Source organism: Leptidea sinapis, chromosome 43, assembly GCF_905404315.1.
Source record: "Leptidea sinapis chromosome 43, ilLepSina1.1, whole genome shotgun sequence".
NCBI lineage: Eukaryota > Metazoa > Arthropoda > Insecta > Lepidoptera > Pieridae > Leptidea > Leptidea sinapis.
This window is the reverse complement of record NC_066307.1, coordinates 2,930,407-3,002,495: the sequence shown is the minus strand read 5'-3', so window position 1 is coordinate 3,002,495 and position 72,089 is coordinate 2,930,407. Positions and strand designations below refer to the sequence as shown.

General features: G+C 37.4%; 2 protein-coding genes across 2 annotated transcripts; one reads left to right on the top strand and one right to left on the bottom strand.

Moving 5' to 3' along the window:
- The first annotated feature begins 28,548 nt into the window (after positions 1–28,548).
- LOC126977098 (small ubiquitin-related modifier 3-like) lies at positions 28,549–29,025 on the top strand. Its single transcript, XM_050825794.1, has one exon. It carries the CDS (start codon positions 28,585–28,587, stop codon positions 28,855–28,857), a length of 273 nt encoding a protein of 90 aa, XP_050681751.1. The 5' UTR covers positions 28,549–28,584; the 3' UTR covers positions 28,858–29,025.
- A 37,378-nt stretch (positions 29,026–66,403) lies between these two features.
- LOC126977139 (uncharacterized) lies at positions 66,404–70,104 on the bottom strand. Its single transcript, XM_050825841.1, has 3 exons — positions 69,980–70,104; positions 68,214–69,315; positions 66,404–66,431 (listed from the first exon to the last, which is right to left on the bottom strand). Exons 2-3 carry the CDS (start codon positions 69,281–69,283, stop codon positions 66,404–66,406), a joined length of 1,098 nt encoding a protein of 365 aa, XP_050681798.1. The 5' UTR covers positions 69,284–69,315; positions 69,980–70,104.
- Between the last annotated feature and the right edge of the window lie 1,985 nt (positions 70,105–72,089).

Here is a 72,089-nt window from a genome sequence, read left to right as displayed (position 1 = left end):
TTTGAAAATGGGTCAGAGATGAGACAATAGCTTAAGTAATAATTGTCCAGTGGGGTTTCTTATTTCGGTTTGTGAATTGAGTGAAGTGATTGGTTTTGGGTCTGTTGATTATAGACCATAAAAAAATCAAATAATGGAATGGAATAATCATGATGCTAGCATTTTTTTTAAATTACCTATGTTAAGCTGGCTGGCGTTCAGAATGTCATTGCATTTTTTTTTTAATAAGTTAAATGAATTTGTTTGTTATTTTCATGTTTGATGTCGGTCAAAATGTCGGTCGATGCGTCGCTTGGACGGTTGGCTCAGATTGGTGGCGGCTCGGGCGGGGCCTGAGAGGCGCGAGTTTGAGTCCCGCACTGTCCATGAATTTTGGTAAAGAATTTGTAAAGTTTGGTAAAGTGAAAAAAATTGTAGGTTAAAATAGTCTGCCTATATTGTGCAGGCGCATCTGCCTGTTGTTTTGAGTATTGGTCTTATTAAAGATTTGTTATTTCAATCTCAAAGATACACAAAATAATCATTTATTTTAAAAGGGCCATTGAATTTAATCCTCGTTCCACACGATTAGCGGATAGACTGGTTTATGGCAACTGTCCCAGAACAACATTATACTTAAATAGTAGCAACACAATGTGTATAAAATTATTCAATCGTCTGCCTCTAGAAATATAAAACTTACCACAGAAACGATTTACTGGATTCCTGTTTAAACGGTTAATCATTAATTAATTAATTACTACGTATAAGAATATATAAACTAAATATTAAGAAAGCTTTAGGATATCATCCCCACCATCTGGATGTGTAGCGGTCCTCCACAGTGCGATTTTCAAGGAGCTTTCTTCCTCGTACTACAAAGCTGTGGAATGAGGCTTGTGCGGTGTTTCCGGGACGAAAAAAGCGCATACACCTTCCTTAAAGGCCGGCAACGCTCTTGTGATTCCTCTGGTGTTGCAAGAGAATGTGGGCGGCGGTGATCACTTAACACCAGGTGACCCGTACGCTCGTTTGTCCTCCTATTCCATAAAAAAGCCTTGATAAGAGCGGTCCACCCAAGCCAAAGGAAAAATGTTTTGCCACCAGCAATTTATGATTGACTTTGTCAAATGCCTCCGAGAAGTGTCTGCAAATTGCATCCACCTGTCTACAGGCTTCCACCAAGGCCATGAAATTCGAAAAATTCGTTATTTTACATAGAACACCTACGAAACCATGTTGAGCTTCTGAGTTTTCCCCAAGGATCAATTGATTCAATAGATTATTGGAATCAATAGATTATTGATAAAACTCAACGAATTCTTAATCTTATTTATTTCCTTAAACATTTCTTTTTTTTTGGTATGTAATATTTTGGCCAAGTTGTGTTTCATTTTAGCCAAACGAATGTTCATTTCGTCCTTCATGAGCTGTTTAACATCCTCGAGGGTGAGAGAATCCAGGGCCTGCAATTGGTTAATAGGTTGTGTACTTCTAAGTGTGATATTTGACGACACACTAAGATCGGTGCTAGAAGAGCCACACACTGTTGTTTTGAACGTTGGGCTGCTTCGAACGGCAAGAAGGACACGACCACTTGGCTACGTAATCCGCGGTCAGTACCTTAAATTTTTTCCTGGTGTTGTACATTCGAAGTGATGTCTTAAGTTGCATGTAGCGCATTTAAGTTGTTTGGTCGTCATAATATCGTTGAAACATGCTGCGCTTTTTTACTTTAAGCATTTTTAAGTCTATACGTACTGCTGTGATTATGTGAGCAAAGAAGTTGCTTTGCGTTATTGCCTTCAAGTTTTTGGAGGCGCTTCGGCAATGCACAAATAGTAAGTGAGAGTATTTGAAAAATAATTATATTATGAACTAGATCAAACAAGATATTGGTTATACGTAAACGACCGGAAGACAATATTGCGGCTCGACGATCATGTTATCCGCAATTGGTCCGGATTCTCTGGTGTTGCGTAAAAATGTGGATTCTCTGTCTACTGCTCTGTCGTATTTATCACGGGGAGAGGAGTTGTTCGGGCTCATACCAGCAGGTGACTTTCACCAACGGACATAACGTCATGTTGACGTCTGGCACTCTACAAACGCCCGTATAGCAAGAAATCAAGCAATGGCGACGACGTATCTCTTGAGGCATGGTATTGTGGATTTCCATAGGTGGTTGCCTCCCAACTTCCCATCACATGAGTCTTGCACCTTCTTATATAAAAAAATAGAAAATATTTGAGGGAGTGGCAATGTGTTTCTTGCCACTTATGCTCATTAAGGCAAAATTTTCCGAAGTGGTAATTTTTGCCCTAAATAAATGGCATTTGAAGTCTGACCACTACTCATATTATGACCGTGCTATTATTGTATCAGCCAAAAAAACTCCGACCACTGCCGTCACGTTCCATGGACGGATCGTTGACAATTGTCAACAAGAATATTTTTAGAAACGGTAAGAGTAAGGGTTATAAATAAAAAAAAAACGTTTATTTTCGAACAATTTTGATTCATTGATAGTAAACTTATAATCTAATTGCGTTAGTAATTATATCTACGAAGAAACATATTTATTTTTATTAAGCGACCAACATACGGACAGTCTCCATTGTCGGCTATCACCCTTACATCACTTTTACTGCTGCCTCGTATTCGGCTTATTAGAGAATCCACTTTTTACGTAGAACGGCGCTAAAGGCATCAACCTCTGCGTGTGCAAACATAGCTGAAGTGCTACAAAAACGTGGCTGCTCCAACAGTGCTCTGAAGACGTTCTTATACAGGACTTCCAGGGCACTGTACGATTTATTAGTGAAGCATGCCAACAGGCTACTCGAGCACGATTTAGAAAGAGTTATGACGATGTTAATGACGCATGAGTTACCAACGTGAGAATTGATTTGCATGCTGCTGAGCTCCTCGATTAGTTCATTCATGTACAGGCTGAAGAGATTACGTGAGTCAGTCCCCCTCAGTCTTACTTCACACTCTATTCTGTAAAGTTCAGAAAACTCATCTAGATTTGTTGGCAAACTAGGTCTTTGGTGATCACGTATTATGAACTTTCAGAGACTTATATAGAAGCAAAAAAAAAATTTTTTTTGTACGTACATACAGGATACAAATTTTTTCGTTTGCTCCTCCTGATGCGTCAAGTGAAAACAGGTGAACTACGACAATTGAGAGAACGGGATCCTCGGCTGACGGCTGACTGATAATGAAGGTCGTGGTGGGCCATCTCCTGTAATTCAACTGCTAAATACAGACATTGCCTTTACACCACCAATCCAAGTGGTTCCCAAGGATATTTCTTCCGTATTCAACCAAATTGTAATAAATGGTGTGTATGACAATATACCATACGAAGTGCGTATATCCACAACTAAATCGGATGAGAAATGTTTCAGGCCTAAGAGGAACAGGGTTAGGACACAATTTAGGGGAAAGTCATTGCAGAGAAGCGTGTCGCGATGAACGGCTGGGAGTTGGAGAACGACTCCAAATCCAGGGACTGTGCTGCGGAGATTAATGATTGAGGCTAATCAATATTGCCTTGGTAAGTGTGTGGTGCGTGACCCACTAGCAAAATGGAAATTGAAGTATACTAAAACCTCGAATTCAGAATAGAGTGAATCAGTGCGAGCAGGTCGTTCATGCCCCATTATATTATTAATTATTTAATAATATATAAGCCACAACAATACACTGCAAGTCTATAATACGCTTCTATCTCCTCGTCTCGCCGGTCGTCGGTCGCCTGTGATTCGCTCGCCGTCGCAGCACCAGACATAAACAATTTTATAGTCAATAACACTGAGAGCAGCTGTCCTTCGCCGTATATTGAGTGCTCTGAACATCCAAAGTATATTATATTAAGTTGAATAACATCATGTAATATAAATATCTCCAATCCTAATAGACCTTAATTGATGTGATGGTTCGGCATTGCTATAGCGAAACTGGATGTCGTCACGTCATATGGATGGATCTCTAGTTTATAGATATAGAAATGGTACCAAAAAGAGAATAATGAAACAATAAGACATTAAATATAAATTATGGGGATATTAATGATTGTGTATTGATTTACAAATATATTATATAATTTTATTTAAATGGGTTATTTCGATATACGCCATCTCGAAGTTTTCTTTTCAAACAAATATTCCTTTAAATAAGTATTAACATCAACTTGGAACACTCCTTATGTGCTCGATGTTTAATATAAATGATAAACAAACAAATATAGGGACATACATAGCACTATAGTATATAAACGACAATATAAATATTGTCAGTGTGGCCTGACTTATCCTCACCCCTTTTCCTATAATAGAATCGAGTAATTAAACTAGAGAAGAGAGAAATCTAATAATAGAGCCAAAGTTAGCGCCTAACAGAGTCTATTTTGAAAAACTCCTTACAATAATATCCAACTCAATATATTATGTATAACTTAAGGCGATTTACGCCTACTGGACTATAACAATCATGTTAACTTCCTACTTAAGTAGTTCTGGATATTTTATACCTTCATCACTACATATTATAAAGCTAAAACCCCCGCCACGTCTGTCTGTCTGTTCGCGATAAACTCAAACACTACTGCACCGATTTTCATGCTGTTTTAACCATTGGATAGCGTGATTCTGGAGGAAGGTTTTGGTATGTAATTTGTACAGTTATTGTATACATTAACGATATTGTTGGAGGTGTCGGAAAAACATTAGCTGTATGGGACATTAGCTTTCAACGGACACGCTGTCTAAGCCGTTTGAGATACAATATAATAATGTATTATGGAATTGTGTAAGATACACACATATAGTTCTACAGAACATCCGCGATGTCATATGTCTATCTCTTAAGAATAATAAGATATCAATTATAAATATATGTAAAAGCTGTTTACACAAATACGATATTAATTCTTATCATTTTATTACTCATTCATTTAAATTATAAAATCATTCAGAGATACTTACGTTTTTGTTTCAGTTTTAACTCATTAAGTCCATACATTTTCAATAGCTTTATACTACATTATTCTCGAATACTTACATATTTTTTTTTCTATTGACAGAGCTCTCCAGAAGCTATTCAATTCCGTCATCCTCGAGAGCAAAACGCTTTAAGCATGGAACAGAAGTATAGTGGTGCTGTTCTTCAAAAAGGGAGATAAAATGTTTTTTTATGCCCTTTTTGAATAATCCCGAACAAGCCGGATTGGGGAAGACTTTAGCACCATAGACCACACACATACGCTGCAGCAGGTTATGCAGAAGACGGAGGAGTATAACCAGCCACTATACTTTGTGTTCGTGGACTATGAGAAATATTATTGATTGATTGATATTGATTACGATCGAGACCTGGGCGGTGCTTCAGTTTTTCTAACGGTGACATTGATTATCGATATATCAATATTTGTATGGAAACGCCATCATGTCAGTCCGTCTCCAGGATAAGTTTTCGAAGCCAGCGGCGAGTCACACAAGGCGATGTTATATCGCCGAAGCTGTTCATCGCTGCATTGCAAAATGTCTTTAAGCTTCTGGACTGGAACGGACTGGGCATCAATATCAACGGCGAATACATCACTCACATTAGATTTTCAGACGATATCGTAATCATGGCAGAGACCATAGAAGACTTAAGCCATATGCTCGATGGCCTTAATACAGCTTCCCAAGGAGTAGGTCTCAAAATGAACATGGACAAGACAACGATCATGTCTAATGCCCATATCACACCTACTCCCGCAAAAGATGGGAACTGTACTCTCGAAGTTTTGAGTTGACGAATCCGTCTACCTTGGACAAATAATCCAGTTGGGCAGGTCCAATTACGAGAAAGAGGTCACTCGGCGAATCTAACTCGGATGGGCAGCGTTCGGGGAGCTCCGTAAAATCTTCTCGTTCCAAATACCACAGTGTCTGAAGACGAAGGTTTTCAATCAGCGTGTGTTACCAGTGATGACTTTCGGTACGCAAACGTGGTCGCTAACTATGGGCCTGATGAGAAACCTTGTGGTCACTCAGAGGGCAATGAAGAGGGTTATGCTAAGTTTCCCAACGAGGTCAAGTCAGAAATGAGGAAGGAGGAGGAGAACCAAAGTCACCGACATAGCCTAAATGATTGGGAAACTGAAATGGCCGTGGGCAGGGCACATAGTTCGATAGACACATGGCCGTTCAGGCATAAAAGTCCTCGAATGGCGACCACGAAGACGCAGTATTGGTAGGCCCCCCACAGGATGGACAGACGATCTAGACAAGATCGCTGGAATATGTTGGATGATGGCAGCTCAGGAGCGATCGTCGTGGAGATCTTTTGGGGAGGCCTTTGTCCAGCAGTGGACGTCATCCGGCGGATGATGAAATTTAAAATTCATATCTTTACATTTTTGTTTGCACTGTTTGAACAGTGTACGGTTATTTTTGGTATATGTTCATTAATGTGAATTTTGGTATTATCTAAGGTACTAACCTTGTCAGGTATTCCAACATCAGACGGTATAATATTCCGGGATTATTATTATTTATACTGGATATTATTTTACGGGATGCTGCTATAATCGGATCCTTAGTACAACGATGATGGAAACGAGCAATGATAGTGCGCCCCTTTTCGGCACTACTTGTTCGACGAGCCAGGACTTGGTGCGCAAATTCCACATCACCAATCTGAATGCTAATATACATATCTAATATCTTCTCAGGCAGTTTCAGCACTATGTCAGTAGTATATTAATCTTTCGATGCTGGTACATCCACCACCACATTCATAAGTGGCCGAGCCAGAATGTTTGGGTGTCTTTCAATGCCCTCTTTGTAGGCTGAGGTATGGCATACAATTTCCTGTTTAACAGTTGGCAGGCGTAGATCGTGGTGTAATAATCGTTGGGTACGAAACAGGGGGCATTGGTTATCATGCGGAGTGCTTTATTTTGAAACCTTTGTATGATTTCCATGTTTGAATGGAACGCAGTACCCCACAGTTGGATTCCGTACGTCCAGACGGGCTTCAGTATTGCCTTGTACAGAAGTATTTTGTTTTGGAGAAACAGTTGAAACTTTCGTCCAATGAGCCAGTAAACTTTTCGCGTTTGAGACCAGTATGCTGCCCTGCGGAACTCCTGCTTTTATAGGGCAGAGATCAGACAGTGCTTCTCCTTGTTATTAATCCTCTTAATATTCCGTAATGGTAATCTGGTAGCGCATTTTTCAATTTCAATAACAATCCATCATACCACACTCGGTCAAACCCTTGAGATATGTCCAGGAAAGCACTGGCACAGTAAGATTTACCTTCCAGTGCTTCAATGATATGTTTTGTTAGTCTGTGCACTTGGTCGATAGTAGCATGCTTGCTGCGAAATCCAACCTGGTGATCAGGAATGAGCTACTTCTCTTTGAGTATAGGCAAGATTCGTTGTAGCAGTAGAGATATGTATACCTACTCTTGCAATAAATAATGAAACAAAGAAAAAAAAATCTATTGCAAATAATATTTCTTACTTTTACAGTGTGTTAGTTGAATACATAAATATAAAACAATTTATAATATAAAATCTTATTCGAAGTGGTCTCCATTGGCTGCATTACAGTGCCTTATATGTTGAGGCCACTTAACAATGGAGCACGCACTATTTCCATCGGAAAATTCTTCACTGCCAATTGTACAGATTGTTTTAGGGACTCCAAATTATCATGGTGTTTAGAGCAATCCGGGCTCTCTAAAACTGACCATAATTCATAATCCAGCGGATTAAGATCAGTACTAACGACGGCCAGTTTTCAGCTCTGATGAAATCCGAAACTTTCGTTTCCAACCAAGACTGCGTAGACAGAGCTCTATGACCCGGCGCCGCTTCTTACTTGAAGGACGATTGTTGGTTATTCAACATGTTCTTGTTAAGGGACTTCAGTACATTCTCAAGAATGGTATCTTGATACACTTATGCCGATGTTTTGATACCTTTTTCACAAAAGTATGACTCAGTCACTCCTTCATAGCTCTAATATCCCACCAAATCATCATTGTCGGATTGCCTGATTGAAGTCGGATAATGCCTACGTTACACTCTATCCAATAATTGGGAGCTTCCTCTGAGCTTTGACCCTAAATATGGCCATTTTGTGTAAAATCTGTTTTAAAATGTTGCTCAATTGTAAAAAAAATCTCATCCGTAAACAAAATTTTTCTGTGATCTCCCTTTGTGTACCGCTTCACTAGTTGTTTCGATTTTACAACCCAATTCTTTTTTTAATTATCAGTTAAGAAATGACGAGTAAGTCGCTTATGGGCTCCAAGTCGTGAGTCACCATTTAAAATACGCGAAATGGTTCTAGGTGCCAACTTCATCTCCCGAGATAAAATCTTTTGCTTTCAGGCAGAATTTCTTCGAATTCTTTTCCTTACTGCTTTGACCACCTATTTCGTACGAACACTAAGTACGTGGATGGCCAGATCTTTTTCTGTCACAAACAGAGGAGGTCTCATTGTACCCATTAATAGCCCGGTACACAAACATTTTACTAATACCAACCGTATGGAGAGTTTTAAAAATTGGATTTGGCTCCATACCTACTTTGTGTAACGCAACCACAGCTATTTGGTTCTCTTTACCACCCCACTCCATTTTAATATCGCAAAATATTGTAGAATGTGTTGGCGCCAAAATGAGAAAACTCAATGAACAATCATATAAAATTGACAAATTCAAAATTCAAAATATGTAATACTAGCTTCTGCCCGCGACTTCGTCCGCGTGGAACTCGTTTATATCGTAGCTCTTTACAACAATGATACGACTCGTTTAACAGACTCTAGCAGGCAGTTTAATGAATAAGGCTTATTCGCTATTTTTGCTATGGTGGTAGAATTGTGCTGAATTTAACCAACAAAGTGGTATTACAAATTACAATGCATAATTGTAAATGCATGATATTATTGTTGTTTAAACAACAATATTGTTATTGTTGTTGCATTGGCTATAGTACTTCCTTATACACTACATTAGTGGTTCTGTCTTGAGGTGCTAGTATGACCAAACTGCTCGGCGAACTTACTCTAGAACAAGCCACGTAAAACTGCCCGTTTGAGAAGCTCCTCAAGAAGGCTCGTATGGTGCGCACGTCGTCTGCCAGTGAGTCGGTGAACCTGCTGGGGACACGAGTGAGCGGTTCTGAATCCGAACTGTATGTCGGGTATCAGGTTAAGCTCCGCGATGTTATAATTAAGACGCGCGAGAATTAATCTTTCGTAAAGTTTCTCGATCGAATTAATTAAACTAATAGGCCAATAGCTACTCGGATTAGCTTTAGGTTTATTGGGTTTTGGGATACCGATAACAATGGACTCCTTCTATTGTTCTGGGAACGGGCTATTAGACAAAAGAATATTAAAAATGGTAACCAATAAAGTAATAAGAGTCGACGGCAGGATTTTAAGAACCCTAATGTTTATAGTATCGGGCCCCGGGGCCTTCTTGGAGCTCCTTAATAATAAGCTTCACCTCTTCGTAAGAAGTGGGTTTAATTACATCGCCTGAAGGGCTCAGAGCGGAGCGACGTTCAACTTCACGATCAACTTCGTCAAAGTGTGTCGGGTCGGCTGCTGCATTTGGAGAGCAATTACTCTCGAGACTATCGGCGAGGCATTCAGCCTTCTCATCGTCATCGAGCGCTTGCTGCAGTCCCGGTCTATCCAAATGAAGCATGACAGTGGGCGGCTCCTGTTTGAACGCGCGAGGCAGCTTTCAGAAAGCCACATGTGAGGGCTAAAGGTTGCCAAGGAAGCGGTCCCAATGTTCGCCGCGGAGTTCCGCGATGCGGAAAACATGCCTGGCTAGGCGCGCGGCTTATATACTCTGCGGCGGCAGAGCGCGAGGAGCGGTAAGCTCAAGTGATTAGTATGTAGTTCATTTTATAATCCAAGTATTTAAGCGGTTTTAGGTATTTTAGAATGTAAGCAAACTATTTAAGATGATAAACGATGTTTGGGAACTGTTCAATTAGTAGTAGGTGTACTACCTCATTTTTTAAGTATATAAAAAAGGCAGAAAATCTCGTTTGTTTTGTTGATGCCCCTTAAATATTTATTAAGCTATTGCATAGCATTTATCGCGGCTTGATTCACTCGCCGCGCTCATAGCGCAAGAAATTCCGCAACGAAAATAAAACCTAACACCCCAGTGTTCCCTGAACAGCGCCATCTAGCGGAAACTGTTATGTTGTATTACACTCGATAGATTCAACTTTCGATTTGAACATACGAAATAGTTTATGAAAGTGACACTAGATGTCGCACAAGCGACACACACAAATAAATAGTGTTACTATTTATTTTTAAGATGGAGTAAAATTATAATTTTGTGACCATTAAGGGTGTCTGGCAAGGGGTTGCCACGATGGTAAGTGTCTGACAATGAATAACGTGATTTTTAATAATATTCTGAAGGTAATACCGAAAAATCACACTTTATTCTTTGATGTATTTAGATCGGTATTTTACACACCTTTAGTACCGTTTACCTGACAATGCCACTGCAACCCAAACTCCATAATGGACCATCGTTCTTGGGAGCATGCGCTGACAAACTTTCAGCTTTTATAAAATGACGTAGGTCTGGGGTCGACGGGCTCTTGCTCTAGTAGATACATTCTGAAATTAAAACGAATGTTTTTTTTCTGTGTTCAGTATTCCTCAAATCTCAATTAGTCTTAATTTTCATAATTTCTGCATAGCGGTACCGTGACAAGTCGAGCGAACATTATTGGTTCGGAAATATTTTTGATTTTTGGTTATTAGGTACATTTTGGTTATTAAATTTAATTCTTATTTCTAGTTGATTAGTGTTAGTAATTAGTGATCACAGTGTACAAAAACTTCAAAATATGCAAATAACTGTAGAAAAATCTTTTATTTATAATTATGGTGGAACGACGACGTTTTGCGGCTAAATGGGACTATTTTGAGCGAAGGCACTGTAGACAGTCCTAAGCCTGTTTAAGTGTGAAGTAAAATTCACTGATAGATGTCTATTTATATTCAACACATAGACCTAGGACCTCTAGCCAAGCCTAGAGACCAGATCACCCAGTGACTGATTCATAAATACGAAAAACCTATGTAGGTAGATTGTTTATTAATGTAATTAATAATAACTAACTGCTACAAGAATCCACAACAAAATATGGGACCACCGTTGACGCGGTATTTTCTAGATATTTAGAGGATATCAAGTCTCAAACTAATGTTTCTTCTTTCAGTTACCATAAACCTATAAGTAGTTTCAATGATAAAAATTCCTGAATAACCTACATGTAGGTATTGCATGATAATAAAAATATTTTAAACGATGTTAAGTAACTTCTCATTTATTCAAAAGCAAGTCTGCTCACTTCTTCTACCGTAAAAAAAGTTGTAAGATCTGTGTAAAACAACGTCGGTCAATTTATTTAGTCCCTTCTTAAAGGTCCTTCTTTCTAAAGTTATTAGTAATTATCAAACCTAGCAACATCTTATAGTGATCATGCAAATATTAAAAATCCTTTATGTGTTAAATAAATAGATTTAACACATCTCTCCATTACTCTGTTCACATTCAAAGGATGAATTCAGTGTTTTCATTTATTCTTTTTATTATGTTGAGCCAAAAGCAATGCTATTAGTATTCATTCCTCTTCTATAAAGACGTGTCTGCATGTGCCGGGAATCACGAAACTACAGACTGATCAATCTGAATTTTAAAGATTTGTGTGAGGCAAAGTGCCGGACTTCAGATTATGAATGCCATTCCGGATGCGTGCGGCCAGCCTTAGTCTTGTATTCACAAATTGAGGATTCCTGCGCTTTAATACTTCCAAAGTAAACATTAATAAGATGTAAGTCGACCAGACTTGTAACACTTGAAAGTACCAAGTGAGCTTGTCACACAACACCAACTGCATTTATAACATTTTTAATCCTATGTATTTTATAAGGGATTACAAAGTTCTTTATGCAATTAGTGTATCTAGAAGACTAGACCGAAATTGCAAAAAAAAATTTAAAAAAAAATTGTTTACCTTTGATTTATATACATTAAACAGTAATTGTAACTGCTAGAAGTGCTTTAGACTTAATATGATCGGTCAGTCAGTGAGTAACAAAATTAAGAAACTTTGACTAATTATAATTCTTAAACTAGTGATTCGAATTAAATTAAAATTGAAATACACCGTGTTTATACAATGATGATTCAGGCTTCTAGTTTTATCTTATTTAAGTTTCAGGGTGTCCAAAATAGCCTGAATTGCTTCGAGAAAACGATGGTTCGGCCGTGCCACTTGTTTTTGCTTGACTTGGCGAGGGACTACCTCGCCCGTAAATTTTTTTTCTTTCATTTTTGTTATATTCTCTTCATTTTTCAATTAGTTTCATCCTACTACATCCTTCTTTTTTCTCTTGACTTAAGTCCTAAGACTGTCGTCAACGTCTTCGAACTGTGCTCTAATGTAAACAGAATGCGAAGTATCCATTGACAACAGTGAGCGAGACTACAGTTGTGTGCTTATTGTATTTAAAATTCAAAACGTTAAGTATTTCGATGTAAGGTTGATGAGTCAGCAGAAAATGTATGAACAAAGAGATATGTTCTCGTTGGAGTATCAAACGTGTTAATTAAGTTAACCTGCCACCTCGGCACAGACTATAGATAGCTCTCGGTAACCGGCACGTGTAGCGATGTGCACCGTGCGATGTGGCCAGTGAGTCAGCGAGCGATCAAGGCCAGAGTATCGAGTAAGTAGTAAGCGAGTGCAGAGCGGATCAGGCCTGCGAGAGACGGACATCGACGTCACTTGTAGTTTAGTTCAAATAATACCTATTTTGATCCGGTTGCGTCAAGACAACTACGATGCAGCCTTTCCTGAATAACTCTTGAACCAAAATACAGTCTGATACCTGAAACCATAATAGACAAGCTTAGAAAGCAGCAATTCCAGATTGATAGTGTCAAAAGCACGGGAATAATCTAACAAAATTAACACAGTGTACTCACCTTTGTCCTTCCACTAAATGAAGTTTATATTGAATAATTTTTAGATCTTTATTCAAAAGATGACCATGATTACAGATCATACCGTACAGAAGAATACCAAGTAGAGTGTCACTGGCTTCCAAAGAAACGCACTCTGTACTATATAAACACTCTAAGGTCAATGTTAAAGGCGGCTTCTTAAAGGGCTTTGAGAAAAACAGTAGCTGAAGCTGAAGAAGTACTGCCTTAAAAGAAAAAGAGGAACACTAACTACCTACAAAAATAATAAAAGCTCAAAGGATTGTTGGTATTCAAGAATTAGAAAGTACCGAAAAGCAAATAAAATTTTAATCATCTACGAAAAAAAAAGACGTGTGGCACTCGGGGACTGCCGCGGTAAAGCTATTGCATAGCATTTTTTATCAACTTATGCAATTATAATTACTTATTTATTTTATTTATGCAGTATTTTTATTTTGATAAAATTAATTAAAAAAAAAGAAAACGGGTAGTGAGTAAAATTTAACTTGCAAAATTTGATTACAGACAGACAACGGGACAGGTGAAACTAATAAAAATGCTTGTCATAATAATAAAAATTAAAAAAACGTTATAAAAAAAAATAAAGAAATTAAAAAAAAATCAAGACGTACCCCAGGCTCGAACCTGGGACCTTCTGCACAAAAAGCATACGTGATAACCACTGTTGCACGACAACTGTAATAACTACTGCGAAATATCTATATAAATCTAGTAAGTAAGTGTTAGGTTATTTTCGTTACAAAATTTCTGGATCCGGTCTCCACGCTCAAGGCCCGCGATAAAAGCAATGCAATAGCTTAAAAAAAATGAGATGTCATCAAAAACATAACTTGTAAAAAAGCCAAGTCTCGCAACTCAGTTCTTCTACCGTAAAATGTTGTGAGATCTATGAAATACCAAGTCGGTCAATTTTTTTAGTCCCAACTTAAGGGTCCTTCTGTATTAAATTATAACGTAATTAGCTAACTTAACAACATCTTATAGTGATTATAACAATATTGAAAATATTTTATGTTTTATAAATTGACTTCGCCATCGCACTAAACAATATAATATATTATATACCTACATATATTTATTTCCTACTTGTGAGATACATTATGCTTTTAATAAAAATAAAAGAATCACTGTGTTTTCATGCGATAGTCATGTTAATATAATATCTACTTGTCATACATTGTGAAACAGTCCGACAAGTGAGAGGGTTCCGTACACATTTGTAGGTACATAATATTATTATTAGATATTTTTTCATTCTTCGTCATAATCGAAAACATAATAAATAAATAATTAAAAATCTGTTCAGCTTGTGACAATGAAGCCCTTTCATACTGTTCATAGACATAGACCGCCGTTCCTTTCATTAAGACCCTGTTTTTTATGATTTAATTACAAATGTATAGTTTATAGACTTATTACAGTTATTATTATATTATAATTATTATAACAATTACAAATGTATACTTTGTACAAGTTATTTGCTAAATTTCATAGTTCATGCTATAAATTTGGATCCCCTTGAGAATATCGAAATATACGTTTATTGCCGCTTAAGCCACCGTGTCTTTTTTACGTTCATTTAGAAGTTTGATTTCATCACAGCTTCAAGAGACTGTAGAATAGCTGAGTATATCGTTTTAATTTCAACTAGATCCTAGACCTAGAGCTCCAGGCGATCCTGAGATACAGAGTCTTGACAGGCAGACGGACGGACCGACGGATGAAAATTGATCCTAAAAGAGATACGGAACCCTACAAATGATTAGAGAACATGTGCCCGGCTAACCAGTTAATAATAAGGGATAAGGGACCGCTGATATTACTGCCTACTAACCGGATGTTTTATTTTTTTTATAATAATTACATTGTACATATATTGAATACAAACATATGTCCTACGTTGCTTAAAACGGTTCATTGTTATATGCAATGTCATACTAAACTAATAATAATAAATAATTTAAGTTAATAATTATAATAGGAAAATATAAGGTAGCGTAGATACATAGCTATAGGTATTATACTATCAATATGGGGCGTCCGTATACTATAGCCATCAAAAACATAACTTGTAAAAAAGCTAAGTCTCGCAACTCAGTTCCTCTACGGTAAGAGTTGTGAGATTCATGTAATAGAGACCAAGTCGGTCAATTTATTTAGTCCCTAGGTACCTAAGGGTCCTTCTGTGTTATGTTATTATATAATTAATCTAACCTAATAACATCTTGATTTATTTTTATGTTTCATAGATTAACTTGGCCATCTAATGACCTTACAGTAATATTGGAATAAATGTAATGTTCAAACTGTGTACTATAGACAAGCGATAGTAAGAGAAAGAGATACCTACGTAAACAAAGTTGGCAACGTCGCACTCCTAGGTAGATCACGATACAAATTTATTATAAGTATGGATTGTAGTACGATACAGTTTATGTACAATATATTTGGTAGATCTGAGAATCGGTCGTCATCTATTTTTTATACCCCAAAAATTTTAATTATTGAATTTTTTTATTACTTTATGTGGCAATACATCGTTTGCTGGGTCATATAATAAATATACTGTTTTTCATATATATTTGTGTATGTGTCCATTATTTTTCATAATATCAAGAATTATCTCGTAACTCCTTGTTGTTATAGTGAAATTATTTCACAGCAGAACTGTCAAACCATGCCTCAATAAATATTTCCATACCAAACAAATATCCCAAATCCCAAATCGAAATAAAAACTATCCTATCTCTCAAGTTGAACTAAACTGCACTCCATGAAGTAATCCCCATTTAAATCCGTTCATTAGTTTAGGAGTCCCTAATTTGATGCGGCCAATAGCCACTACAATCACTTGGATAGACCTTGACTCTGGTTTCTTTATCTAATTGTTAATAACAATATTGACTCATCTTTTCACCTTGAAAAAAGTACCTCAGACTGGCACGTAGTATCTTCACGCTCAATACAAATATAACAAGTCAGTGTCAACTAATAATTAAAACAAAACTTTTGTATAAAATTGATATTTATAACTTATCGTAACTTTCACAAAGGGGTTAGCACAACAATTATTTAAATATTTACTATAATATTTATGTAGGTAACCTAAATTAACTTAATAATAACTAATTATCATCAAAAATAATTCTAAAGGAATCAATATTTTATGCCTTTTAAACTAGGTCTACATTTAGTTTAAGCTAATTAGTTTTTGTTTTACTGAGTCAGCACAAACGATAATTATTGTAAAATTCTATATTTATATTAACAAAACCCAGGATATTAACAATGAATATAGGAACTGTATTATTTGTAACTGGATTTGCTTCTAGAAAATTAAATAAGTTTAAGTTTAATTAAGTCAACCGCTCCGGCGCACGCCTCGACGCTGCAGCTCCGGACACCGACGACACCGGCGATACCAGCCAGCTGCTCTGAGTGCACTCGTCACCGAACTACTTAGAGAACTTACAAGTTACACGTCGTGTTATATTTACCGCGGCGGGTGCTTCAATGTCAATGACACGCGGACCGAACGGCTTCGTGGTATTTACAAACACTAAACAAACACATGCGGCCGCGGGCAGGCGCTCCTCACACAACATACGGCTCCACGAATAGTGTCCGAGCAAACTTTGTCATTTGGACTGGCCTGTTGGACTGTTACCAGCACACGTTGATTCCTACAGTCGAGGATAAATACGTCATGAAACGATAATGTAACATAGAATGGCGCGGATGGTAACTTGCACACATAACAATTAAGTGTTACAATATCAATGAATAATTATAAGCTGTGTGGGTGAGTTACCTACAACCGTTAGGTGTTTGTGTGTGAGTGAGCTACGTCACACACAGCTGCTCGTGCGCTATTCCTGATACCTGAACGAGTCATCCCGTCCGGTCCTGCGCGGTGTTCACAGGAAGCAAGAGTGCGAGCGGCGGGGCACGGGGCGCGGGGCGATAATCACGCACGAATGAGTAGTTCTCATTGAATGTGTGGAGCGGTCAAATGTTCTAAACCGAGTGTTTAACAACGTTTCTCTACACCCATGATTTAAATCCTCTAATAAAGACTATAAAACAGTTAGCTTATTGCCAACATTAAAACATCCAATGTCCTTATAACCATTACACCATTAAACGAGTGTTTTACGAAAATTCAATACAACATTATATCATCCGTTTTCATAATAACACTTCTTTGGATGATAATATTATGGTTACTAGGACTGGCTTTTTTATATTAGCAGTAAGCTATCTGTTTCAGAATCTTTTATAGAGGATTCATATTATGGGTGTAGATAAAGTCTTGCATGCAACTGTTGATAATTAGGTATTAAAACCCACATTCGTGTTTTATTACACCTTATTACACTACAGTCGCATAAATAACTATTAGTCACATATAATTAATGTTATTAGGATTACGTGCCGCGGTGACGGCGATATAAAACATTGCTCACTGACAATCTAAGGCTGGCGCAAACGTTCGGAAACCGGATTAGGTTTCCTGATCAGGAATTCAGATTCGGAATACCGTGATATTAGCGCAAACGTCCGGTATTTTTGTTCGGCTTTTTTTTAACCAATTCGAATAGAGACGCTTGTGAAAGCACACGCAAGTATTATCATGGCCGACAAAGACGAATTTTACTGGCGCTAAACAAGAAGAAGAGAAATCGTCGTTACTGGGTACACCCGTTGAATACTCGGAGATTAACAGATAGTCAATTTTATCTATCTATCGTAGATTACGAGAACACCCAGATTAATTCTTCAAATATTACAGGATGTCAGTGAAATCATTTGATGAGCTTCTTAATCGCATAGGAGAGAAAATTAAAATTGTTATCTACGACAAGTCTACAGACGTCCACTCGCTACAAAGCTCGCTCGAATCTGAATAGAAATTTCCGTGCGTTTGCGGCGGTTGAGCCGAAATGTACGCGAGAGCTGCATTCAGGATGACTTCATTAAGTTTTTTCCGTTCTTACGAACCGAACGCTAGGTTTTTTTCCGTTCGGAATCAATAAGAATAATGTGCGCCTTGTAGAATATTTTGTATGTAATTAGAGCATTCAGGTTTCCGAATCTGAATTCCTGATCGTTTGCGCCCAGCCTAAGTGAGGTTGCGCCAGAGTCTCGGAGAGAAATAGTACAAGGGCCAAGGTGGAGAGGTCGGGTCGGACTCTGGCCCATCGCACTGTCGAGTGTCGCGTGTCGAGTCGGTAGACTGAACATGTAAGGATTACCCCGCCCGCGCCCCGCGCCCCGCGCCCCGCAGACATAATACTTACTCTAATATATCTTAAATACACATAATATATAAATCTTGTGTCATAAAGTATCTTCGGTATAAACTCCAAAACTACTGAACGGATTTTAATGAAAATTTCTACACTGAGTGTAAATTGATCCAACTTAGAAGATATTATAATTTTTATATCGATCATTCAAAATTATTTAATCTCTGGGCGCAGCATTCAGCTCGTGGGTTAGGTCATTGTTCTGAACTTATCCTGTACCATCCGAGCTCGTCCAACACTGTATCGTCTGCATGACCACACTAAGTTGGACGCCAACCTGCACTCTTATGACGCACAAGAGAGGACGTCCACACCAACCGCGCATGATCGTGGTCGGTCTCAGAGCCGCAAGTCTTCTGCAGTGACGGCTGCGGAATAGGGTTAAATGAAACCTTTTATAATTTAAGCAACTAAAAAAATATTCATCGTATCAACGATAAGTAAAGCTTAATTATTAGCTTAAAAGAGACTGGCTAGTGGGGGTAATGAATACAGCGGGTCACATCATACCGCTCTACAAGCCGCAGCGCAGGTCGTGTATGGATCCGGGGCACGGTAGAGCCCGCCATTTTCGACCCCCTATAACTTCGATGTGGTTATAATTAGAAGCCTGTATGTCAGAATCAGTAACCAAGCAAGCATTGTATAAAGTCGGTACATTTTAAATTTCATTCAATTTGTACCAGTAGTTTTAGAATTATTATAACTAGTCAAAGTTTCTTAATATTGTCACTCACTGAATTGGCCATCGCACTTAACAATCTAATATAATATGTATTTACTTTACGTTATTCACACAATGAAGTTATAGGTGGTCGAAAATGGCCTGAACTTCCTCGAGAAAAGGATGGTACGGCTGTGCCGCTTGTTTTCGCTCGACTTGGACACTGCAGTGCCACCAAATTATTAATAACAAATGTAAATGGAATTTGTAGTTGGATAACTTGTTTTTTTTTACAAGTTATGTTTTTGTTGGCATATAATTACTGTTCTCATGTCTGACTCTGTTTGCCGTTTGCACCAGATCAGCTCAAGCCATTTGAACGTACAATCCAGATCTGCTCGAATCTTAATTCGTTCTACAGATTAATAATAATAAAACATTGTATTGGCAAAAAACTTAGTACGATGTAGAACAAAGCATAAAATTAAAATGAAACATAAAACATAATAAAATAGTCTAAACATCAGCCGCATTTACTGAGGCTGGCCCAATGACGTTCTATACATATTATGGACATATCATTCGCAGTCTGACAGCGGAACAGCAAAAGTGTGCTTAAAGACAATGTTAGCACACTTTTCTCCATAGTCGTGAATCAACTGACACGAAGAGTTTAAGTGAGCCTTAAAAAGGTGTTCAAATAAAACGTTAACCACGCAGAAAGGATGGCGTGACATCACCGGTAAGTTTATTTTATTTATATGAGATGGGTTGGCAAAAAGCTTAAATAATTTAGTTAAACGAATATTTATTCATTAAATATGGTACGATTATTGACAAGTATTCTCTCGTTTGTCAGAATGAGACAGATGAGACAGAAATGAAAACTATAGAGTCCCTCTTATTTTAAAGGCCCAGTGAACAATGTTTAACAATATTGTATATTGTATACGGAAAGTCATTGCCGATAGGGACACTTTTTTAACTTGCCGCTAAGAAAATTAAAAAAAAATTAAAATTCGGGAAGTTATAATTGGTTTTACCCCGTTTTTCGAAAATCAAGTTTTCATCAGATCTCGACGTTTTAAGGTCCTAGGAAGCTTCCCTGACTATTCCCGCGATGGTTTCCAAACGTCTGTGTGTAATGATGTAGGTAAAGCTCTTATATGATGTGATCGGCTCAACCGATTTCATCGCGGTTGGCGCCATTCATAGGGGCTTGACCAAATTTAAATCTTGAATACAATTTGGATCGATTCCAACCAGTAGATTTTAAGAAATCTCAAAAAAAACTACGGTAAGAAATTTATTCAAATGTGTTTTTCTTGGAATAAGATTTAAAGTACTTTAACGACCGATTCCAAAAAAATTTGCTGTTAACATCAAAAAACTACGTCGATCACCACCAAGCCGGTCAATATTGGCTGATTCGTTCGTGAGTTATCGTTGACGAAGGAAAATCCGAAAACCGATAACTGGAATTAATTCGAAATTCTGAGATCGATCAATTGAAACTAAAGATTATTTATGAGACTCAAAAAACTGCGTCGAATGCCGTCAGTTGCATGAAAATCGATTCATTCATTCAAAAGTTATTGCTGTTTGAAAATTTAAAAAATGTTTTATTGAACTCTTACCAGAGATTTGAGCTCGAAGACAACTCAAATTATGTTATAGAGCTCGAAGAGCTCATAACCGTCGTAAGTACAATTTGCAACGTTTAGGTATGGAATTAGCGGGAACAATTTGTTTTGTTTTTAAATTGATAACCCTCACTTCTAGGATTAATACATATATAAAATTTGAAAACAAAATTTTATGAACGACGGACTCGAGCCCACGACTCTGGCGTTCCGTGCCAGTGCTCTTGGGACTAGCGCCTCGTTATTTTTACTTTTTAGTATCCGTTAATAATAATAATAATATATATAATCAACCTGAATGAAAACTCCTAAAAAAATCGTACACAAAAATCAATTACATCGGCCACGTAAACAAAAATTTTCATAAAAAATGTTCATAAAATGAAAACTACTGGGCCAAACTATGCAAAAAATGGGACCTATTTCATGAAGGAGATAGCATCTATACCGCATTGAACTAAAGAAGAATTACGTATAATCGGTGTAAGTACATACATAAAAAAATACCTATCGAATGGAGAACCTCCTCCTTTTTGAAGTCGGTTAAAAATCAACTATGATTAGAAATAGCCGTAAATAGATAATTAGTTCGGTTGCCAATCGATTCACTTATTTATTTAAAAGTGAAGATACTAAAGAGAGAAGACCAATCTGAATCTAACCTATATTACACTCATCTCTCGAGCCAAGCTTTCTTGTGCTCTTTGCTCCTGTAAGAGAAATTGTCGCCGATCCATGCTTCTCAATAACTCAAGAACACTGCCGTGACTTACAGGATCTAAATCTATCCGTTCTTGATACTTTTTCATAAAAGTATTTTGGCTTCTCGAATTTTAACACACCAAATAGATGACAAGCTAAATTCATTAACTAAGTAACTAACTAACTTCAGTTTTCACCAATGTTAAATTTTTGTCATTAAATGGTCATTCACGAAAGGGGGGTGACATGGTCTCTTTATACCACATATTGAGATTACTAACAAACACAGATCCCCGACATGAATCTTACAGTTAAACTCAATTTCGAACCCGGGACTTGTTCAATATGCTGCGGCCCTTCGATCGAAGATATATTTTGCGATAATACGATAAAGATAATTTGGATTGAAAGGCCGGCGCCGTCTGAAAGTCTAGTATACGGCGTTCTATCTGGGGTTGGTTATGGTCTATGGATGGATATTGTATGACGCGTGGGGCGAGGTGGCGTGAGGTGGCGTGCTGTTGTTGCCTCATTTGTCACCAGCGACAACCGGCCACTGTGCTTTCCTTTGCTTTATAATATTGTACAAAATAATAATATTACGAGTAATAGCCTTTATTGCTGTATTAAAATGTTTCAAATTCTACAATATAATTTGGCAACCAGATTGCTTACTGTCTTGCATGTCCTTGGTGGACATAGGCCTCCTCTAGCATCTTCTACTCCGTTCTATGTCGAGCCACACGTAGCCACAAGTAGATATATTACGTTCATCATCCTCCTATCAATCCACAACAAAGGCATCACTGCATTAGGGTAATTTCGGATACAGAGTAAGTTCGGATAATTCAAAGTTATTATACTGGGTGGCCGAGAAGTTGACGTCCAAAGCAAAAATTTGAATTTGGCTCATTTTATTATCCAATGTTCTGGGAAGTTTTTAAAAAATGAAGCCATAGGCTACCCAATTTTTTTTTTAATACCTTGAACATTTTCATGAATTTAGCTGGAGCAGTTATCTTGAACTTACGACTCAATTCTAAACTAGTTCCGCATTGTCTAAACTATTCATAGTTTCTTATGTGGTTATTGCAACTGTAGTTAATAATAATTATTAACAATAAAATTAACTAAAAGTGCTCAAAAAAATTAGAAAAAAATCCTAAACTACAATAAGGTGAAAAAAGCGGATAAAAGGGGAAAAAATTATTATCTCCGAAACTACGCAAAAACCTACCGAACATAGATAGGGGTGATTCGGATACTTATCACCATGAGGCTTTAAAATTTTAGCGTTGGACGTCAACTTCTCGGCCACCCTATATTTTTTATTTGTGTCAGATCACACTCAGCCAGCACAACGCTTCGATATACGAGGGGCAGAACAAGAGGGTGTTTTGCACATTTAGAAGTTATTTAAATTATCCGGACTTACCCTGTAATCGAAGTAACTCTGGTGCACCTTATAAGTAACTACAAAAAAACTACACTAGACAATAGACATTAAGGTTAAGGCGCGCAGGACAGGACCGGACTTAGCGACGAGTATCTAAACACACAGTGCACCCAGTGTTGTCACAGAGCAGGGAGTTACAGTAGACCGGTCGTGAACGAACACGTGCGTAGTAGTAGTAGAAGTAAAGGAGTAGTAGTGAAGTAGTACAAATGATATAATATTAAGTAAAAATAGTTTCAAATATGATGTATAATGTACATAATATCTACATGACTACAGTATGGCTGTGTCGCTCCCACCAGGTGACCGGAATGCCCCCACTCACTATAGGTGTATGAGGCGCCGCAGTTGATAGCACCGCGCTGTGGCCGACATCTAATCCGCCGCAACATAATCTTTGGCCTCGTGTTATCAGTAGATATGGCTGCAGGGCGGCGGACTGTTCGCTTGTTTGTTTGTGTGGGAGCGGTAGCGGGGTCGCCGACCTCGGGCCCGGTGCCCCCGTGGAGCGCCGCACGTTGAGGTACTGCGGCTCAGTGTGACACTCGATGACGGCCGCACCTACATCACATCATTGGCGGTGACGTCCTCTCTCTGGTCACTTCAATATTACTCCACCCAATATCTGCGGCGTGCACGTCACAGCCCCGTTGCACGCCGGCTGGCTCCACTTTATTCTGCGGCTCAAACGCCGGCCAACAGCCGGTATGTCCCCGCGCCCCGCGCAGTATTCTGTCGCTCTCGCACGGCGCCCGGCAGCTGTCTCGTGAAACCTGTCCAGTGCACCGGACGGCTCACATGTCACTACGTTCTAACCACTCAGTGGTGACAGTATTGCGGTCACCCCAGACGACCTGCGTGACCTTGTGCACTGTGTACATACAAACAATCAATCCAATCACTCGCCACTAGGTGGCCGTCTATCTTTACATGTGCTCCATGGTGAAACATTGAGTTAAGCCTTAATTTTTGAATTTCCACACATTGTGGCCAGCAATAGTCGGCAGTCTCCACCCTCCACCGCGTGTACACAGCACATAACTCGACACCCCGCAGGCAGGCGTGTGTGTGTGTGTGTATGTATGTATGTGTCTCTGACGATCACTCAGGAATTTCATTTGTCCCTCATCTAAGACATTGCCATCTTGCAAGACTTCCCTCCTCCCTCCACAGCCACCGAGCACGTCTGTGCCGACGCAGCCCACTTAGGTAACGCTCGGGCCACACTAACGAGAACCGCTGTTCATTATCGCGATGATGAACGCTGAACGTTCTTGAAGCCACTACTAATATGGCAAGGATGAATTCGTTAAAGCGACCCCGGGACACTCTACGTTTGTTGTTCACATGATCATCATCACAACAATGCTGCTTCAATAATTACCATTTGATACAATAATCAAAGAACAAACAACATGAACGCCATGTTACTGTTCCATAACAAGCCCACTGCTGACAACACATTCATAGTTAGCTAATATATAATAATTATTACGATGATGGCCATTGACGTTCTCAGTTAGTGTGGCCCCAGCATTAATATTTATACATAAACGTTACGGCCGTCGAATTGGTACAATTAACTGACGCAAAAATATACGAAACAACAGACCGGCCGCTGGCCATGTCTTTGGTATCGAGAGGTCTTAAATAAGGCTTATAGAAGAGTCCTAATTATATATAAGTCACATAAAGTTTGTCCGAGAGATAATCAGTATTTTAGCCCTAATAGAGATATATTAATATCATTTATAACAAGCGGTTATTTCACAAGGGCGGACAACTCTTGCATTATTATACAATATAATCAACATTCACCAAATGTAACTGTAACTGCTAGGGAAAATCATAATATAAAGCTCCTAAATATTATTCACCAGAACATACAAGGTATCTCAAGTAAGGAATTAGAAAATGAACTGTTTTTGAGCTGCTGTAATATAGATTCACAAGTGGGAGGCTCCTTTGCACAGGACGCCGGCCAGATTATGGGAATCACAACGACGCCTATTTCTGGCGTAAAACAGTAATGTGACAACATTATTGTGTTTCGGTCTGAAGGGCGCCCTAGCCAGTGTAATTACTGGGCAAATGAGACTTACATCTTACGTCTTAAGGTGACGAGTACAACTTTAGTGCCGATCAGATTTTGTATTTTCAAGAATCTTGAGAGGCGCTACATTGTAATATGCAGTGCGTATCAATTGCCATCAGCTTAACGACCTGCTCGCCTCGTCCCTTATTGTCATAAAAAAGATATATTATGTATTACAGAACATTAGCGTAAAAGTCATCTGCTCCAGTTTACTTTAAGGGACCATAAAGTAGTCAGTTCGTTTTGTCGAAGTAGGCATATACATGAAGGTTCCCCATGCGTCAACTCGTGACCGGGTGCTGCTTTTGGTGCCAGGTCGATGAATCATATCACGACAGTACTACCATCAGTAATCACGACCATCATGTTCACGAAGCAAGGTTGTCGCATCCAATATACGATAATTTATATTTATACATTTAATTCTTTATTACTTTTCATGAAATAATTTATTAAGTATATTTAACACGACTTCTATATTAGATGCAGCACCTTACAAACTAATGTGTTATGTATATTACAGCCATTGTAAAATACTCTATTTGATTGAAGACTGGCCGTTGAGTTTCTTACAATTATGTTGTTTTCGCGAGCTCAACATTTTATAACATATGGTAAATTCAGTAATTTAAAAGAAATATTTATAATGACAATAAAATATTTATAGTGACGATTCAGATTAGATTAGATTAGCGCTTAATTTAAGCTTATTTGAATAAAGACTTTGACTAATTATTATAAAAATAAAAAAAAAAATAAAAAAGTATTTTATTCCCATACTATTATAATTATTATAAATTAAAAAACTTATCATTATTGTTAGTAACCTTAACTTAAGCCTAATATTATAAGAAGTAAAAAGAGAGAAAAAAGTTTTATGTCAGTATTCTTTTGTCTATTTCTTAACAATTAATGTTTTAAGTAGTAGTATGGCCCCTCTGTGGGTAAAGTCCTCCTCCATTTTCTTCTACACTATACGGTCTTTGCCTAATATTAGCCAGTCGTGTCTAGCGTATTCCACTATATCATCAACCCTTTACCACAAAAACGTTTTTTAACAATTGTTTTGAATATCGTAATAAATTTTTTTTTGATTATTTTCTGGGATCTTGTTGTGAAAGCATATACAACCCCCCACAAAAGACTTACTAGCTTGACTTAGCCGAGTAGTAGGCATAACAAGTTTATGTTTGTTCCTCGTGTTAACATTATGACTGTCACAGATTGTAACAAATTCCTCAATTTGCTTAAGAACATATAGAACATTATCAAGAATATATTGAGAAAGAGAGTAAGAGTCCTTTTTAATAGCTTTGTGAAATTAAAGTTGGAATGCTGTTCCCAAGTATGGTGCCCTGACTATAATACCTTGGTAACACTGAAAATGTTTAGAAAATGAAAAAACGACTTAATGTAGAAAGTTGCCAATACTTATATTGTTTTTGGAAGTTATCTCCGTTCCTCTCTAGATATCGTCGCATTCGATGGAACCACTGAGAAAGGCAGTGGGCCCATTCTTCCTTAGGGGTCTCTTCTATGGCATTTTCGTATGCTTTCACCGCATCTTCAGAGCTCGCAAAGCGAATCCTGGAATTTTATCTTTAGTTCTTGGAAATAAATAAAAGTGGCAGGGCGCCAGGTCAGGACTGTATGGCGGATGACTCATTATCTCGACACCTGCCATAGTCAAACATTCAACTGTCCGGACCACACCACACCAATGCTTCGGCATTGCTGTGGTGAAGGAGGAACCTACTTCGAGGGCGCTGCTGTCGAATTTTTTCCTGGACAACAGGCAAATAGCGATTGACCTACCAGTCTGCAGTAACTGTCTTCTTCTAACGCAACTGTCGCGAAACGACCTTTCCGACCAAAAAATGAGGCAATCATCTTTTTTCCTTGACTTCTTCCTTTCTTTACCTTAGTTGGCCGATCCTCGAAAGGAAACACCCACTGAGCTCGTTGTCTTTTGGTTTCGGGTTCGTAGCAATATATCAAGCTTTCATCACCTGTGACGATGTCAAATACAGCATTTGAGTCACCGCCGTTGAACTTATCTAACATTTGGCGACACCAGTCCATGCGAAGGTGGTTCTGGTGGTCGGTTAAAGTATGGGGAATCCATCTCGTACAAAGTTTCCTGACGCTTAAATGTACGTGTAATATTTTTTGAACTTGACTCATACCAATGCCTAGGCTTGCCCGTATCTGCTGATAGGTCACTCTCTTATCTTCCTCTATCATGCGTCGCACAGCACTGATGTTATTTTCAATAGTCACTGTTAAAGGACGTCCCTCACACGGATCATTATTAAGATTGATGACAAATGAATGCAATATACTACATTACCAAAGAGTTCTAAAATTGAAATTCAAAAAAAGATTTCATAAGCAATGTTTCTAACTGGCCAGTTCTAAACATTTTCAGTGTTCAACTTCAAAAGAAAATAATCCGCTACCTCACCTACCGTACGCCCGACGTACGAGACTTGATCTCGTATGACAATCGTCATTTTCAAATCCTATCGTTAAAATCCCGTAGTAAAATTGAGTGTCCTGCTCTCTTGAGTTTTTTGACTTCAATATTCTTCATCAACCTCCACGTAAGGCAACTGCATTGTTTAAAATGCCACTCCGCAGAACGAGGCTTGAAGCCAATTCAACTTTAACAAGCGGTCATACAATTATCTATCTTCAAGGATTGAGGGTATAGATTTTACACATAAATATCATTTTATAAGTATGTTGTAGTTATAGTGGAATGTATGTTGTGGTTTCTGTAGGTAATTTATACTTATAATAAATCTGTAGAGATCAAATTTCTGTACAAAAAAAAATGATCAAAACCGAGTCAGAGGGATGTAAGAAGAGACATAGTACAAGTCCCGATTTTTATGGAATTTCTTATTTCTTTGTCTGTTTGTACGAGCTAATCTCTGAAACTATTGGACCGATTTAATTGAAATTTTGCATGATGATACTGTACATCCCCGGTCAACATCTTCGATACTTTTCATCCCGGAAAATTAAAGAGTTCCCGTGGGATAGTTAAAAACCTCTACTTACTTATATAGAATAGTACACAACAACTTACGTACATCTATATATATATATATATAAATGAATAGCTGTTCGTTAGTCTCGGTAAAACTCGAGAACGGCTGGACCGATTTGGCTAATTTTGGTCTGAATTATTTGTGGAAGTCCAGAGAAGGTTTAAAAGGCGAATAATTATGAAAATGCTCGGAATTAAGTAAAAACAACAACTTTATTTTTCGTAGTTCAGAAATCAAACTGAAAGAATAGTTTCAAATAACTAATTAGATTTTTTACATTACCTTCTAACTTTCTGAGGAGGTAAAAAATAAAATTAAACTTAATTTTAGCTAACTATAGTTGGTAGATTAACTACAGTTGTTAACTATCTATCTGATTATTTTGATGTAGATTGATAAATTTTAAGTCTTGTCACAACTTAAATTTCGCAACTATAATATTTGACATTTTGACAATCAATACGTCCTTAGACAAAGTGTGCATACTTCTTTGTGAATGACGATTACCACTACGTGCGCGGGAACTTACTTTCCTTCGGTTATCCTTTGCGATAATGACATTGACAGTTTTGTGTATTTTCCAATTAATTTAATATATCAACATGACAGATGAAAAGAAGGGTGAAAGTGAACACATCAATCTGAAAGTGTTGGGTCAAGACAATGCCATTGTCCAGTTCAAAATTAAGAAACACACATCCCTCAGAAAACTTATGAACGCCTATTGTGATAGAGCGGGTCTATCAATGCAAGTAGTAAGACTCAGATTTGATGGACAGCCCATCAACGAGAATGATACACCTAAATCACTTGAAATGGAAGAAGGTGACACAATAGAAGTATACCAGCAGCAGACGGGAGGAAGAGTAGTGTAATTGTTAATTTAAGTAACTGTCTAATTAAACCTTTACAATAAGTTTATTTTATATCTGTAAGATGTGAACATTTGTTTTGATCAGATTTGGACTGTTCAATGCAAAACTTGATTTGCATTGATAATATAGAGGCGAACCAAATGACATTTCTGTAAGAGTATAGGGCATTGTGAAATGCTAAGGCATACTTTGATGTTACTAAGTTGATTTGTCGTCAGTACCTTTCAAATAAATCCAAGTAAATTAATTTCAAGTTATGTGCTATATTTTTCTATTTTATTAGCTTCACCTGTATGTATGTTTGTTCGTAACCGACTCATTTGGGCGCGATTATGACTCACTCTAAACGGCCAGATTTCGTTCAAACAATTATTTTTATTTCCGATATTTGTTTTGTATGGACATATTTTCTATGAGAGAATTTATTGACGCACAGTTTGACAGTGCTGCTGTGAAAAAATTTCATTACAACAGGGTGCATATTTTTCGAAATAATTATTGATGTTATGATATGATTATATAATACTAGCTGACCCAGCAAACGTTGTATTGCCGATATTAAAATCGCGATACAAAAGTTACTGATGATAGTAGATGGGTGAAAATTTGAAATTGTATGTATTTTTTAATGCTGACTCATAATCAAATCTAAAATCAAATTTAAAAAAAATGTAAAAAAAATTAAAAAAAAAATCGTGTGGACCACCCTTAACATTTAGGGGTATGAAAAATAGATGTTGGCCGATTCTCAGACCTACTCAATATGCTCACAAAATTTCATGAGAATCGGTCAAGCCGTTTCGGAGGAGTACGGGAACGAACATTGTGACACGAGAATTTTATATATAAGATGTATATGATGTTATGATTGACAAATTCATAAAAAACATTATTTTATTTATTATATACAGACCAACGTCTGTCGGGTCAGCTAGTTATTTAATAAAATTTGGCATGTTGATACCTAATGTTGCCGGTCAACACTTGAAATACTTATCATCCCAGAAAATTAAAGAGTTCCTGTGGAATAATTAATTAGTATAGTTACTTATATTGCTTATTAAACAAATACTTATGCACATGATTTAAAAAAAATTGGCATTTTAATACTTATATTTCCGGTCAACATCTTGGATACCTTTCATCCTGGAATACTAACGAGTGGGAAAAATAAAATACTTTCTTATTTAGCTTAGTACACAAAAACTTATGCACCTAAGTTAGTAAAATTTGACAAGTTAATACCTTATATGCAAATGCAAAGCAATGCATTTGTATTATATTAGTATTATAAAATACTAGCTGACCCGGCAAACGTTGTTTTGCCATATAAAGTAGAATTCACGCGATAGTTTTATAAGTAATAAAATGTTGCCTATATTATAGCCTGTACATCATTTTGTTCTATTGTCAATAGTTTTTTCAGCGCACGCAAAAATAGGTTTTCGATTTTACACCTTGTGTTACAAAATAGCAATTTTATTACGGATCCCTACTTTAAAAAAAACAAGCATAGCCTATAGCCTTCCTCGATAAATGGACTACCCAACACTGAAAGAATCATTCAAATCGGACCAGTAGTACGAGAGATTAGCGCGTTCAAACAAACAAACAAACACTGCAGCTTTATAATATTAGTATAGATAAAAATCCCATAAAAGTGACGGGTTCCCGGACGAGAAAGTTAAAGATTAAAAAAATATAGTCCAGCATAGCGTTATTCATATTAAAACAATTGTGTGTGACGGACATCATTTCCATCTGAGGCAAAAAGTGAGAACGACAGGTCATTTAGGTCAGACATAATATATAGGTATATCGATACATACTAAACTTAATCTTACAACCCGGTGAAAATCACAGCCCTACCTTCTGGCTTTCCAAAGAAGTATCTACGCATATTATAAATACGAAAGTTTGTATGAATGTATGGATGTCTGGTTGTATGGACCTGTGAAAAACTCAGCCCTACCTTCTGGCTTTCTCAAGAACTATCTATTAATATTATAAATACGAAAGTTTGTAAGAATGTATGAACGGGCGCGACCGGAGGGCTGCGAGTCGAAGGGTTATTAATTTTAAAGGCCTGCAGTTCCTGTTAAATTGTATTTTCAATGACTATCCACAATTTGCAGGGTCAAACCCTGAAAGAAGCAGGCATACATTTGGGCATGCCATGTTTTTCCTACAGCCAACTCTACGTGACTTCCTCAGGCGTTTTGAAATAAATATATTAACATAATTTAGGAGGATATAGGAATATATTGCAGTAACTACCTATAACTTTTGCATTACTATCAATCATCATATACTTACATCGGACCGATTTATCCTTACAAACTATATCGTTTATAATAACCTATTTATGAAATCATCATAAAAATTCTTAGTACAAATTAACATCCATTACACAATATAGTTGTTCGAACATTTTCATATCTGGAAAACGGCTGGACTGATTTTCATGATTTTTAATTTGTTGGATTTGCCTCCGTCCCGAATCGCCGAATATTATTATAAAATCATTGAAAAATTGTCGAAAAAAGAAAATACTTTCTATCATTTATAATCGTTATCACAGTTTTTAGAGGATAATCTTTTTTATGGAAAAGGTGGACTAAAGAGCGTACGTTAAGTGATCACCGCCGCCGCATGCAACACCAGAGGAATCTCAAGAGAATTGCCGACCTTTATCTCTGGATCTACTAAACCGATTTTTAAAAACTCTGTTAACAATATAAATTTTTGTGAGTGTCATATATATACTATATATATATTAAATAAAAATACTTTTTCATAGTACGAGTAGTTATATTTGTAAAATACACACGAAAAATAAATAATATGGTAAAACAATGTTTGCCGGGTCAGCTAGTCTTAAATAAATTAATAAATAAGTAAGTGTATTAAAAATAATTTCAAAGTTCTAATTTGTTCAATGTGTGCTAGTTGGTCTACTACAGCAACCTGCTTAGATAATATTTTTACAAATTTTATAATTACTTGCTAGTAAACTTTTATTAAATAATCTTAATCCGGCCATAGTGAGCAACATATAAAAGTAAATAAAATATTGGACAATGTAAGACCAAAAAATAATAATATAAATAATTTGGTAAATATACCATGTTTTTATTTATTTATTTAACACCAACAAGACAAACACTAACAAAAGTACATTACATTACATACATTACACAGGTACATTGGCTTGATAGGTTCGCTAATTAAACGCACTCTCGTCCACAAACCCGTTTTTTTCTTCTGTCCGTACAGAGTTCTTCTACAATTTTCTTCTGCAGTCAGCTCACTCACTAACCTTTTTATAACGATGAGAGCTTCGTAGCCAGCATCACTTATTGTTTTTGGCAGCTGGCTCAAAATTCTATTCCGTCCGTCTGGTTTGTTTAAACTGGCTTAAAAACTATCCTTTGACAAGATTTTGGTAAGAGATCAAAGGAAGCATATCTACTAAACATAAAATTGTATGTTCAGTTGCTTGCCTTCCCTTGTATGGTCTGGTGATAAATTATTCAGGTCACTCAGCAGTGATCGGGCCACAGGCACGTCCTGCCAGCGCGACCTGCTAGGCGTGCATCGCTCTGCGCTCGGGAGTCGGTCACGACTCACGAGGCCTGTCCAGGAGTGGAGCTGCAGTGACGCGCCGATAGCGTCCGAGGGCCCTGGTTCACCAGTCACCTGCACGGCGCCCCTCACTCACAAACTAATCACTTTATTCAATTCAACTTTTACTGAATTGTCACCACATTCTATACGAGACTTCCTATTCAAAACTAATCAAACAAATTAAGCGGCTAACTTACACAGATAACCTTTATAGTCAAAGTCAAAGTCAAAAAATCTTTATTCACTGTAAAACTTTATAAGTTATTTAGTGCAAGTCAGAATGAAGAACAAAAGTTACAATAGCATTCAAATGAGTATAACAATATTCATTAACAAAATTTAGAACATTAATTCCAACTATCTTTATCATTCAAATAATCTTTCACATGATAATAGGCCTTAGATGTTAATTTATTTATTTACGACACATTTAAATTTTTTAATAGGTAATATTTTAATTTCATTTGGGAGTTTATTATACAATATAACAGAATCCACTTTAAAGTTGAGCTTTAATGAGAAGAAGTGAGATGCGAAGACATTATATTACATTTTACTAATTTTAGTTGCTCAAATGTTTTCTTCCAAATGAACAGATAGTCGTTGAGGCAGTAAAGTCCTTGAATGGCAACCACGTACCGGAAGACGCAGTGTTTGTAGGGCCCCACAAGATGGATCGACGATCTGTTCAAGATCGCCAGAGTAGTTTCGATGAGGGCAGCCCAGGACCGATCGTCATCACGATCTTTGGGGCGTTCATGGCCTTAGTTCATTAGTAGACGGTAGTCTTCCAGATGAAATGATGTTAATTAAATGAAATGAAGCTGAGTCAATAAAATTAATGTCAAAGAGACTCATTTTATTGACTCAGCTTCATTTCATAGACATAACTCACGCTTGACAAAAAAAATAACTACGCAAAAACACGGACTAATAAAAAAAGGACTCCGCGCCGTGATATTAGCAAGTGAAGCACCGATATGCTAGTGTGTGTTTGGTTACGGGGTATACCAGTTACACAATTTTTTCTCCCTTAAATAATCATATAGCGACAAATACTTTTATATTATTGTTTTTACATTTTTTCACAACGCACGACGGCATTTTTAAAATATTTTATGGCTACGCAAACTGATCTGTCACAGACGATGGCAAATCTCAAAATGGCGACCGATCGGCGTGTAAGTGTTTGCTTGGGGCTATGTATTTAAACGTTTACCGGCTTGTTTTGGTGCCTCACTGTTATGTAAGGTGACATGGAGTCCTTATTTTTTTACTCGTCCGTGCGCAAAAACGTTTTTTATTATTTTATCCGGATTAGACTACCCAATTCCCATACTATCCTAGTTTATAGTATATATTACACACTGTACAGTACGTGCCATTTTGTTCGATAACTTTTTGCCATCTTGTCGGTTATGTATGACATGATACTGTTACTTATTGTGAAAAATTTGGGCCTTGTGATTAAAAAATGCGACAAGTAGGTAGTTCTACTTCACTGCCAACACAGTTCTGAAGAGAACTAAACAGGTGGAAATCTGAAGGTGCGACGTCAGGGCTACCATGGCGGATGCAGTAACACGTTCCAATCAAACTAAATTGTAGCGGTGTGCTTGAATATGTGTGTGGTGTTGTCCAGCTGTCGTGATGACGGATTTTGCCACAGTTTGTGAAGCCTGACCGACCTTTGACACCTTTGTGGTACAGTATTCGCTATTCAACAATCTCTTCAAAACGGTTCGGTTTCATAACGCGTCAATAAAGAAACGCAAATGAGTACACGATTGACTAGGTTTAGGCCAGGCCAAGCCAATATTCCAATAAATGATAATCGCTAGTCGTTATATATATTATCGCGTAGTCTGTCCCATTTACGACGGCGCGGTTTTCACTAGTCTGTCACGATAAAATTATGAGAACAGAGCAACCAAAAACAAGTTTGTAGGGCGAGCGGCAAGCGACACTGGCGGTGATTCGGGCCGCCTGACGCCTCCAGCGAGCAGCGGGGCGCGGGCGGCGCGGGGCGACGGCATACGCGTGACGCGGCCGTTAGTCAACCAACACGCGTCGTAAGAGAGACATGTGTCTCAGCGCTGCTTACTCGCCCCGCGCCCCTTGCCACACGTGCGCGGTTCGCGAGTGATCACTCAGGATACATGCACCATCTGATAGTGTCCAGTGCTAGTGTTGTAAGGTGACCGTGTTCCCTACTGTGTGCCAGTGCAGTGTATTCTCTGAAACTCGGAGGATAGTGAGTTGCGAGCCGACTCCAGTCGGTGACCCTACCGACCGGCCGTGCTTTCTAAATGTACCACAGCCGGGTCCCCCGGTGCGCCCTTCTGCCCGCACACGACTCGGCTTACAGTCATCGCAATATATTATCCTGAAGGTAAGTTGCAACGATATATAAAATAAGGGCTGGATGAAATAAAAGTAAAATGTAAAGATTAGTAAACTTAAACAGTAAATAAAATAACAACATAGGGGCCCGAGAACGTCTCGGAGTTGAATATTTAAACGTGTTGCAAGTTGCGACACGCTCTCGGCCCAAACAGAACTTATTAAATACCTTGCTTTCGGTTTGGTGATTGGTCTTTGGAGAACGGGCGAACGCTGTGTCTGTTGAGTATTGTGTTTGTGTTGTGTGCTCTGAGACTGAGCGGTAAGCGGGTACGACACTCGAGAGTTGCATTATTGCATTGCATACAGTCACCAGTCACCACACATACTACCGTTATATTAAGTCATCTAACTCGGTACCTGTCTCGAATGACATTTCCAGAAAGTACAGTCAGCAAGAAAAATAACAAAAGCGATTTAATTCAAGTAGGCCAGTAAGAATAGAATTTAACCTCGCCCTAAATTTGCGATCCTTTTTTTTATAAGGCTTAGCATAAAATCACAAATACTTTAGGATTAAGTTATTTAGAATTCAATCTAAAACACTTTATTAGCACGTAAAACACACAACATCTTCAATTTACAATATTAATCAAAATACTAAATTAAATAAGATATCAAAAATTATTAAAGTATAACAAAATAAAAATAAATGTGTGGCGCGTGATTCCCTGCTAGGAGTTGACTCAGTAGGTAGGTACCAATAAAAGGCATTTATTTTCTCAAAATTGATTCCCTTAGAGTTCTTTTTGATGTCATTTCTAATAACTACTAGATACTTCTACCGCTTCGGAAACAAATGGCGCTCCGACTCTCCCAGCATTCTTTTTAAGCGCTCTTTTCAATAAAAATATACAATATTGTACAGCCATTTCTATCGCTATAAAATAATCACAATCTAGTCCAGAGTTCCCCATACTTTTTTGTGTCGTAGACCCCTTGCCATGTTTTTCCGTGTTGGGTTAGACCCCCTACTTACCTGATATTGATTTCCTGTAAATTTCTAACTATAGTGAAGTTTAGTGTTAAAAACTTAAAGTTAAAACACAATATGTTAATTTATACCTACATTTATTAATTGAATTTAAATTACAACTACTCAAAATAAAATTTTGTATCTGTTATGTAAAATATACCTACGTAACATTAAATAAACTATAAATAAAATAACATAAGCTATAAGTCAATATTTTTAGTGAGAAGGATGAACCAGATGCTTTAATAATAAATTATCAACATTTGGCGTCAATTTTGTTAGGGTTAATCTTTTTCTCGTTAGGAGATTGGTAATAGCGCTGAACCCCCTTTCCACTAGGTATGACGATGGAAAGGAAATTAAAAATTTCCTCGCTATATTCCATAATACGGAATAAGTAACGGGTATGTTGTTTTGCAGCCAGAATTGCTGATATCCGTTTTTAAACTGAACCTTAAGTTCTTCGTTTGTACTTAGTTCAGTCAGTTCCTCTTGTATTATGACATTCGTTATTTCTATGTCACCATATGGATTAATTATCCACGGTGGTATTACCATAGTCAAAATATTCTCAAACCTAGATTCAAAATCTGAATAGAGGGAATTTAAATGTTGAACGTAAGTTGAAACGTCGTCTTCCTGGCAGCTTGTCTGTGACAAATTGGGGAACTGAGAAAATTCGCCCCATCCAATATTTTACTTCATTAGTTTAACTCTGGCAAGAAACGCTGATAAGATGGACTTTGTTTTAATCAAATTTAAACTGTCGCCTTGTAATTGCAAATTAACCATATTATTATTTTTAAACAAATCTGTTAAATAGGCGATGTCTGTTTTCCTCTTCATTAAATTTTCTTTTAAAATTTTATCTTTAGTATCCAGAAATTCTAAAATAGTCTCAAAAAGTGCAAAAAATCTTGTCAAACATAAGCCTTTCGACAGCCAGCGTACTTCAGTGTGAAGGAGTAAAAATTGATGAAAGTGTTCGTCATTTTCTTCACACAACTGTGCAAATAATCGCGTATTCAACGCGTTGCTTCGGATTCGGTTTACTGCATCAATGACTAAATGAAGTGATTCATGCAATCTAACACTCAAATTTTTAGCAACTAAATGTTGTCGATGGATGACGCAATGTATTGCTAACACCCCTGACACATTTTGTTTTAAATCTATCTATATACATATAAAAATGAATTGCTGTTCGTTAGTCTAGCTAAAACTCGAGAACCGCTGGACCGATTTGGCTAATTTTGATCTTGAATTATTTGTGGAAGTCCAGGGAAGGTTTAAAAGGTAAATAAATATGAAAATGCTCAGAATTAAATAAAAACAACAATTTTGTTTTTCCTTTGATGTGTCCATACATAATTTCTATGAGGGAATTTATTGACGCACAGTTTGACAGTTCTGCTGTGAAACAATTTCATTACGAGAGCAGGGTGCATATTTTACAAAGTAATTTTTGATGTTATGATATATTATTGACAAATTCATATAAAAGCATTATTTTATTTATTATATACAGAACGTCTGTCGGGTCAGCTTTCTAGCTTATAAATCCACGATAACGTCCAACCATGGCAGGTGCTCCATCTATAGCTACTGATATTATATTTGATAAAGGAATTGCTTTTTCAATGAAGTAATCCTTCAGAACATGAAATATTGATTCACCTTTAGTGTCGGTTATCAAAGTTCTTGCGAAGTGCAGTTCTTCGTGGATTTCTTGATTCATAATAAAACCAACATATGCCAATAATAATGCTGCATTATCAGGTAAAGTTGACTCGTCCAGTCGAGAGTATAGAGAAATGGGTCGTTTGTAAATAATTACATAAGAAGCTTTCAATATCAGAACTAATTTCATCAATAAGTCTTTCAAACAGTATTGTTGCTTAAGGGAATTCTTTTAATGATATCAGATGCAGGTTTGTGTAAAACAGTTTTTAAAACCTCTTCAACGGCTGGCAAAATTAACTTCTCTTCGATATTATGCGGTTTAAGTAACGAGATATTGTAAGTTGCTATAGCAAAATCCGGAAAAGACGCCCGCAAACCATCATCATTTCTTTGTAATGTCGAAGCGAACATTCTGTCCAGTGTAGGTCTCTTCTGAAGTTTATCTTTGAGTGTTCGAAAGTATTTCAAATCTTTCTCTGTTTTATCAGGATGGCATCTTCTCAGATGATCTTGCAGTTTAGATGGTTTCATAGTGTCATTGCCCAAAACTTTGGTGCATAAAAGGCAAATAGGCAATTGTTTGTCCGGTAATGATGAAATGAAGCCAAATTTCAAATAATCAACACTGTACTGTCTACATTTCTTTTTAGATTCGGACATGGCATCAGTTATCTGTGGTCAAAATTAAATAATTTAAATAAGGCAGAAAATCCAGCAGCTGTATATAAAAAATATTTTTTGATTTTTCGGAAAACATTCCATAATTCAGGTCAAAACAAATGGCGACGTAAATTTAGCGAAATTAAAAAAAAAACACCGAAATTTGGTGATTTTTTGTTGCTAATTAGTTGCTAAAAAATTAATTTTTTTGCTCCAACCGATCGCAAAAAAACGGCAAAAACGCTAATTTTACATTTCATAGGCACATAAGTGAATTTCCCAGAAACTGTCATAACCATAATGTTAACACCAGGAACAGACATAAACTGATGATGCCTACTACTCGGCTAAGTCGAGTTAGTAAGTCTTTTGTGGGGCGATGTATATGCTTTTACAACAAGATCCCAGAAAACATTCAAAACAAAAGTATTACGTTATTCAAAAGAATTGTTAAAAAACGTTTGTGTGGTAAAGGTTACTATGACATAAATGACTTTCTTAATGATACCACAGATTGGGAATGGAGCGACCGCCCTCAGGCTATTAAATAATAAGTTTAATTGTACAATATTGCTTTGTTACTTTGTAAAAGTTACTTTAATTGTAAAACATATTTTTGATGAAAAAAAAAAAGCCCGCTGAGTGTGTTGCGCCCGTTCTTCTCAGGCCCTCGTTCATTCATTTTGGAATGGGTGGTAGTCTTTTTTGACTTTCAATAAGTGATTTCACATCCTATTTTGAATAAAAATATTTGAATTTGAATTAAGATAGCGTGGGAATCACTGAATGTAGACTGATCAATCAAGCAAATAGGGGTCAATTTGTTGCTAATTTGTTGCTGAAAGATGCTAAGAAAAAAAAAATGATTTTTTTTAATTTACTCCAAAAACAAAATAATCGGCCACGCTAGCTTAACTAACGATTTTTCCGTGGAAAAACTATGATGAAAATTTGTGGCTGTTCATACTGCAGCTTGCTTTAGCAGAAAGAGTCAGCAACAAAATAAAAACCGGAAGTCAATAGAAGTTGGAGATCGGTTTACAAAAAAACCGGCCACGCTTGCTTAACTAACGATTTTTCCGCGGAAAAACTATAGTGAAAATTTGTTGCTCCTCACAGTGCTGCTTGTTTTAGCAGGGAGAGTCAGCAACAAAATAAAAAGTGGCAGAGGCGGGGAGGGTCGACTTTTATTTTGGTTTTTCTTGAAAAATGTGTATTACGTTGAAATAAGAGTGGTAGCACTATAATCGTGGACCAAAGCTCTATCAACTACAATTCATTAAAATTGGTTAGGTTAGGTTATGTTAGAACAGTTAAAACAACGCCAGAACCAAATAGTAGACGTTTTCCCCCCATTACCAAATTAGGGAGGGGGGAGGGTAGACTTTTATTTTGGTTTTTCTTGAAAACTGTGTATTACGTTGTAATGTAAAGTTATTGTCGATTTTTTGCGATCGATTAGAGCAGAAAAAATAATTTTTTAGCAACTAATTAGCAACAAAAAAACAACAAATTTCGGTGTTTTTTTTTTCAATTTCGCTAATTCCTTTTATTTCAAAATAATTCCCACGCTATCTTAATGTAAAGTTAGCTTTATTGCCGATTTTTTGCGATCGGTTAGAGCAAAAAAATGAATTTAAGAAAAATGCAACAAATTTCGTTTTTTTTTTTTTTTCAATTTCGGTAATATTACGTCGCCATTTTTTCAGACCTCCATAATTCGAACATTTTCTTGCACCAATTAGCTCGAATTACGGAGATTGCACTGTAATTATAATACCGATTGCTAAAACTTTCAAAAATAAACTATTGAGGAGTACTCGTGTAATTTTGCTGATTGAATATAAAACTACTAATAACTACAGTCATGATTGGCGTAATTTATCTATGTTTGCTAACTACGAGTACAAAACTAAAATTTAATAAAAAATAATGTACTTACTTTTCTCCAGGACTCTCAAACAAAATAACACTCACTCACTATAATTTGTGTGCTATCTAACCTTATCAAAAGGAAAAGAGATCTAAAAGAGTCACCTAACGAAAAAACGACCACCAACAGACCCGCTATTAAGAAAACAAACGCGAACAAAATTTTCGATTACGTAACTCGATCACGATCTTTGTCTTGTTCAGAATTAAAAGACTAAACGGCATTGGCATCCGGAATAAGAACATAATACCAAGCAAACAGACTACCAAAAAAGGAATCAGCACCTCAATCCGGCTGGTCACCGTGGGGGAAGATGACCACCCTCCAACCAAATACAACAACAACAAAAGAACAAATCAAAGTACACTAAAAATTTGCACTTTTAATGTAAAATCTTTAGTATCATTAGAAAGATATATTGAATTAACTCTTGCTCTCAAAAATATCAACTTTGACATAATAGGCCTATCAGAAGTCAGACGAGCAGGCCTAAGCATAGAAGAATACCAGGACTATGTGTTATGTTATATAGGGAAAACAAAAGGTACACATGGAGTAGGATTCCTCGTTAAAAAGGAGCACAACAACAAAATAACTAAATTCACGGGAATCTCTGAAAGAGTAGCACTCTTACAACTGGAATTTGATAACTTTCCAATCTCTCTGAAACAGGCTTATGCGCCAACAGAGAAAGCAAACGAAGACGAGATTAGTCAATTTTACGAAGATCTATATCAAGCTCACTCCCAAATAGATGGCAAAGTTCTGGTAATCGGAGACTTTAACGCAAAAATTGGCCGACAACAAAAATCTGATAACAACCAAATCTTAGGTCGATTTAGTCACGGTGAAAGAAACAAAAGAGGCGAGCGGCTAATAGAATATGCCACTGAATACAAATTGGCGATAATGAATACTTTCTTTAAAAAGAAAAGAAATAGAAAATGGACTTGGATATCTCCGGATATTGACTAATATTCCACAAATGGTAACGAATGTTGAAGTTATTAACAACTTGAAATATTCCTCCGACCACAGGCTAGTAAGAGCCACTCTTACTACAAAACCACCGAAAATGTCTAGGAAAACCTTTGAAAACACTACAAGAACACTCAAAACAAGCGAAGTAATCGACTAGTATTTGAATAATCTTACAGAAATTTGGGAACTTCAAACAATCTGAGCAAAGCGGCCGACGTACAGATTTACTACAACCAACTAGAAAGCATCATACTCAAAAGCCTAAAAACACACCAGGCAACAGATGTCAAAACACATAAAATATTCAGTAAGGAAACAGAAACACCAATCAACAGACGAACAGAACTAATAAAAACCAAAAACAAGAACACTGATATGAAAAAAGAACTAAGTAGATTGTACAAAACTACAAATTAATCAATAAAAAAAGATTACGCCAACTACAGATACAACATAATAACTAAAAATTTAGAAAAATTCAGAAGTACAAAAAGAGCATACAAGGAATTAACCACTCACAAAAATGGGTACATAACCTTAACCATATATCAGAGGAAACGAAAACAAGGAAAAACGTGATTGAACATGCAACAAACTTCTATAAAAATCTGTACATGAAAAATGAAAATGTGAACGATTTCACTAAAAACCGAACTTACTGTGAAATAAAATCTAACACTGTGGAATTATTCGATGAAAAGGAAGTGCATACACACATAATGCAATTAAAAAATGAAAAGAGGCCTGGCCCAGATGGTATCAGCAATGAAGCTATAAAAACGGGAGCACCAGTCCTACTACAACACCTTACTAAATTATTTAATATGATCCTAAACACAGAGACTGTTCCCAAAGGTTGGTGTTCGTCAGACATAACAAATATTTTTAAAAAAGGCAATCCGCAAGATATTGACAACTATAGGCCAATTAGTCTTCTATCAAGCACATATAAACTCTTTGCTTCAATAATACTGAAACGAATAACTAAGGAAATTGACAACGCACAACCTACAGAGCAAGCAGGCTTCCGCCCAGGTTTCAGCACTATTGATCACATACAGACAATTGAGCAAGTAATAGAAAAACGCAGAGAATTTAACAGACCACTCTATGTGGCGTTTATAGATTTTAGAAAAGCATTCGATAACATCAGTTACATCTCCATCTGGAACGCGCTTTACTCTTTAAATATCGACCAGAAATATATCAACATTATAAAAAACGTGTATGAAAATAGTACAAGCAAAGTTAGACTGGAGACCAGCGGAGAACCCTTCAAAATCGAAAGAGGTGTAAGACAAGGTGACCCATTGTCACCTAAGCTTTTTATAGCGGTTCTTCAAGACATTTTGAGTAAAATATATTGGACACGCAAAGGAATTCTGTTAAATGGTAAATACCTCAATCATCTGAGATTTGCAGATGACATTGCGATACTGGCTGAATCACCTAAAGACTTAGAGGAAATGGTAACGACACTCGACCAAGAAAGTAAAGAAGAACCGGTCTTGCAATGAACACAAACAAGACAAAATTAATGACTAACCATTACAGAAGGCCAATACAAGTAAACGGACACACAATAGAATATGTTGACAGTTACATCTATTTGGGTCAAACAAAAAACAAGTCTCATTTAATACAAACAGCAACTTAGAAGAAGTAAAGAGGAGAATAACATTAGCGTGGTCATTATAATAAATTCTGGTCTCTTAAAGAAATATTAAAAGGCAACTATAGCCTGCATATGAAAAAAATTGTGATGGACAGTTGTATTATGCCATGCCTGCTATATGGCTGTCAAACCTGGGCATTCACAGAAGAAATAGAACAAAAAATAGAAAAGACACAAAAAGCAACGGAGAGAAGCATATTGCGGATCAGAAAACTACAAAAAGTACGTAGTGAGGACATTAGAAAGAAAACCAAGCTTACCGATGCACTAAGACACGCACTAACATTGAAATGGCAATAGGCTGGCCACATTGCACGCTTCACAGACAGAAGGTGGACAATAGAGACCACCAAATGGAAAGGACCACCAGGTAAAAGATGCACTGGTAGACCAAAGCAGAGATGGGCAGATGACATCGTGCAGTCGGTGGGGAGAAACTGGATTGATCAGGCCAAGGATAGGGAAAAATTGGACAAAGTTGGGGGAGGCCTATACCCAAAATGGGTTCCATAACCAAAGTTATATAGAATAAATAATTAAACTGGTCACTAGATAAAATTAACACTAGATTTTTAAGAACTTTAAATTACTAACATTTGTTTGTATATTATGGGTTATGGAATAAATGGCTTATTATTATATTATTATTATACTATCTGTTTATATTTTTATAATATTTTCTTAGCACTTTCCTTTTCAAAATTCAGGAAACGAATAAACGTATTTGTCCCACATTCGTATTTATAGAGTGACGAATTGAACAAGTCAGTGCAAGTTAGCGAAACTCGAGACTGCGACTCTCAGGTTTTTAAAAGTTCAAAATGTATTGCGACCACAAAGCGAATACCAACATCCTACAACTTACACAATTTTATAAACATATATAATAAATTTTGTACTTCATAAATAATGTATACGTTTTGATATTATAAGCATAATGTAAGTAAATAGGTACTATCAGTGTATGTGTTGAGATCCACTATCGTGGACCCACATTTTCATTTTATGCACCCCCAAATTTTTTTTCGCTGACGAGACCCCTTGCAGGTTGTCATAGACCCCTAGGGGTATATAGACCACTTTGGGAATCATTGCACTCAGTGTGATAGGCTGTCCGATCATTTAGATATTCAGCATTGAAGTAATAGGATTTACGACAGAGCCATTTTTTTATAAAACATTTAAATTTATTTATAGATAATGCCTGAACAGTGGCATCCATGAGAAAACCCTAAATCTTAAATTTGCTATACATATGTGGATGACAAATTTACGAATAACTCAATATCGCGCCAATCGATTTCGATGATTATCTTTTTAATGGAAAGGATATACTTCAAAGGTACGTCGGTGAGAGTTTGGTGGGGTTCTGATTGTGGAATCTATGACAAAGTAACGGAACTCTTCAATTCTTAGGGGCAAATTAACCTAGTCAAATCTTTTTGCTATTAGGTTATTTAAGTCGTCCTACCGTAACATAGTTATGGTCAAGTAGGTAATTGTCGTAGTCGAATATGATGATCAACTCCTCAGGAACTCCTTAAAGACTTACCCCCTTATTCATAATAGTCTGCTAACTTAAAGCATTGCTAATTCTCACTCTGTCTTCTTCTATTGACCTAAGTCAGAATGAGAAAAAACACTCCTTAGCAGACCATTTTGAATAAGGGGGTTACAGTAATGGTGCGATCTGTGGCAGAATTTCTATCTGTCTGTAATCAAATTGCAAAGCGCTTACGTTCATTGCTGCATTGAAGAATTTAGTATATCTACACATATTTAGACAAATTGTTAGTTAGTGTACTTCAGATTCACTAAAAAATTAACAAAAAAACAACCGACTTCAATAACACTATTCCAAAACAATAGATATAATATGCACTAAAAATAATGAAAATAATTGCGTATTTTTATACAATCTGATTAATTAATCTAATTCTAGTAACGATTCTTGTTACTTTTGGAGGCGGTGTCAGCCAAGATAGGTTTGAAACTACAAGAGGCGAGAGCAATCGTTAACTACAACGACAGCACTGATTGAGTTTTAGAGTCTCCTTCTAGCTCTTATGACTGCTGGTGTCGTTATACTAGCAGTAGTTTACTTGAAAAAAAAATATTTTTCAAAAATCGTTTGCCTCAACGACAGCACTAATTAAGCACTAAATGGTGACTTCTTACAATTGCATTAATTCCCGTTTTAGAGTCTTCTTCTAGCTCTTAGGACTTCTGGCGTCATCTGGTATAATTTATTGTATCTAGATGCACAATAGCATAATATTGTATAAGAGCGTAAACTCTCCAACAAACTGTTGCAACAGTTTGGCGAGATGTAAAATTTAAGTACCAACTGTGCATATATTTATGATTAAATAAATTTATATAAAAAAAAAATTATATTATTAGCAGTTGTATGAAAAAAAAAATTTCTAAAATCGATTGCTACAAAAGGTTTCACCTAACAAAGCACCAAATATCTGTTTTCGGCACTATATGAGCACTAAATTTTTATCTAAAAAACTAGTGATTCTGCCGTTTTGACCTTTCTAATAGTGGTCTGTGGTCTGATCCTCTCTCAGTGTGAAAGGCTGGTGAGTGAGTGAGTGTGACATGTCAGATGTGGCAGTTTTTTAATGACTGAGATACGGTTTTATGACTCAATAATAGTAAGTAATAATATATTTGTATATTTGCTTACTATCTCGATACGGTCAGGATGAAAATTTATTTAAAAAAATAAGAAGAACGCTGAGTCATATTTTCCGAATGATGACAGCTTATGTTATGTTAAATAGATAGGTATAAGGAAGTAAAACATTAATTTATAATATATATATAATATACATATATATAAATGGTACTGGTTTGGTGGCCGGGTTCCACCACTGGCGTCCCCAGCTCACTATTAAAAACATTAAATTATAATATACTAGTGGACCCGACAGACGTTGTCCTGTACACACGTCTTAAATTTGAAAAATCGGTCGAGTCGTTAGGACGAGTTCACTAACATACACATGAGAAGGAGAATTATATTATATGGACGGAAAAACAATCTCAAATTCACTAGTTCAATTGTGAATCTAAACCATTCTCGAATCCACCTGAAAACACACAGAAAGTTACATTAAAATCGGTCCTGCCGTTTAGGAGGAGTTCAGTTACGTATCAGTTATAGATGTTACAGGTCGGGTGGTAGAGCTACCACCGCTGGCGTCCCCAGCTGACTAATAAAAACATTTAGTAAGTAATTTATCTTAAGGCGAAGAGTAAGCAGAAAACGCAAACGTGGTGTTTTTTCGATATGTTTTGTGGTGAAAGTATAACATTTCGAGCTTTGAACACTACTTAATCCTGTTACACATATCCTTAAGTCTTATTTGTAGGTTGCTAATGCTTGCTGTTGGTTATAGTTAACACTGCCGAGCCTTTTTGAACTACCACATTTCTATGAAGTTAAACAAGTTTTTTGGCATGGCGTGACGCATTTTTTTGGTACTTCTCTCAGAAAAGTTATTCTTATAGCTTGTACTTTTTAGTGTAGGTTCATTTATTCAGATTAGTAGTGAATAACGAGGATTGTAAGCATATAAACTGTTTTCCACGCAAGAATTTAGAAAATATTGGCTTTGTTACATAGATGGCGGGCTGGCAGCCGTGAACTCATATCGCTCAAGGTCGCTGGCATTTAGTGTCGCTTTAATACGTATACAAAATTCTCGTGTCCCGGTGTTTGTTACCAAACTCCTCCGAAACGGCTGAACCGATTTGTATGAAAGTATGTGTGCATATCGGGTAGGTCTGAGAATCGGTCAACATCTATTTTTCACACCCCTTAATGATAGGGTGACCGACCCACCCCTAAATATTTTTTATTTTTTTACATTTTTTTTTTATTTTTAATATTTAATAGCATTTAAAAATCCATATAACTTCCAATTTTCGCACTTCTACGTTCTACAACTATTTTTGTATCGCGATTTTTAATTTATTCTGTTCGATCCACAAATCCACTAAGGGTTGCAAGATAGCAATCGAATATAATAATTGCAGTACAATATATTTGGTAGGTCTGCGAATCGGCCGTCATCTATTCTTAAATCCCAAAAATTTTAATACTTATTGTATTAATTTATATGGCGTTACTTACTTACTTTATATACAACGTTTGCTGGGTCAGCTAGTAATATACATATATAAATGTTACGGGTAGGGTGGTCGGGTTACCCCCGCTGGCGTCCCCATCTCACTATTAAAGTTCCATCACACTGCAGTAACTGTCCTTCCATCTTTTAGCACAACTGTCGCGAAATTACCTTTCTGACCAAAGCATGAGGCAATCATCTTTTTTCCTTGTCTTCTTCCTTTCTTCACCTTATTTGGCCGATCCTCGAAAGGAAACACCAACTGAGCTGATTTTCTTTTGGTTTCGGGTTCGTAGCAATATATCCAGCTTTCATCACCAGTGACAAATACAGCAATTGAGTCACCGCTGTTGAATTTATCTAACATTTGGCGACATCAGTCCATGCGAAGGTGTTTCTGGTCGTCGGTTTAAGTATGGGGAATCCATCTGGTACAAAGCTTCCTGATGCCTAAATGTTCGCGTAATATGTTTAGAACTTGACTCATACCAATGCCTAGGCTTGCCCGTATCTGCTGATAGGTCACTCTCTTATCTTCCTCTATCATGCGTCGCACAGCACTGATATTATCTTCAAAAGTCGCAGTTCAAAGACATCCCTCACGCGGATCATCATTGAGATTGCTACGTCCACGCTTAATCTCGTTAAACCAATTGTAAATAGTGGCACGAGATGGGGCTTCATTAAGAAATGCTAATCGCAGCCTATCATAGCTTCGTTGTTGAGTAAGCCCACAACGAAAGTCATAGTAAATCATTGACCGAAAATTTTCTCGCGCTAGGTTCATTTTCACGTGTAACAAGAGTTTTAGATTGGCCGCCAATTCACATTAACAAACGACAAATGAATGCAATTATACTACAATAGTTTACCAAAGAGTTCTAAAATTGAAATTCAAAAAAGTTTTTATTAGCAATGTTTCTAACCGGCCAGTTCTAAACATTTTCAACTGTTACCCACGTATTGCGTTCGCATCTTCTGTCATTCGTCTTGCAATATCTTCGTGGTTTTCCCACAGGCTCTGTAAGTATGTCATTTAATGTGTTATTTTTCTTTCAACTGCAAAGTTGTATTATATTCATATATAATAGGTATAAAGTTTATTAAAATTATTTGATTAATTAAAATATAAGATAATGATATCTTATCTTATTGATATAAAGTTCTAAATTTATTGTATACATAATATGTATTACATATAGCGTTATTAAACGCATTTACACTTTATTTTCGTGAGCCCATGTGAAAGTAAATATCAGAAACACAACGACATTCTTTTTTCGATTGCAGCCGTCGATTGAAGTGTAAGTTGCTGATCGAGGATCAAACAAATAATTATTTTAATAATGTAATTTAGGTCGATTAGCTATTCGCCCGATCAGCAATCTGAACCGCGTGAGGCGCTCCGTGGCGAGCAGTTCACTCACAGCAGCGACCGAGTGCTCTCATTAATTATATCAGCTCATATAAAGACTTAATTTAGCAGTAATTTAATAAAGTCATAGTTAAAATTAGCAAAGTTATTCTTTATCTAGTAGCGAGCTAATACAGTCCATTAAGTAATACATAAACCGTACAGTTGCTTTTCGTGATCTCATCCGCTGCAAAAAAAAAGTGTGCGTGTATGCAAGAAATAAGAAGTTATATACGTCTTTGGCCAATGCAAACATCCTTAAAATTATTTATTCCTCGTGCTATTTCTACGACTGGCTTTGACAATCAATTATTAAATAACGAATACGGCTGGCTGTACGGGCTTGAACCCTTTGCCTGTCCTAATAATGGACGAAGAAGTGTCTTCTATCGAGTCCTCTCTTGAGAAGGTCGCGGAATGGTGAAAATTGATCCTTGTCCAATTTAACCCCCAGAAGACTCAAGTTTGCGCATTTACCACTAAAAAAACCCCATTTGTCGTATCACCGCTCTTCGACAACACTTCCCTCAAAGCCTCGCTTAGTATCGGAATACTGGGTCTCGAAATCTCGAGCGATTGCCAATTTCGTGGTCATCTGGAAGGCAAAGCCAAATTGGCTTCAAAGAAACTGGGCGTCATTAATAGAGCACGGCAATACTTCAAGCCGGCCCACATTCTAGCGCTCTCTACAAAGCCCAGGTCCGGCCACACATGGAGTATTGCTGTCATCTCTGGTCTGGCGCACCCCAGTATCAGCTCGATCCATTTGACCGCGTGCAACGCAGAGCAGCTCGAATTGTCGGGGACCCAGTGCTCTGTGAACGGCTGGATCACTTGGCGTTGCGTAGAGACGTCGCTTCATTGTGTGTCTTCTACCGCATTTATCACGGGGAGTGTTCCGAAGAACTGTTTAACCTGATTCCTGCCACCGAATTCCACCTTCGCACGACACGCCACAAGTTAGGATATCATCCTCACCATCTGGATGTGTGGCGGTCCTCCACAGTGCGGTTTTCAAGGAGCTTTCTTCCACGTACTACAAAGCTGTGGAATGAGCTTCCTTGTGCGGTGTTTCAGGGACGATACGACATGGGTACCTTCAAAAAAAAGCGCGTACACCTTGCTTAAAGGCCGGCAACGCTCCTGTGATTCCTCTGGTGTTGCAAGAGATTGTGGGCGGCGGTGATTACTAAACAACAGGTGACCCGTACGCTCGTTTGTCCTCCTATTCCATAAAAAAAAAATAACGAATATCGCAAACGTTAGAAAATTTTAGGAACCAACTTCACTTTTGTGTTACAGTGATGCGCGCGCATCTAAAAATGTCACTCATTCATAACGCGCCTAAAGAAGCATAACTTCAACAACTAGTACGTACACTCGTACTAGCTGGCTTGCTGGCTGCTGTGTGGTGATTGGTCTGTAGGTGTTATTGTTTGTTACAGAAGTACACTCGCATCTGTCGGTTGTCGATCGCGGCTCGTACAAGGTCTACGTGCTCAATTAACAAACATTAAAACTCGGTGTACATTGTCAGCCGAACTAGTACAGCAATATATATATATCGCACCCCTAGATAAAGACTCCGGTAACTCAAAAAACCAGTTTTTTCAGAAATTGAGAAAAACTGATTTCTAAATATTCATGACAGATATAAAAAAAATAACAAGAAATATTCGAAGGTAATATTTTTGTGGAGCATGTTGGATTAACTTATTGCTATATTAACTGTTACAAACCTGAAAAAAAAGTTTTTTTTGAATTACTCTAGTTTTGTAGCGGAGGTAATCAACTTTTTAAAGCACTAAGAAGAATTAGTCTACTTTGTTAGAAATAAAAATGACTTACGTTACTTTTCACCCCAAAAATAAGATAAGTTTTTGCTGCGGATTTTTGAGTTATGGTATTAGTTTTGATGTAAGAAATAAAAAATGCATGTTATTAGAATGAGAATAAAATGTTTAATTTATAAATCAAAGAAAAAATGGCACGTAGGAACAATGTTATAAAATAATATTATTGTTAATTAGTTTTTAATGATATTGAGGTCTTTATTACTATTATAACTTTTTTATAATCGCAGCACTAATAAATCTTTATAAACAGTCTTTATCTCTTATATCTAGTTATAAAATTTGAGTATTCTTATAATTATAAAATTCAACCAAAATAAATTTAAGAAAAGAACAATAATTTTACTTATAATAATAAAATTAAGTGCTGTATTGTTTTTTATAAACATCTAAGGCATTTTAATGCTATTAGTGTTACTTAGCTATCTACCTAAATAATAGTAACAGTCTTAGGTCAGCAAAATATCACAGTTTGATTATTGGTCTGTGATCCTTCAATCAATAATAATCGGTTTACTAAATATTTTTACAAAATAAAAATTAAAGTTCTTATATAACTAACTAATCACAAAAGATTTTTATAAAAACTATTATAGTATGGCTTTGGAATCACATTTTTGTCTACAAGTTCTTTAATGTCTTTCTTTTTTGCTTCTGTCAAACTTAGTTTTTCTGTGTATGCTCTATTCAAATTCATATCACGCGTAGATTCTGTTGTACGCCTAGTCTTCCTCTTGTTCACCCAGCATTTTTTAAATTCAGTCTGTGCAAAAGATGTTTTATATAAAAAGGCCATGGGACTCTCCTTTTCAACTTTAAGGACTTTTATATCGTGCCACTTGACTTGATTGTTATCTTCATCTCTATTGAAGTTCGTACCCCAACTTACTTGCAACGTTTTTAATTCATAAAAGGGGTCATGTGTCATTTCATGCACTTTGTATGCTGGTCCAGCTTTTTTGGCAGTCCGAATTAGTGTTATATACTGCTGTGGTGTGTAAATAGGGCCTGATTTTATATGCCTTTTCACTTGCTTCTCTAAAACACTGTGCACATTGTCTCCTTCGTTTTGAGAGTGTCCTCTAATTAAAATTTTATGTGTTACAGACTTAACTCTCATATTAGACACAGCGTAGCTATAAGCAGACAATAAATACTTATTTTTCTGTTGCCCACAACAGTTATCTGAATAAAATATCATATCTATATCTGCATTAGAATAGTTATTTAGCTGCATTTCTATGAAAGCTAAAACACAGGTACCAATTTCTATTGCACCACACTTCCCTTCAGTCTCATTCCAAAAAAAAGCAGTTTACCTTCTTAGCATGCAAATCAATCATAGTAAAATTAAAACAATTTATTCTAGATTCGTAAAAGAACAAAGACAGTTGTCCTTTGGGAATTTGCATAACTGCTTGGAGATCGTAAACTACAACTATGGCATCTGATTCTTTCTTGTCCTTTTCTTTCTCACTTCTCGCTAAGTCTTTCTCAAGGAGATATTGTTCATAGGTTTGCTGTAATTTTAATTTGTTTTCAGGATCTGCATTCTAATAACTCTCACACAAGTCACACAAGTCTTTTTTGGGCTAAAGAAACCAATGTTAAATTGACAATTAAATATGCGTTGAAAGGTCGAATCAGAAGCAAAATACAAGTTATTAGCTTAGCGTAAAGCTGTATAATCCCGATAAATATCTGCTAATGACCTTTCGCTTTGAATGTATTCGCGTGTAGTTTGAGCTCGAAGATAGTGTGATTCTACCCGCGGAATCGAATTAATAAATTGAATAACGCTTTCTTTAATTGCAGGATCTACCGTAGAATTATTTTTATGTTTTCCTCTTTACTCAACCTCTATAATTCCAGACTCTGACTTTTTACTTAAATTTAAAGTTTTAATTACTTGAACGCCTAAGTCAAGCGTGGCCTTAAAAAAACTTTTGCAAACACGAATGCGTGAGTTATTGTTTTCAAAATAGAAGGCTGTATTGAGAGCCCGATAGTTTTGTGTGCATGAATATCGGTACTTGGGTTTTATTTCGTGGGTATGACGCACAATGAACTCTCTCTGTCGCTGAAGATCACCGAGCCCCCAAAATGCATCAAAAATCTTTTGACGAATTATTAAGTTGAGATTGTTTTCCTAATTTGCCCCGGAACTTATACGCCTTTCCTGAATTTTTTAAGAGTCTTAGCTAAATTCGCCTTCCATGTTTCTGGTTTCCTTAATTTTTTCTTACCCTGAGCTATTTCTTCGTGCGCTAAGCTGTTTTCACTTGGATAAATATTTAGATTTAGATTATTCTCATACGTTATCATCACGTCATCATTCGGATTAATAGTGTTCCGTTCATTATTTGAGCTACTACTATTTGAACTGCTGCTAGAACTCGAACTGCTGGATGAAGAAGAAAGGGAGCAAGTTCGTGGCATTTTTATGGAGTAGGTGAGATAGGCAAAGGAGAGAAAATAATTTTTCTTTTAGGTATAGGTTTTACGTAGTGCGGATCTGCATCGGAATCATCAAACTTGCTTTCATTGTTGCTATGGGTTGGTGATGAGACAATATACTGACGTTCCGGAGGTCTTCGTAGTCTGTCGGGGATAGGTTGTTCAGGTTGCAGTGTAGGCCGCTGATCAACAGTTAAGAAAGACAAAGATTCTAAAAGGCTCGGTGATGAATTTATAACCATGCCTGGGGACAAACTTCTTACAGTCTTCTCCAATGCTGCTGGCGGGTCAGGATCCTCTTTTTCAGTGTTCAGCATCTCTAACATTAGTTTTCCTCGGCTTTTCATTATTCTAAAACAAAAATAATGTTCTTATTAAGTCAAGCTCAAGTAAAGTCAAACTAAAAAAACAAAAAATATCACAAATTAGCTTTCGAATATCTGTAACAAATAATGAACCGCATTGCAAATGTCATAAAAACCTATTTTCTTTTTAAAATTATGTTGTATTTAACTAAACAAACAAAAAATAACAAAGTTAAAATTTCATTCAATAAAACTAACGTAAATCGAAATTTTCTTTTACTTTTTCATGTCAATGCGAGTAATTCAAAATAGCAAAATAAAAATTGTAATAATATAATACCATCAAAACCCCCGCATGTCAAAATGAACAAACAGTAACATCAATTAATCTTCAGCAAAACCTAATCAACTCGAAATAATAAATGAAACTTACCTTATAAATTTCACGTAAGCTCCAGCAATTAAAAATCTGCCACTATTCAAACGTCATTCGCTTGCATCGTTCGGAAGATAACTAAAGATGGCGAACTAGTGTACGCGCGGTTTGGGAACCGCTCAATCAAGTATAGTCATGTTCCGCGCCATTTTTTTTAAACGATTACCAGTATTGTTACATGACGAACTTGAAAAGGTCATTAACTGCAAATTAGAATTTTTCGAGTTAAAGGAGTTTTCATCTAGTGGTGCGATATATAGCTTATAGTAGCTCTTATATTAATATGTATATTATTAATATGAGAGCTACATATTATATATAATAAGTATTTTTTATTTATTACCTAAATTCTACTCCTGGGTACAGCCGGCCTTTGCTTCGATAGGAATTCGCGACCTGTCGTTTCAAATGTCCTGTCGTTGAACTGTTCTATACGATACTATTCCGGAAGAAGTATTTTCATATAATATTTGTTGCAATACACAGATATACAGAGTACACACTGCACAGTACAGCCGATTCACGTATAATCTAACGATCCAAAAATCGTTATAGTTCAGAAGTCGTACTATTGTAACTTGGTCCAAAATTGGTATTCACGTACTGTACGCCGATTCACGTAAATTCTAACGATCGAAACTTGGTCCAAAATTGGTATTCACGTACTGATTCGATAGGACCACAACTCAACTGACTGAAACTCAGCGACTTATCGACGACTTGCGATAGGTCATTGCCAGTCTAATTCTACTATTCCTTTATTTTCTACCTTATTCTTTTAAATATGTTTATTACGATATCAGAGTTTTTTGCTACGTTACTAGTACTCAACCTAACAATATTTGAAGCCGTAGAGTAGTAAAAAGGTAAGGTATAATTATTTTTATACAGAAATTAATAGGCTGAAAATAAAATGTCGTACCCAAATGATTGTAATAAATAAAAACCGCCGTACATCAAAGTTAAACTGGATTTACGCCCAAGTGTATGTAACTCCTTCTCGTCTCGTTTTGTTTGATTAAACAAAATGAGCTCGAAGAAGATTGTAACCGTGCGTCAGCTTGAATTACTTACTGAGCTATTTTAGTTTTTTTCATAAAAGCTGTAATAAGTACCTACAATATTTAATAAATAATTAAGAAGGTATTTAATTAGTCCAACAACATAGGTAAAGGTAAATAAATACCTTCTCTTTATTCTATCTCTTCCATCCTGAGTAAGAGGAAAATAAATATGTTTTTTGAATAACTCAACATCATTGAGTGCTTTAGTCACCTGTCGCACTGCTCTAGACACTCTAGGTTGAGATACCTACCGAGTTGAAATTACCTACTCTGACCAACAATCGTTTGGTAAGATCCTGTAGCATAAAATGCTAGTGATATTAATACCTATAATGTAAAAAAGCACATGATTTTATAATTTATTTAATTAAAGTGTTAAATATAGTAAATATTTAGTTTATAAGTAGGTAGGTACCTACTAAGATCTTTCTTGGTAACTACCAACCTAAATAGGAAACTAAGTATAGTATTACGCTCTCATGGGATTAGAGGAACGAGGTCTTCAATAAGATCAAGGACTAAAACATTGGTAAAGCGAAATGGTTTTCACGAACTCCGTATCTGTCATTTCGAAAGAAAAATATTTTTTGATCCTTGTATTATTTCGGCGTCGACGTTCTCTTCCCCGGTCTTACCTTTCAGAAAGATCAAAAAGTAGACAAGACAAGCTGATATTCATGTTTATGAAAAAACTTTCAACATCCAACAACTGCAAATTACTAACTTCAGTTCAGCGACTTCTCAGACGTTCGATTTGACATTAAATCGTTGGTAACCGATTGTAAAAAGATAGCAGAATACCACCGACACAACGATTGAAGTCCGTCTACTCGTAGCTGACGTGAATACGCTTTAGCGGTTTTTGGATAGGATCGTTTCTCGAACGTGCGATTTTAATCACGTGAATGCGGTTCGTAGGTGAACGACAGCTGTCGCTGCGATATCGCTCATGTAAAATTACGTGAATCGGGCCGGTACTGTCGTGAACCGCGTGGACGTCGTCTGTGCAGCATGTAGCGTAGGGACTGAGCACACCCGAACACAACCGAACATCGGCCGGCGCCCGCGTAAGGCTTAGCACGCATTGCGAATAAAAATCCGCGCGGATTTTTTTTGCGGATTTAAATCCACGTAGTAAGTTTCAACTAGCACGCACTGCGGAAAAAAATCCGCGCGATTTGTGTCAGTTTGTACTCAGGTCCCTACCGAGACGCATCTAAATGGACAAAAGCGCATATTTGTTTGGCCTTGTATTATATATCTATTAAGACGTATCAAAAGATACTGGAGGAGGAAAAATGATCACTATTATTTTAATTTATTTTTACTACAAATAGCGAACGGAAATTAAGCCAGTTTATTTTTTTCCGTCCATATACCATGCCCATCAATTAGCAGATTAATAGGAATTATATATTATATATATATAATTCTATCTAAAAATATATTCATATAATTATATGTCTATAGGCTCTGTCTGTACATATTTTTTTTTATATTTTATGATAACTATAAGTTTTACTTCTCACCGATGCGAATCTACAGGTCTTATTAATTATTATTAATTTTTGCTTGTGACTTTTATAACTCAATTACGGTTTGACCGGTTTTGATGATGATTGGTATATATTTAGATATTTGATCGTGCAAATAATAGGCAATGTATTGTGGTGCTAGTACGCCTCGTGGTATATTTTACATATTATTTAATATATTTTTTGCCGTTTTGCAACATTTAGTAAAAGTAGAGCCCAAGGAGAAGTGGCAATCAAAATAGGGATACTTACTCTTTTCATATTTGCAGCTTAAGAATTTTAAATTATGTGTATATATATAGTATCAGTACTGTAATTTCCTGGATAATGTTATATGTAATTGTTGTATGTGTGTACTGTTGATGTATCATTTAGAATAAATAAATATATACCTAGTGCAAATGAAGTGAAATTTATTTATTTGCATAGATTGTAGTGACTTAGTTTATACTTAAGTCGTAGTTTTACAGCACAATTACTTATAACTTGCCAAATTTTTAAGCGTGTAATATTTTAATCCAACAAAATACTCAGACGACTTGTGTAAGCTAGCCTCAAAAGAGTGACTATTATTTAGTAACTGCAGCAATCCACATACTTAGTATATTGTATAAGAGAAGGACTTTAAAAAAATAATTTGAACTTAAATTTATGGATGATGTGCGATTTGAACCTGCGCGTCTTGTCATAATTTAAAAATCAAATTGTCATAATTTATAAATCAACATCTAAGTGACCGCCTTGGTCCCATACTGTATATATGAGCAATAATGAAATGTAATAAATTTTGGAATGGTTTCTTTCAAAATTCAATATGTACATGTGTGTGTGTGTTCTGATCATCACGGTATTTATATAGTAATTATTTTGAAGGTGAAGAGCACGACATCCTTCTCTCATAAGCAATACGCGACTGAGCGGTCACGCCCACGTAAAAAATCCGCACCGCGGATTGTTTGCGGTAAAATATTCGCGCGGATTTTTTCCCGCGAGTGCGTGCAGCTCCATACAATTTCATATGTCACAGAATTTTGCGGGAAAAATCGTGCGAATAAAATTCGCAGTGCGTGCTTGCACTAAGCCGCCAGTAAGGTTTCGATGCAGAGAGCGCCTCTCTCTGCATTGAAACCGCGAGGGCGGCAACCAGTGTCGGCAATCGAAGCCACTCAAAGCCTTCAATGATTATGTTCAGCTGAAATAGTTTCGAAAACTTACATGATTTACACATTCGATGTCGTCCGTACTCTCTGGTTCATTAATGATCGTTTATTAGAAATACTATAGTGACACGAGCTCCACACTAGCACCACACGACTTTAACGATTCAATGAGCTGTCAGCATTATTGTAAAGTTCCTCGTGCTCTGTCCTAACGTCAGTTAGGTACTATTTAAATACCAATCTTCCTGTCACGCTGTGTGATGCTTTGGCACTCTCTAAATTTAATTATAATGACACTACGTATGGTGCAAGACTACGAGCCCGCACCAAAAGTACTATACAGCGAGTGTCTCTCTGCGCCCGGTTTAGTTGGAATATTCCATACAGATCTCATGTGAGTCCGTATCTTAGTGAAGCCAGTATTTTGAACATGGAAAAGCCAAAAAAAGCCGGAGACGGCTTCACTTACACCCAGTGCTCTGTGAACGGCTGGATCACTTGGCGTTGCGTAGAGACATCCGCGTCGCTTCATTGTGTGTCTTCTACCGCATTTATCACGGGGAGCGTTCTGATGAACTGTTTCACCTGATTCCTGCCGCCGAAAATCGAATTATCATTTTTCACCTGGATGTTCGGCGGTCCTCAACAGTGCGGTTTTCGAGGAGCTTTTTTCCACGTAGGTACTACAAAGCTGTGGAATGAGCTTCCTTGTGCGGTGTTTTCAGGATGATACGACATGAGTACCTTCAAAAAAAAGCGCGTACACCTTCCTTAAGGGCTGACAACGCTCCTGTGATTCCTCTGGTGTTGCAAGAGAATGTGGGTGGCGGTGATCACTTAACACCAGGTGACCCGTACGCTTGTTTGTCCTTCTTTATGCATAAAAAAACATATTATTTCAATTTCACTTCAAACTACGCAATTATATAAGGCACAATTTTAGCCACACATCAACTCATGTATCACTGGGAGTATTAAAGTCTTGTGTGCTAAACAAATAACAGAGTACTAAACGATGTTGTTCAAGTTAATACCAGTAGCAGATACCACCAGAAATTACACAAAAATGCGAAATTCCACTGCCCGCGCGTTTCACTATGTACATTTACCTCGCAAAGCCACTTTACTGAATAGTAATCTAAAATGCCTAAAAAGTCTCTAAATATGACTAAGCACTTCATTATAATTTTGGATACTTCCAAAAAAAAAAAAAATATGAGCCTTCACTGATTGATTAGCTGTTTCTTGTCTCTATTTAATATATTTTTTATTATTAAAACAGCATCATTAAACAGAAATTCAGATCTGCATAATGTTCGGTATTTTCGGTGTGTGTGTCTAAGCATTGATGGTTATTTTATTTACATGGTGAGATACATTAAATCTAATTATAATTATAATATTACTTATATTATGCTATCAATACGAAAATATAACCAATATGACAATGTCTATTTCAGCTAAACATACATTGATAATCACAAAGTTACGGCAGAAAATTTAATAATATAATGAAGCCAATAATTTGCGCATTTACGATTATATTTATTTCCATTTGCATAATATAGGACATACATACAGACAGAAATAATTATTAAATGCAGAAATATCTGGATATCATTTAGGCACCATATTCTTATATTAAGGACGCGTTCTCAAAACAGAGAGGTATCGCATCGCACCACTACACTGACACCGCTCAAACCGTCGATACTTTTTGAATCCAAAAAAAATTACAGTAGGATGAAACCCAGTAGAAAAGGAGGGGAATATGATCAAAATGAAAGGAAAAATAAATTACGGTCGATCCGAGTTCGGGAAGTGGAAAGGGGGGGAGGGTGTTTTTAGGATAAAACATGGTTTATCTTGATTTCCGGCAAAACTACAAGTCCTATGGAAAAAAGTTAAATGTTTGGCTTTGAATCATTTAGTGGCGTCTAGCAAGAAGAGAATCGACAATAAATACAAAAAATTTGAAACTTAAACATCAGCTCTTATTCATCGAACTTGTCAAAGTCAATATAATGATGAGACTGCAATAGCTACATTCTGTAGCTCAAGACGTAACAAATCACAGGAAGGAAAAGAAATAAATAAGGACGCTCTTACATTTAATTTTCAATCTCATTGCTTTCTCTGCGGTGGGTTTTTCGGTAATATTTCAAAAGATAAAATTTCATCAGTTCAAAATAACGATACAAGAGATAATATATTACAGCATATTCAAAAACAAAACACATTATGTTATATATGATTTCGATAAAAACATTTCAGCTCGTCAATAAAAAATTTTTGAAAAAGATATAAATAAAAAACCAAAAACTTGGTTTTTTGAATTTTTCACCTAAATTTTGAGGTTATGTGAAAAACTTGCAAATACAAAAGTTGTAGATCTTTTTATGACCTACAACTTTGCCATTTAACTTTTTTCCATAGGACTTGTAGTTTTGCCGGAAATCAAGATAAACCATTTTTTACCCTAAAACACCCCCCCCACCCCCTTTTCCACTTCCCGACCTCAGATCGCCCGTAATTTTTTTTTCCTTAATTTTTGTTATATTCTCGTCATTTTCCAATGGGTTTCATCCTACTATTATTTTGTTTCACTTTTTATCATTTTCAAAGGCTTCGGCACTGGTCTAATACACGTACTTACAGTTAATTGCGGGAATCAAATGAATTTGATACTTTAGCAAGTTTGAATTTTCTTTTTTTTAATACCTATGTATTTTTGATAAATGGTTGATGTATTCGTTTAGTAGTTATATATTTTTTTAAATCCAAGATGGCCGCCGCGCAAAATTATGATTTAAATAATATGGGTATCGGATCCGCGGTTCTCGAGGGTGCAGAGAACGATTGTGGGATCATTTTTGAAATCTAAGATGGCCGCCGCGCAAAATTATGATTTCAACAATATGGATACCGAATCCGAGGTTCTCAAGGGTACAGAGAACGAATTTGGAGAAATTTTTGAAATCCAGATGGCCACCGCGCAAAATTACGATTTCAACAATATGGGTATCGTATCCGATGTTATCGAGGGTGCAGAGAACGATTTTGGGATCATTTTTGATATCCAATATGGCCGCCGCGCAAAACTACGATTTCAACAATATGGGTATCGGATCAGAGGTTATCGAGGGTGCAGAGAACGATTGTGGGATCATTTTTGAAATCCAAGATGGCCGCCGCGCAAAATTATGATTTCAAAAATATGGGTATCGTATCCGAGGTTCTCGAGGGTGCAAAGAACGAGTTTGGGAACATTTTTGAAATCCAAGATGGCCGCCGCGCAAAATTATGATTTCAACAATATGGATACCGAATCCGAGGTTCTCAAGGGTACAGAGAACGAATTTGGAGAAATTTTTGAAATCCAAGATGGCCACCGCGCAAAATTATGATTTCAACAATATGGATATCTTATTCGAGGTTTTCGAGAGTGCAGAGAACGAATTTGGGATCACTTTTGAAATACAAGATGGCCGCCGCGCAAAATTATGATTTCAACAATATGGATATCGTCTTCGAGGTTTTCGAGGGTGCATAAAACGAATTTGGGATCATTTTTAAAGTGAAACTTCTTTGCCCGCATGAGAGTAAAATTTTTACGGATGAAACGGAATAAAATGTCACGAAAATGAAGGACGTTTTTATCCAAGAAGAGGGGAGGGAGATTGAGTCTGATTGAGATAGTGTGAGAAAATGCGAATGTAGCATGAAGTTGACGGTACCGCTATGATGTTAAACATCTTCCCTACTGGCTTTGTATTGTGCAGGTATAATGAGTAATAATAATTATTAAAACATCAAATAATTTCTAATATTGACAAAAATCAATTGGCTTAGAGAACAGATTAGGATAATTATTAATATAAACGACAATTAAATATTGGTTTTCAATAATAAGTTTCACTTCTGACATATGTACACACGCCATTTTTTGTATTGTCTGGTGCTTTGGACATAGCTTCCCCCCTAAGGACACCTCCCCTAAAAGTGGAGTTGAAAAGAACACTGGAGACTTACCTTGTGGGGTATCGTTGGATAGGTATTTGAAAGTGAGATTCAGGTTTGATACATGACATTTCCTTTGGCCTTTTGTAAATAATGCGGGATTAAGTAAGATATATGTTCCATTTATGTTATAGCTTTTATACCTTATGATTACAATATCTATTGAAAAAACTCTTCTTGACGGTATGGTGGTAATAATTGATTAGAAGGGTAGAGCTTCTTGTGGTTCAAAAGAGGATGAAATTTTTTTTTGCATGTAGGGTAATGTGTTTTGTAAATATTGTGGGTCAAAAGTTGAAACGTAAATATTTCTATATTTAGGGAATGAAGAATTAATTTAGCATGTGGGATATTGTTCGACAGGCCTTTTATAATATAATTAAAGTTTATGAATGAATTCTAATTTTGACGATGTAAATGACACCCATGAAGAGAAGTTGGTCAATTTCATAGGCGCCATCTTGGATTTCGATTTTGACCCGATATTTGTTATTGTTGACCCCGAAAACCATGAAAATGACACCCATGAAGAGAAGTTGGTAAATTTCATAGGCGCCATCTTGGATTTCGATTTTGACCCGATATTCGTTATTGTTGACCCTGAAAACCATGAAAATGACACCCATGAAGAGAAGTTGGTAAATTTCATAGGCACCATCTTGGATGTCGATTTAATGTAGACCTTATATTTAGAGATGAACTTATAAATCACTAATTCTCCAAAAAAATACAGAAACATAATTTTTTGAAAATCTGACTGCGTACAAAATATGTAAAGTGTCAAAGACAGTATTGTAGAGCTTATAAAAAATATTCATGTGATCAGCGATCTTTGAGTACGAGCTGCTACTTACAACCGACACAGTGGCTACCCACGAATATTTCTTAAATAGTCTGTAAAGTTTGTTTCTTTTTTGTATATACTTAAGGAGCCCGTCTGTAATCCAAGGTTTTAATTTAACTCTAGAGTGAGGTATGCTTTTAACTGAAGTGTTATTTCTAATATGTGTACCAATGATGTAATGAAGTAATTGAAAGGCTTTGTCAACCTCTGTTTCACTACGGATTTCATCCCATGATTGACTACTTATATCTTTGAGGAGCTGTTCATAGTCAATACATCGTTTTTGAAATGGAGGTTTTCGTTCTTCAATATTAGAGTATTTATCTATGTCATATCAACTAATTTGTGTTCAGTTTATGTAATTAGACTATGGTTTTTAAAATTTTAGATTCTTAAGTATATGAATAATATGATCCCAATATAGGTATATTTTGAAGCAGCCTTACGTTCTGTGCCTCGAATGTAGTCGGTAGTGGTACTTACTCGTATCTAACTGTCACGTTTCAGGAGCCGAATGAGCTATGTGCAGTGCGCGCGCGCTGCTGGTGCTGGCGGCGCTGTGCGGTGCGGGGCGCGGCGCGGGGCCCCCCGCCGACCTGCCGCCCGGGGCGCCACCCGACCTGCCGCCCGGGGCGCCACCCGACCTGCCGCCCGGGGCGCCACCCGACACGCCGCCCGGGGCGCCGCCCCCGCCCGCGCTCCGCTTCCGGCACGCGCTCTACAACGTGTCCATCCCCGAGAACAGCCCGGCGCGCGCGTACGCCGAGCAGCCGCCCGCCGCCGACCCGCTGGGGCTGCAGCTCCCCGCGCCCGACGCGCGCGTCCGATACCGCATCCGACACGGCGACCGAGACAAATACTTCAAGGCGGAAGATAAGGTTGTCGGGGACTTCTGCTTCTTGTCGATCCGGATACGGCCCGGAAATTCCGACGTTCTCAACCGGGAACGACGGGATACCTACACCCTGGAAGTGCGCGCCACCGCGCAGCTGTCTGACGGCCGGCAGCTGGAAGCCGACACCGTCGTCGCCGTCGAGGTCACCGACGAGAACGATCTCAGTCCGCTCTTCTATCCTACCGAGTATGACGTCAGAGTCCCAGAAGACGTTCCTTTACATTCCAGTATAGCGCGAGTGTCGGCAGAAGATGCCGATCTAGGCATAAATGGCGAAATATATTATAGTATAGCTGACACTACCGACCGCTTTGCCGTTCACCCCACGACTGGCATAATAACGGTTACACGAACTTTGTCCTTTGCGGAAAACACTCGATACGCGTTCACCGTATTGGCTCACGACAGAGCATCTTTACTGACTATGGGTAGCGACGCTCCGGCCGCGAGGGCCTCGGTAGTAGTTAACGTGCAGCAAGCGAACCTGTTTGCACCCGAGCTGCGAGTACGGCGGTTACCGGAACTGTTGGAGAACTCCACAGCTGTAATTTATGCAATTATAGAAGTTACGGATCGCGATGTTGGCGAGCACGGGGTCATCTCGACTGTCGATATTGTGGATGGTGATCCGGACGGACACTTCCGAGTCCGACCTTCGGTCCAGGCCTCGGAGTATGATTTGATAGTCCACGCCCTGTTGGACCGAGAGGCTGCGCCGCAAGGTTACAACCTGACACTCCGAGCGACCGACGCAGGCCAGCCTCCGCGATCCTCATATCTGACTTTGCCAGTGACGTTGACTGACATTAACGACAACGCCCCCGTATTTAGTCGAGAAGTGTACGAAGTGAGCATACTAGAAACGATGCCACCCAACACGCCGGTCCTACGATTGAAAGTTACAGACAGAGACGAAGGAAAAAATGCTCGTGTATATATTGAAATAGTTGGTGGTAACGAAGGCGGTGAATTTATCATAAATCCGGAAACAGGAGTTCTGTATACGGCAACTTCTCTTGATGCCGAAGTTAAATTTCTGTACACCTTAACCGTTTCTGCTATAGATCAAGGTAATGCCGGAACTCGAAAACAATCCTCAGCGAAAGTTAAAATACTTGTCATAGATGCGAATGACAATGATCCTATATTCGAAAAAGAACAAATAGAAGTAACCGTTTTAGAAAACGGAGCGAGTGGCTCCACGGTTACCCGCGTCGTCGCTCACGACGCTGATTCTGGAGAAAACGCTTATATATCATATAGCATAGCGAACCTGCAGCCGGTACCATTCGAGGTGGATCACTTCTCAGGAGTGATTCGAACTACGCGATTGCTGGATTACGAGAGCATGCGCCGAGAGTACGTTCTACAGATACGAGCAAGTGACTGGGGCGTGCCATTCAGGCGTCAAGCTGAAATGCGAGTAACTATACGGCTGAAAGATGTTAATGACAACAGGCCACAGTTCGAGCGAGTCGATTGCGTCGGCTACTTGTCTCGGCGGCTCCTCATCAGCCATGAGATTGTAACATTATCAGCGATAGATTTCAATTCCGGTGACGTAGTTTCTTATCGCATCGTGGGAGGAAACGAAGATAACTGTTTTTCGTTGGATTCGACGACGGGAATACTGAGTCTTTCGTGTGATCTCAGCGATGTTCGCAGTGAGACGCGCGAGCTGAACGTGACCGCTACGGACGGCACGCATTTTGCCGACGCCGCCAGCCTCACACTGCACCTCGTGAGCGGGAACAGTATCGCGCACGGCGACGGACCCGACGCCGCCGCGGCCGGCCTGGAGTGCCGCGACACGGATGTGGCGCGCCGGCTCACCGACCTGCTGGCTGCAGCCGAGCGGAGCAACGCGCCTTTAGATTTTTCTGAAGATTTTCCATTATCATCATCCAGATTCGGTGAAAACCTTCATTTTCCTGAATTCATTGATTTTCCCGTCGAAATAAAAGTGAACGAGTCTGTAGCGCTCGGCACAACACTGGTGCGTTTGCTTGGACGCGATCGCGATTTGGGATACAATGGGTTGCTGGTGTACGCGATATCAGGCGGAGACGCGGATTCGGCGTTCAGAATAGATCCCGCCACTGGAGACCTGAAGGTGATAGGATACCTCGATCGAGAACGTGAGAGTGAATATTATTTAAACATTAGTGTGTATGACCAGGGCCGACCCCAACGTTCGTCATCCCGCCTGTTGCCGGTGACAGTGTTGGACGTCAACGATAACGCGCCGCGCTTCGTGAAATCTCTAGCTAGCTTCCGCGTCACCGAGAACGCTATCAACGGAACGGCAATTTTTCAAGCAAATGCGACAGACCGCGATAGTGGTGAATTCGGAATAGTGACTTACGCTCTAAGCGGCGGCTCAGCGGGAGACTTCTGTGTGGAGCGCGACACCGGCGTGGTGGCCGTGTGCGCTCCGCTGGACCGCGAGCGGCGCGCCCTGTACGAGCTGACGGTCCGAGCGACGGACGGCGGCGGCCTGAGCGCCGAGGCTCTGGTGCGGGTTGCCATCGATGACGTCAATGACAACGCACCCAAGTTCGCCCTGCCGTCTTATAACGTTCGCATCAGAGAGGACGTACCGATCGGAACTCTAGTGGCGGTGTTGGAAGCCTTCGATCCGGATTTGGGCGACGGCGGGCTCGTTACCTACACGCTGCCCGACCAGCAGCCCGACGACATCGTCTTCACAGTGGACAGCACTTCGGGGACAATCCGCACTGCTAAAATATTGGATTTTGAAGAGAGACAGGTACGCTTATCAAAATATTAAATATATATATGACGAGGAAACAACCTCTGTATTGTTTTTAAAAGAAACTTGCTGAAGATCACTCATTGGTTCTTTTAAAGAAAACTACACAAGTATTTTATCACTATCCTTTATACAACTGGCAGCGATACGACGTCCCAGAGAGGTCTGAACTGTACGAAAGCCCGAGCACAAATGCCGCTAGTGTCTTTTTTTTTTTTTTTTTTTGCGCCCAAGCAAGGGAATGGGCTACCCTCCGGGATAACGACGGGAGGGAGGTGGTGAATGCTCATGCATACCAACGCAGCCTAAGTCTGCGTTGGTTATGTGGGACTCACGTGAAACCTAGGTGCCTACCCACTAAACACCACCTGCAGTTGGCTTTGGGCAGGTGCCCTCTAAGCCTACATCGAAGGCGACCTTCTCATGGGGAGAGAGAGGCGCAAGCGGCACTCCCTATGGAGTTTCCGCTGGGATACCGCTAGTGTCGATCGTGCGGCCGTATTTATAGGATCCGGCGCACGTGCCGCTGCACGTGCTACAATGAGAAACAAATGTCATTTCAGGCTTTTTAACAATTACTTCACAACACAATACAATCAAATGATTATTTATCAACTTGTTAGAGTAATCAATTGTTAAACTAAATTATTATCTGTAGTATTTGCGCCGATATATATTCTATATGTTAAAGATGTTTTTTAAAGAAAACATTACGGTTTCTTTAAAAAACGATTAAACCTTACAAATATGTTATGTTTTACTGATTCTGTAATAATTTAAACGAGCAATGTAAGGAGGTTGACTCTGTTTATTTGACGTATAGATTTTAGTTAGGCGTTCTATAAAATAGACCTAATAATAAAGAAGCTTAGATGTATACTGCTGCTCGGAAAGTATCAAAGTATGTTTAGAATCATATTTAGTTTATTTATTTATTTATATATTTAGAAACAAACAGTCACATACATATTCAGGTTTACAAAGAAATGTTAGTACTGAATTAGACCTACAGTTTCCTTAAAATTAATATTTTATGACAATTAAGACTAAAGTACAGCAGAGAAAAATAAGTTATACAAAATAAAAATAAAAAGAGGCACTAGTAAAAAAAAAAAATGTTAATAATAAACTAAGATTTACTAAATTACTTACTTACTTATTTACTAAATTATAAAAAGAAAAAAAATGTTTTGGTTAAACAGTTATAATCGTTCAAATCTCACTTTTTCTTAGCACAGTTAGTATATTCTTTTTAAAACTGGACAAGGTTTCTTTAAAAATATCTAAGTCAGCAAGTTTTCCATTAAGAAGTCGACAGGTCCGCCTTATATAACTATTTCCAGCATAGCATGTCCTACTTTTTTTAACTACGAACAAGGGCTTACTTCGACAAGTACGTATATTTCTTTTGGGGACTTGAAAACTAAAGGCCTGTAGTAATAAAGGAGCATCAATGTGGTTATTTACGATTTTATAAAGTAGCATTGCATCAAAAGAGTTTCGGCGATCACTTAATTTGACAACATTGTGAATATAACATGATTCAGCGTAGCTGGAGTACCTAGAATTACTATTATAATCGAGTGACTTTACAAATTTTTTTTGGAGTCTTTCGATTCGGTTGGTATGGATAGTATGGAAAGGATTCCAAACACTACAGGCATACTCGACGTGACTCCGAACGAAACTATTATATAAGATTTTATACGTGGAAGGCCTTTTAAATGGCTTTCCAACTCGTAAAATAAAACCTAACTGTTTATATGCTTTGCTTAACATTTTATCTATGTGAGGCAAAAAACTTAGCTTTGAATCCATGATAACTCCTAAATCACGAATTTGAGTAACTCTAGTCAATTTTTTATTACACAATTTGTAATTGAATATAACTGGTAATCGCTTTCTACTAAAAGTGATGACAAAACACTTATCGGAGTTCAAAAAAAGATGGTTGCTATAACAAAAAGATTCAAAGCTACTCAAATCTACTTGAAGAGAATTACAGTCTTCTAAATTTCTGATAACTCTAAAGATTTTTGTGTCGTCAGCATATAAAAGTAAGTTAGAATTTTTTATATAGTCACTTATATCGTTAATATATAATATAAATAGTAATGGTCCCAAATGGGACCCTTGTGGAACTCCAGAAGGAATAGATTTGTAACGCGACGTATAACCACCTAAGACAACAGCTTGATAACGTTTCTCTATGTAGGATTGTATCCAACGAAAAAGATCGCCGTGTATAAAAGTCGATAAAGCTTATGTAATAAGGTCTTATGGCATATTTTGTCAAAAGCTTTAGCAAAATCAGTGTACACAGCGTCTACCTGTGCGTTATCATCCAAAGCATCGAGAATGAGTTCACTAAAACTAATTAAATTTGTGTCAACACTTCGACCTTTATAGAAACCATGTTGATGTGGAGTTATATGACGCCTTACAGCCCATGATAGTTGGTCTGTAACAATTTTTTCTAGTATTTTTCCAAATTGGCATAATTTTGATATAGGCCGATACATGTCAATAAATTGGCTAATATCTCCTTTTGGTATCGGAGTGACCAGTGCCATTTTCCAAATGGCAGGGACACGGCCTTCCCTAAATGATTTCATAAATAAAATGGTAATTGGTAACGCTAAGTTTGTAGCACAGTTTCTTATCAATACTGGATGAATACCATCCGGGCCAGCACCCTTGGCTACATTTACAGATTTAAGATATTTGTAAACAATTTCTTTGGATATATGAATAGAATTTATATTAAAAATTGTATTGTTAGCCAAAGGAATTTCAGACAAGTTAAATGAATTTATGGTTGAGTTTTCGAAGACCGAATAAAAATGTTCGTTAAAGAAGTCGCATATTTGCTCACCATTTGAACTCGATCTGCCTTTATAGTACATAAGGTGGGGTAAAGCAGTTTTTGATATTGTTGATTTAATATAGGACCAAAAGCACTTAGGTTGTTTGTGAATTTTTTCTTCAATATTATTAATGTAAGAATCATAACACTTTTTTTCTAGTTGTATTGCTCTTTTACGCAGTGACTTAAAGCATTCAAAATCTAATGGATTTTTATACGTTTTCCACAGTTTATGATACTTTTGCTTAGTATTTAGCAATCGTCTGAGAGGTTTAGTATACCACGGAGGCTTATGATGCGATGAACGTAGTGGACGTTGTGGAACAAATTTATTTATTAAATTATTTAAAATTTTATAAAATTCAAGAATACACTCTTCTAAACTCAGAGGACTAAAAATATTACACCAATCTATAGCACAAAGCTCATTATTTATTTCCTGGTAGTTTGCATTATAAAAACAGTATACCTTACAAGGGGCTGGTTTCAGTGTGTGCATGTATGTCAGCCGTAACTCGAATTGAAGAGCTTTGTGGTGAGGGTCTTCACTTGTTAAGGGAAAATCACTGGATGATACTATGCAACGTTCACTGCACAGAATTAAATCTAGTATACGTTTATTAGCATTAAAAATATTGTTACACTGATACATACCGGAGAAAGACATAAATTCGCGCAATATTTGAACTAAATAGCTGTTGTTAGCATTAGTTGGTAGGAACATATTATGACAGTCAGATACAGGCCACTGCGCTTCTGAAATATTAAAATCTCCAGTAATTAAAAATTTATCATTCGGATTGTTTACAGCTAACTGTCCACAAATATCAAAAAAGTTCGTTAAAGTATCCTTATGTAAGGGACCATGCGGAATATAAATGCAACATATATTTAAATATTTTTGAATGTTCTCTCTATCTCTTGATAACGGCACAGAAACCCAAACACATTCTGACGAGGCTCGAGAGGAGCAAGGCCAGACTCGCTGCATAGGCAAGTATTTACGGCGCACAGCTACAATAACTCCGCCTCCCCGTTCAAAGCCACTCTCTTCTACCGATCTATCGCAGCGAAAAACAATATAATCATTATTGAAAAATTCACCATCATAGTAACTTGAGGTCAACCAGCTCTCTGATAAACAAATAATGTCATAGTCTGACTGTGATACTTGGGAGTGGAAACTATGCGACTTTGTGCGGAGACCGCGTACATTCTGATAATAACAGCTAAATGTTGTGTCCGTCATGACTTATGCATATATACCTACATATACATTTTATAAATTCAAAAGCAGGCGGCATGGTTTGGTAAGTTAATTTTAATTCATAAGGTAAGACACATATGGTTGAATGTGCAATAATATATTTGCTAAGATAATAAAAATAGACAAAATTCAATCTTACATGCACATACTTACGGAATTTTATTCGACTTAGCGGTGCATTGCTCGACCTGATTACCTGCCGAGAACAATAGGCGCCCAATAACTCGTTAGTTAATGACTTGTTTTTTCTAAAGGCGAATTCTTTGCAATAAGCTGGAAATTTTTTAGGTATCAATTGATTATTGTCTGTAATGTAGAACGAAAGTAAGAAACGACTATAGAATATAAAAATACATGCACTTGTTTCTTTGTTACGGTGACATTGAGTTCTTAATATTTTAATATAGTTAATGGATTTATAATTTAGAAATGAGATTTGAAGGATTAGAACATCGATAAAAGTGAATAACTTGATTTTAATTGACAAAATTGAAAAGGGCAATATAAAACATGAAAGTCAATTGATTCTACTAAAGTCGAAATTGTTATTAATAATCATCACTTTCGACGAGTCAGTTTTTCGTGCTAGTATTTTGCAGTCTCGCACCCAGAGATGAGCAATCTTTCTGTCGGCCTTGAGTTGTCGTGCCCGCTTCAATAGCAGCTTATTTGCCGGGGTAAGGTGATCGGTCAAGAACAGGTTTAGGGCTGGACCTGTGAGACCTATGTTAGCTGTTGTAAGACCCCTACGCACTCGCACTGCTGATAAGAGTTCATCTTTATATATTCGGCGGGTAAACTTAACTATGATAGCGGGAGGTCGTGGGCTTAAAGTAGCTTCAATGTTTTTATCAATGCCACCGGTGTTCGAGTCGCTTTCAATGTACCGACGTACGCGATGTATGCTGTCTATTATTGTCGGTTCAAAGTTCAAACCCACAGCATTGTGAATATCACAGACGATGTTGGTTAAGTTTTCTCCTTTCTTAAAAGGTATGCCGGATATCTCTAGATTGTTCATTCTGCTGTATTGGTCACTTGCTTCAATTATGTTTTTTAAAGTTGAAATAGAGAGCTTCGCCACCTCGAGGTCAGATTGCACTTTGGTTATTGTCTTTGATTTATTTTCGACTTGAACTAACCTGTCCTCTAAAGCCGAGAACCTCGTTTCTAATTCATCCCAACGGGTATTGAGACTTGAAATACCCGTTGAGCATACTTGTAACTCATTTTTTAAGCTGCTTAGGTCGGATTGCACTGCACCAAAATCGATTCGAAGGGATTTTATTTCTTGTAGCACCTTTGCGATGCCCTGTTGGCTAGTAGTCTCATCGGAAGTAGTTCCGGAGCGTGAGGCATTACGACATCGGGCACACCGCCACACTGCTTTCTTTTCAGTGCCCATGCGCCGATAGGTACCCTCTGTGACTCCAGAGCATCCAAAATGTAGGGAACCATGACAGGCACTACACACAACGGCATCTGTTACCGCCTCATTACACTCGATACATTTCATGTTTATAATTTATTTTAAGCTACTGCACACAAAATATGAGCCTTAAGGTCATAAACTTTGGGTTCAATATTCTTCGAAGCACGAGATGTTAACGCGATTAGGTAAATTGAAAAGTACCGACGTACTGTACACTACCAGCCGCGAGGAATACGACAAGCGAACTGAATTTAGCTCATATACCTCAAGTTATTCAACTAAATGGATATCAATTAAAATGATTTCAACAAACATTTGGCGTTTCAAGGTTTTATATTATGTATTCCTTAAGGTTTTAGCTTATTTAATGTATGACAAAAAAGTAACGAAATCTTATAGTTTAATGACACTAAAAAGTAAAAAATATAAAAAACCCGACTTCTAAAACTGAAAAGTATAAAAATAACTAAATACACCTCTTATACAAGTCTTGGACATCTTTAATATTGCTAAAATAGTACTCTTTGCACATACTACCTATTGATAGGTTTGAAGGCGGTGCTCTCGCACGCGTGACTGAGCGGGATAGCTTCGTTTAGAACCAAATAACGCAACCAACATTATACTCTAACATAGTTTCATAGTAACAAGATGTTACAGTCGCAGTCCGGTGTTGTCGACATCATTAATACGGTCTCACGACGGCTCTCTATCCGCCGGTGCAGGTGTACGGCGTGACCGTGCGCGCGGCGGACGGCGGGCGGCCTGGCCGCTGGGGCGAGGCCGGCCTCATCGTGGAGCTGGAGGACGTGGACGAGAACCGGCACGCGC

What these genes read in the sequence shown, in the direction of transcription:
- LOC126977098 (XM_050825794.1), top strand. Translation starts at nt 28,585, where the DNA reads ATGACAGATGAAAAGAAGGGTGAAAGTGAACACATCAATCTGAAAGTG.
- LOC126977139 (XM_050825841.1), bottom strand. Translation starts at nt 69,283, where the DNA reads ATGTTCCTACCAACTAATGCTAACAACAGCTATTTAGTTCAAATATTG. An exon ending in ATTAGCCAATTTATTGACAT is followed by an intron (nt 66,432 to 68,213) that starts GTATCGGCCTAT and finishes CATATTTGTAAG; the next exon opens with GTTTAATCGTTTTTTAAAGA.